The sequence below is a fragment of the Homo sapiens genome, chromosome 5, assembly GCF_000001405.40.
Source record: "Homo sapiens chromosome 5, GRCh38.p14 Primary Assembly".
NCBI lineage: Eukaryota > Metazoa > Chordata > Mammalia > Primates > Hominidae > Homo > Homo sapiens.
The window spans coordinates 17619249-17691337 of record NC_000005.10 but is presented as its reverse complement, the minus strand read 5'-3'; the positions used below and the strand labels follow the sequence as shown (position 1 = coordinate 17691337).

The window sequence follows — 72089 nt, the reverse complement described above, 5'->3', positions numbered from 1 at the left end:
GAATGCCCTCTTCTCTTACTCCCCTTTCTCTACCTTTCAATCTTTCTCTCATCTTTCAAGCATTAACCGAAATAGCAAGCAGAGATGGTTGCTCCATCCTCTGGTATCTGTCGTATAATATTTGTTTATACTTCTATTTTCATGCTTGCTGCAATATATATGTAATTGACCTTTTATAGGCTACTAAAATATGATCTTCTCTAGTTCTTTTTGAACTAAAACACTCCTACTATCCTACTATTAACCAAATACATGTTATTTATCTTTGTATCTTCAATGCCTAGTCTTGGCAAGTACTCAATAAATATTTCTTGAAGATGACACATTTGTAGGCAAGAGATTATTATTAATGGACTAAAATTTGTTTGGGCAGATGTAAACTGTATGAATTACATCAAAACAAATAGTGATAATCTATTCCGTGTTTTAAACTCTCTGCAATAAGGGCTGACATAATTTGCATTTTCTGACCTGAAAGAATTTTGTGCTTTTTGTTCACCACTATTCTAAGACAGATAATGACTTCCTAAGCTAGTCTGGGTCTTTGAAACATTAACATAAATGTCTTATTTTGCTTCCTTTGATTCCTGCTTTCTGTTTCCCATCTCGTATTCATGACCTGTTACTTCATCATTTGCATGATAATCTGAAAATAGGGAGAGCTGGTGTGGTAGAGTGGACAGAACAGGGGCTCTAGAGACCAGTTTACTTGCCTCCCGTGTCGTTGTCAAACTATGTGAAAAAGCAATGGCTTTCACTACCATCTAGTTCCACTTACATAGCAGAATTAGGGAACTTTTTTCCTGTCATATTACATTATCCCTCTGGCAGTGACAGGTAGAGCTATCAGGTGTCCTGGCAATTGAAAAGGGGAGTATCCATATAGGTAGTTTTGGATGGAATTCAGAAAAATAAAAGGGCACAAGTCAATAATTATCTTGAAAGGATCATATCAGGCAGCCATGAAGAAAAGTTTTGTAGGTCCTTACACAGCTAATGTGCAGGCTTCTTCTGGGTGGCTATAGGGCATCAAAGTCATTGACTGGGTACTTGTACACTCACTTCCTACTTTTGGTCACAAAAAATGCAGGGAAGTCCCTTAATACTGACTTGACTCTCCAAGTGACCCTCAAGGTTGATCCACACCTCCAAGGACACACCAACCTCCTCCAAGGTCAAATCCCACCCAAATCTCTTTCCTCGCCCCAGCCAACATGCCCTCACCTCATCTCCTAGCAAGTTGGACTCTTGAGAATTTTTCCATCCCCTTTCCAATGCATTGTTACAATATAAATTCTATATCCTGCCTCCTTCAAGAATCTTCCCTTTTTATGCTCAAGAGGATTTCTTCTCAGCAAAATCAGGCTCTTGTAGACATTGATAGATTCTTTCTCTTGAATTTTTGATACAATAATCACAATTTATCTCAAGGTAAAGTGGATGTACAAGGAAGTGCTGAAGAGAAAAGCACATTAATAAATAGACAGCATTTCAAAGATTATCTTCCTTTGTATGTAAGTTCTCAGTCTTATTTACCTATATTAAAAATTGAAATATCTGCCTTTTCTGCCTCATGGGATTGTTGTAACAGTCACAAGAGATAATTTATAAAAATATCTTAAAAAATCAAAAACTAACAGATGTTGGCATGGATGAGTTGAAAAGGAAACACTTCTTTTACACTGCTGGTGGGAATGTAAATGAGTACAACCATTATGGAAAACAGCATAGAGATTCCTTAAAGAATAAAAGTAGAATTACCATGTAATCCAGCAATCCCACTACTGGTTATCTACCCAGAGGAAAAGAAGTGATTATATGAAAAAGATACTTTCACAAGCATATTTATAGCAGCACAATTCGCAATTGAAAAAGTATGGAACCAGCCTACATGCCCATAGAACAACAAGTGGATAAAGAAAACATGGTGTATATACACCATAGAATACTACTCAGCCATAAAAATGAATGAAATAATGGCATTTGCAGCAACCTGGATGGAGGTGGAGAGCATTATTCTAAGTGAAGTACCTCAGAAATAGAAAACCAAATGTCGTATGTTCTCACTTACAAGTAGGAGAAAAGCTATGAGGACGCAAAGGCATAAGAATGATATAATGGTCTCTGGGGACTCAGGGGGAAGGATGGACAGGGGTGAGGGATAAAAGACTACACATTGGGTACAGTGTACACTGCTCAGGTACAGGTGCACCAAAATCCCAGAAATTACCACTAAAGAACTTATCCATGTAACAAAAAAACCAACCCTTCCCCAAAAACTATTGAAATTTTTAAAAAAATTTAACTTAAAATAATTTGTGTGTACATATATTAGTGGAGCCTCATATTAGGTGGGGATTCGGTTCCCAAAGAACAAGGTAAAAATTCTATATGGTTAAAAAAGATTACTCTTGAACATTTCTCAAATTGTCAATAAAGAATAGCCTATGAGGTTTTGTGCCTAAACCTGTACTTTCATTCTGAGGCAAACTAAATGTTAAGAACCACTGAGCTAGATGGAAAGAACAAAAGAGAAATCTATATGTGTATTTTCAGGCATTCAAAGCATTTTATATTTAAGAAAGCTACCAAGCCCTAGAGAATAGCTAGAAAATAGGCAGAGAATTTTAAATGTTGTCTTTTGCCTGCCAGGTTCAGTCCATTTCCGTTCATGTTAAGCCACTGTAATATTAATAGATTTGTTTTGGTTGTAAAGATGAAAGAAACTATTATCTAAACTTTTGCATTCTTCTATAACCATAAATATCAGGAGACACCACTGCAACACCCTAACTGGGCTACACCTCTCACTACACAAAAACAATGGTGCCAATCATTTAACGACTTCTTACTCTTAGAATCTTATTTTCTTTTGGACTCAGATACCAATAACTCATTTCTCACTTAAGTGCCAGACCATGGTGACAGCTTATAAGGCTCTCCTCACAACGTGGACATGGCTAGTAGGCATTATTCTCTAATTACAACCATCTGACACTTAAGACCTATAGAGAGCTCTGGTGCCATTTATCTGGAAAGTTTTGGATGAGTGTAGAAAAGTTGAAAGTAAAACCTTTCTAGAAATTACAGCTAAAGAATTGGCCAGACCTTTCAAAACTGAAATGACCTCTTTCCCTATTAGTGGCAAAATAGGGAAATGCATGGCCTACATTTAGGAATCACTGCCGCTTTATTGTGCTATGTAAACAAAGATCCACCTTGTAAAAACTAGGGTTTTTACCTTACCTTAAATAGCACTAAAAGCTGCTCATCTAATGGCCATTAGGAATATGGTTTTCTACAATCCCATAGCTCTAAATTCCACCCTAGCCAGCATAGGAAGAGTGTGAGCTCTGAATAGCAAAAAATATGCACACTCCCAAAAAGGAATGGCCAAAGGTTGAGGAATAGGAACAAGGAAGGTAGATGTTTCCATAAAGGTGTAGAGAGATCTTCATTTTGATGGAACTATCTGTATCTTGATTGCAGTAGTAGTTACACAAATCTGCACATGTGATAAAATTGCTTGGAACTTTATATACACACAGTGAGTGCCTATAAAACTAGTGGAATATGAATAAATTCTTTGGATTGGACTAATGTCAATTTTCTGGTTTGGATATTATACTATATAGTTGGCAAGAGATTACCACTGAGGGTGACTGGATAAAGAATACATGGGAACTAATTCTAAATCCTAAAGACCTTTACTTTTGCTAATTAGTAGTCATAAGTTGCTATATTTAATTTTTCCAGCATCAAAAGCTATATGAACAGCTTTGTCATTTTGTCAATAGAAAAGCTTTAGAATTAACTTTTTCTCATTTTTTTCATGAAGGTATATAAAATGATGACTCTGATAGATCTATAACCCTAAAACTATATGTATAAGTGATTTTTTTAGTCCATCAATACCCTGCATCATTTTTCTCTACATGTGGCTCCCCAACCATTTGTATCAGGGAACTTGTTAGAAATGCAAATTCTGTGTCCCTCCCAGACCTACTCCTGGTGGACTGGGGAAGGGCAGGGAATCTATGTTTAACAAAAATCCTCCACATGATCTGATGCACAGTAAGATTTGAGAACCAATGCTCTGCACCGTCATTGCTGTAAGATATCTGGCAACGTTCACACTAAAAAGAGAAAGCACTACAAACACACATGCGATTTTAATCTGTGCTGAAGGACCCTCTCTGTTGTGCCTCCAACATATGTGAATTCCTGATAATCCCTGAAGACTCAAGCCCATCCTGCCAGGTCATAGAACTCTGATTGCTAATTTTAGCACAATTCTTAGAAATTCCATCAAGAATATGGAATGTAGACAAAGTCTGATTCCCTGATATACATTATAATTATGTTCAACTAGTGTTTGAAAATCATCGACTTTGCGATTGGGATTAACTTTACATCCTTACCTTATAATTCCCTCAATAAATATTCATTGATTATACTTTTCCATACTTCCCTGTTTAACACTAGAACGTCTTAAGAAAACCCGCTAATTTCCATGACTAACAGAGCACTCTGATACAGGTAATTCAAATCGAATCCATAATCGCAGTCCTTTCTGTTTAACCTACAGCCAAGCACATGATCTTTCATTTGTTTATTCTAAGGACAGTAGATTTTCTTCTTAATTATCCTTTCTCAGGCTAATAGTAGTATGAGTTCACAGTGCTAGAATGGGACTAGTTAACCTTGAACATTCTCAATCATACTAACAAGAAAAGAGAGCCCTAAAACTAGTTACAATTAATTCCTAAAATGTGTAAACCATTGGTGAAAACTGAGGCTAAACTGAGCTTTTGACAGTTTCACTCTAGCCAGTCAGCGTCCTACCATGGGACGTCACCCAGCGGCTGGATTTGATCCACCTCCACATTCATGCCAGATGCAGAACTCTTCACTTGAGACACTTCCTAAAATAATGTATCTTGCTTCATCAGAGAAAGCACATTGAAACTCTTTGATCAGATAATCATACCACATTGTCCCAAATGCTTTAAAATTAATTAATTAATTACAATCAAATATACCCAGGCTGTTTGAATGTAAGCCCTTAAAATGTAGGAATCTCAGAGAAAAAATGAAAGAATAGCTGTGGTCCCACACAGTGACTATTCCCTGTAGTTACCAATATTCAAACAAGTAAGAATAATACTGTAATTCACGTGTAATTTCTGGATGCCTCAAGTGAACAAAAGAAGTACACATATGGCTAGGCACAGTGGTTCACACCTGTAATCCAGCATTTTGGGAGGCCAAGGCGGGTGGATCACGAGATCAGGAGATGGAGACCAGCCTGGTCAACATGGTGAAACCCCGTCTCTACTAAAAATACAAAACATCAGCTGAGCATGGTGGCGTGCACCTGTAGTCCCAGCTACTCGGAAGGCTGAGGCAGAGGAATCGCTAGAACTTGGGAGGCAGAGGCTGCAGTGAGCCGAGATCGCACCACTGCGCTCCAGCCTGGCCACAGAGTGAGACTCCATCTCTTAAAAAAAAAAAAAAAAAAAAAAAAAAAGAAGTACCCATATTTACGAAATTCAGGCCTGAAAGCTATGCATTGAGAAACATTCAACTCTTAGCAGACATCCACCTGTAAGGTAAATAAACTATGAAAGAAAAAAAATTAGGATAAGGTGAGTAGGGACTATGAACAGGAATTTCATGTGGTAAAAGTATTCTGCAAAATGGTGATACGCTTCAGGCAAACAATGAGAACAAAACTTACTCTGTTGTTTTTTTTTTTTCCAAAAAATTTTTTTCATTATTTTTATTGTAAAAATCAATATATGCTCATTGAGGTAAAATTCAGAAAGTAAAATTAAGTCAAAAATAAATAAATATAAGTACCCATAAAATTCTCAAAAGGGAAAGTGAGAATGATCTTGCTAAGTCTTTCACAATTATATGAAATATAACAGTGAAATATAATATTATATCCTGAGAGACGTCATGCTGGATAGCAATTTAAACAGAAAAAATGCAGTCCTTATTACAACAAAATTACTTTTCCATAAAGCACCACAGCAAACAAATACAGGAACCCAAATGGAACAATGAAATAATGAGATCACTGTGCCTCATTATTTATAACAGCTGAAATTTGTATTTGCTATGAGAAAAGCAATTATGAGCAATAAAGGAAGTATGATTGTAGCATGCACCTTCATTAATTCACTCAAAAAAATCTGTATTAAGTGTCTGTGAAATGCTGGAGATACAGCAGTGAGCAAGAAACGAAGTCTCTGCTCCTAGGAAATCTCACGAGCTGATGGGTAAGACTGGGGCTGGATTTACCTGAAGCCAGTGAAGAAAAGCTTCAGGTCCACTCCCTTGCACAGTGCTTTCTGCGACATTTTCTACCTCATTTTGTACAATAAGTCAGAAAGTTCTTGAAAACAGCGACTTTAAGCTGAATGACATACCACAAATCCAACTTTACACTGACAAATTGATGTAAACGAGAGGGAAGTTTCTACTGCATATTTCTGGTCACAAAAGCATCAGCAAACTCCTAAATAAAAACCAAAACACTCCTGCTATTAACCAAATAAATGTTAGCTATGCAAATATTTAATAGACATACATATATGTAATAATTAATAAATATATTTAATAAAAATAAGATAATTATTTACCCAATTATTCCAGCTCAGGGTCGTGATTAGCCAGAGCCAATCTCAGCAGCTCAGGGTACAAGGTTGGGGAGCCAGGCTTGGACAGGACAACAACTCATCACGGGGTTCACTCACACTCACACCCACACTCGCTCACACTGGGACAATGTGGATGTACCAGTTCACCTAATGTGCACGTCTTTGGGATTGGAAGGCAACCTGAGAACCCAGAGAAAACCCTGCAGATCGGGGGAGAAGGTGCCAGCTCCACACAGACAGTGATCCCTCTGGGAGTCAGTGTTTTTGCTCATCAGTGTTATTATGAAATGATGTTGAACAAAACAGCATTATTCAAGGACTTGCTGTACTCATAATTTCAAATTATTTTCTTTAAAAGGATCACCAGAATCGTGTTAGCTTTAGACCCCACAAAACCTGGATTTGCTCTCGAATTAGATAATAGTGAACAACTAAAAATATAAATAAACAAGATACTTTCAGGTACTGACAAGGGCTCCGCAGGAATGAGAATAAGCTGATTTAATACAGAATGGCAGGGCTATTTTTAAAAAGGAGATCAGGGAAGAACTTATGAACTGAGACCTAAATGAAAATGCCTTAGATGAATTTAGAAAAGCAACAGCCAAAAATGTTTAAACATTACTTTGCATTGAATTTATTTACACACTTAACAGGGACTAGATAAAAATTTTATTATTGTAGAATGATGTTAAATTTAGAAAGATTAATTATAACTGCAGAAGTTAAACCCTGCTTATATTTTGTTTTCCACAGGTTAGCACAGCAGAACTCATGAAAATGGATCTCTTTTATGACTTGCAGACTTAGCAATAAATACATTGGTATTTGTTTCAGTTATCTTTATTCTAAAGTCTCATGACTCTTCTACAGACATTTTAATATTTAAAAATGAATACAAATACAAATATATATACATACATATATACGTGTATATATATACACACACATACACATATATACATACTTCTTGAGACTACTTTAGCAAGCCTAGTGACCTACATCACTCTGAATTAAAATATAATGTGTGTGTATGTATGTGTATCTAATTCTAGTTTTATAATTGTTTTGATTATCATTATTACCTATACACCTGGGGAAATAAGCAGAAAAAAAGTTTATATTGAAAATAAGAGGCCGGGCACGGTGGCTCACGCCTGTAATCCCAGCACTTTGGGAGGCCGAGGCGGGCGGATCACGAGGTCAGGAGATTGAGACCATCCTGGCTAACACGGTGAAACCCCGTCTCTACTAAAACTACAAAAAATTAGCTGGGCGTGGTGACAGGCGCCTGTAGTCCCAGCTACTCGGGAGGCTGAGGCAGGAGAATGGCGTGAACCCGGGAGGCGGAGCTTGCAGTGAGCCGAGATCGCACCACTGCACTCCAGCCTGGGCGACAGAGCGAAACTCTGTTTCAAAAAAAAAAAGAAAGAAAAAGAAAATAAGGGGTAGGACTAATGTTCATGTAGTCTTTAAATGACTTTAATATCCTCTCCTGTAAATGGGATAATTAGGAAGTAGGAAATGGTTGGCTTCTAAACATTTTTCAGCTCTAATAGCAATATAAAAATATTAACTATGGTAGTTTATATTCATACTCGCCAACTAGGAGATTATATATATATATATACACACACACTCTCTCTCTCACACACACACGTGTGTGTGTGTGCGTGTGTGTGTGTTTTAGAGACAGTCTCAATCTATTGCCCAGGTTGGAGTGCTTACTGCAGCCTTGACCTCCTGGGCTCAACCAATCCTCTAACCCCAGCCCCTCAAATATAGCTAGAACTACAGGCATGTGACACCCTGCCAGGCTAATTTGTTTATTTTTTGTAGAGACAGGGTCTCACCATGTTGGCTAGACTGGTCTGGAACTCCTGGGCTCAAGCCATCTGCCTCCCAAAGTGCTGGAATTACAGGCGTGCACCACTGTGCCCAGCCTACAGAAATAGAAATACTTTGCTTAAGTTAGGGGTCTTTCACCTCTACCTTTTTTTCTCCATAAAAATGTTTTTGTCAGCCAGGCGCTGTGGCTCATGCCTGTAATCCCAGCACTTTGGGAGGCTGAGGCAGGCAGATCACAAGAACAAGAGATCGAGACCATCCTGGCCAACACTGTGAAACCCGGTCTCTACTAAAAATACAAAAATTAGCTGGGTGTGGTGGTGAGTGCCTCTAGTCCCAGCTACTCAGGAGGCTGAGGCAGGAGAATCACTTGAACCTGGGAGGCGGACGTTGCAGTGAGCCAAGATTGCGCCACTGCACTCCAGCCTGGGGGACAGAGAGAGACTCAGTCTCAAAAAAAAAAAAGGTTTTGTTCTGTGTAAAATGCTGACACTACTACATCTGTACTTCTGAATCCCCAAGTAAACATTTATAAGCATTTTCTCACCTAGTATTAACTTCCAAATCAAGGCATTTCAAGCTGAGATCTACGTGCAACATATTCATGTTGCTAGAATCAATTAATCAAAATTACTTCCATCAGACTCGCATCTAATTCCAGAATTGTGATTTTCTTTGTAATAATGAGAAGCATATGGAGGTCTCAATGATGTCTACTACAGTTGAAGAGGAGAATAAATAAAAAGAAAAACAGAATGAGAAAGATCAAGAGTCACAGGGAAAAAGGAGAGGCGGAAAGAATAACAGAGAGACCAATCTGCACAGGGAAGGAGAAGCTCGGGACTGAGAAGGCAGCCACTCTGAGTCTTTCTTTGGCTTTTCTTCTATCAGTGAGCTGAACTCCTACTCACTTTTTAGTACAATGATCAACTCCATTGCTGGTGCCTTGAATTCACTCCTGAGGTCAATGGCAGTCTTGTGTCTTATTTCCTTCCAACTATGCACCATCTAATTGTCTGTGGCCCTCAGTTGTAAGGCAAACAAATCCCTAATCCATTATTCAATATCTGGACTCCTCCAGGTGTTTGAAGGTGTCTAGGTTAGCGGTCCCCAAACTTTTCGGCACCAGGGATTGGTTTCATGGAAGACAATTTTTCCATGGACCATGGTGGGGGATGGTTTTGGAATGATTAAAGCACATCACATTTATTGTGCACTTTGTTTCTATTATTATTATGTTGTAATATATAATGAAATAATTATACAACTCATCATAATGTAGAATCAGTGGAAGCCCTGAGCTGGTAACTAGAGGGTCTCATCTGGGTGTGATGGAAGACAGTGACACCCCAAGTCTGTTGCTTATGTCCAGTCTACTCTGAAATCTTGTTTTGGTTGCTGTCACTACAGAAAACTGTCCTTCACAAAGTAAGAAGCTGGAAATGAAGCAGGCTTTTCAGTGCTTCTGTGGCCATCTCAGGATGTTTCACCTCGGCTTTAACCCAGAACATATGGAGATTTGAAGTTGTCTCAAACATGCTTTCACGGCCACTGTCATTTGCAATCTCAAGCCGTTAATCCTCTTCTAGCATGGACAAAGTGGATTCCTCTGGTTTATTTACAAATGGGAAGCAGATCCTTTCCTTCCCAGTTCAGGGGTCTTTTATCATTGGGAAGCAATGCTCAAACTCTTTTGAAACCTGAAGTAGGTAATCATGTACCACCTGGGAAAAAGAAGGCTCTGGCTCAATCTCTTTCAAAATTCCTGCTAATGATTGAATCTTGTAAAAAAAATGTTCACTCATCACCCTCATAATTCCAATTTGGCTTTGAACATAGTCACTTTTTCTGCCGACTTGAACACACTTGTCATTCTACCCTGAAGTGACAGATTGAGTTTGTTGAGCAGGTTGAATACGTCACATGAGTAAGCAAATTTTGTGGCCCATTCTGTGTCACTGAAATGTGCTGCCAGTGGTGACTTTTTCTAAAAGAAATCTCTGGAGTAGCTCTCATAACTCAAAAACTCTGGCCAGTGATCTACCTTTAGAAAGCCATCTCAGTTCTAGGTGTAAGAGAAGACAGGTGTGCTCCTCATCCATCTCCTCACAGAGCTTAGTGAACAGACATAAGTTAAGGGCATGTACTTTAATGTGGTTGATAATTTTAATTACATTCTGCAAAATGATGTTAAGTTCAGCTGACACTTTTTGGCTTGCCAGCATTTCTCTACGGATGACACAGTGCATAGACTCACATTCAGAAGCAACCTCTTTAACCCAAGTAGTGAAACCAGAAAGCTGTCCAGTCATGGCCACTCTATCCATGCATATACCAAAACAAAATGACCAGTTAAGTTTTCCTGATATGTAATCATTAAAAGACTTGACTAGTGCTGCAGCTCTGGTGTTGGTTGGGAAGAAAAGTGCACACATTACCTCATGCACATCCTCCTGAAAATATATTGCACAAAAATAAGCATTGTTGGCCGGGGCAGTGGCTCATGCCTATAATCCCTGCACTTTGGAAGGCTGAGGCAGGTGGATCACAAGGTCAGGAGTTCGACACCAGCCTGGCCAAGATGATGAAACCCCGTCTCTATTAAAAATACAAAAATTAGCCAGGCGCGGTGGTGGGCGCCTGTAATCCCAACTACTCGGGAGACTGAGGCAGGATAATTGTTTGAACCCAGGAAGCACACTCCAGCCTGTGCGACAGAGACTCCATCTCAAAAACAAACAAACAAGTATTGTTACATTGTTGCAACATCAGTAGATTCATCAACCTGGATTGCATACCACAGTGACTCATTAATCCTCTCTAACAATGGTGTCTCAGTATCTTCTATTTTATCAATTCATTTAGTTATGGTTCTGGCTGAAAGAGGAACATGTACCACCTTTTGAACTGCAGTGTCTCCTAAAAGTTTACAACAAATGTCCTTAGCAGCAGGCAGGATCAACTCTTCACCAACAGTAAAGGGCTTCTTAGCTTTAGCAATGTGGTTAGCCACAAGAATGATGCTGTCAGTGCAGACGCATCTGATGCAGTGGTGGCCTTCAATAATTGCTTCTCTTTGTGTTCACATTTTTTTTTCATTTGAAAAACTCCAAAGGCTTGTCTTTTAATGCAGAGTGGTTGGTCTCCATGAGACAAAGCAGTTTTGAAGGTTTCGTGGCTTCGTTGGATAGGTGATCACCACATATTATACAAAGTGGGTTTGGAGACTGTGAATCACCTTTTGCATTGAACCCATAATTTTAGTAGGATTCTCGGTATTTTCTTTTAAATGCAGCTTTCTTTTTGTTGGCAATCTTAGTGTCTTCTTCTGTCTCATCATTGGGTCTTTCCTCCTTTTCAAAGAAGCTCTCCAGTGATGTTTGTTTTTTACTCATTTTGGCTAGGCTTAGCTCATGAGTTTGCCAAAACTTGACTGAGACAAGTGTGCAGTGCAAGAAAGAGGCATGGGCAGAAGTGGTAAATAAAATAATGACAGGGCCACATGCAGGCTAAAATAACTGTCACATTCGGACTTAAAGCCTGCCAACAGATGCAGCTTAATTGTCACTTGCCACTCACTGATAGGATTTTGATATGAGTCTGTAAACAATTGATTTATCATGCTGTCTGTGCAGTCAAACCTCTCTGCTAATGTTCATCTTATATGCAGCCGCTCCCCAGCACTAGCATCACTGCCTCGGCTCCACCTCAGGTAATCAAGCAGTAGAGTCTCATAAGGAGCACTCAACCTAGATCCTCTCATGCATAGTTCAGAATAGGGTTTGTGCTCTTATGAGAATCTAATGCTACTGCTGATCTGACAGGAGGCAGAGCTCAGGCATTAATGTGAGTGATGGGGAGCAGCTATGAATACAGATGAAGCTTTGCTCACTTGCCCACTGCTCACCTCCTGCTGCACAGCCTGGTTGTTAACAGGCCACGGACTAGTACTGGTTCATGGCCTGGAAACTGGGGACCCTGATGTAGGTCATAAAATTCTGATTCCTGATAGCCAGCTCTATGCTCTAGTAAACTATACCCCTTCCCTTCAAGGCATCTAATTTTAGTTAAAAGAAGATTGTATTTGTTTTCATGTGTATCAGTGGTGACATAATATTTCTCTAAATGCAATAATTATATGTTGGACACATACCACATGTATGTTTGACGGAATACAGAATTTCCATAAGATAAATAATAATGCAATAGTCATTACTATCTCATCATTTCTACATGGTCTTCTGTGTTTAGAAATATAAGAATTCTAATTACCATAATACTTTATAATACTAGTTTACATATAATTATAGTATGTATACGTATATATTAGTTTGATATGTCAAGTCTGTTAAAAGTTAAAGATTTGGTAACTGGATATTTTCAATCTAGGGGCTCAGAAAAACACAGTACTTCAGTGCCAAAGAGGAAAAATTAAAAGACGCAAAGAAGGAAAAGCGTTGACTATAGTTAAAAGAATGCAGTGGTTATGATGTGAGCAAAGAGATACAAAATCAAAAGAATCAATTCAGCATGTTCAAACTGAATAAATTTTTTGACCTTAGGAAAAATGCATTATCAACAAAGATAATGCCTTAGATTAAAAGCTACTTTTAAAAACTGGCTTCTTTGGTGCCATAGGAGCCAGACCTTTGTTGGTCCTCTAGTCCCCTGCTGCACAAGGTGTGACCTACACCAGCCCTACAGCAGCACCAGCCTCAGATGGAAGCCCATTAGAAATGAGGAATCCCACTCCAGCCTGGGCGACAAAGTGAGACTTCAAAAAAAAAAAAAAAAAAAGGAAATGAGGAATCCTACGGTCCACTCCACACCTGCTAGAACAAAACAAGTATGTAGAAAACTAGGATCTGTCATATTGTTGATTTCTGGTAGCCACAAATATAAATTATTTTCATAACATAATTTAGAAATATAATTAAAATCACATAATTTCTATAGAACCAAGATATAATAAGTAGACCATGGGTGCCAATGAAGGTCATTTATTAGATAACTTGTATATTTAAAACCTAGAGAATAGAAGGACAATGAACAGGAAAAATAAAACATCTGTTTCAAAAATAATTTCTGGATCTTGATAAGAAACTACTGCTATTAATAGCAAAGGTGCTGACATTTTCAGATACAAAGGTGAATTTTCAGCTTCTGAAGACACCCATGAACATATGACAATATAATTATTATACACTTAAATGTCAAAAGATTAACCTTTTAGTTTCTACAGCAATTATTACATAATTATCAAAAACTCTTTATGATGTGTTAGACAGTAACTACATCAATTCTAAACCTGGTTCTTCTACACTCCTTCCTGGATGATTCCATAGGTTTTAGTGGATTTCACTACTAAAACCACTTTTTTCTTATTTCTATCCAAATAATCTCTGAAAGATATTAATCTACACCAGGATCAAAATGTTAACAGGAAACCAACGGAAATAAAAACCAATATAGTAAAATGGCACAGCCACTATGGTAAACAGTACGGCGGTACCTAAAAATATGAAAAATAGAATTACCATATGATTTAGCAATTCCACTTCTGAGTATATACTCAAAAGAATTGAAAGCAGTTTGGAAGAGTTATTTGCATACCCATGGTCTTAGCAGCATTATTTATAACAGCCAAAAGATAAAAGCAACACAAGTGTCCAACAACCAACAACCAAGGGGAGAATGGATAAAGAAGATGAGGTATTATAATATATGCATGCAATAAAATATGATTGGGCTTTATAAGGAAGAAAATTCTGTCATCTGCTACAACATGGATGAAACTTGAGGACATCATTCTAAATGAAATAAACCAGTCACAGGAAGAAAGATACTGTATAATTCCCCTTACACAAGGCACCCAGACTAGTCACATTGATAGAGACAGAAAGTAGAAGGGTGGTTTCCAGGCGCTATGTGGAAGGGGGGAAAAATGAGTTGGTACTTAATGGATATAGAATTTCAGTACTTCAAGATGAAGAAAGTTTTGAATATTGGTTGCACAACATGTGTATGTAGTTAACACTACTGAACTGTACACTTACAAACTGCTAAGGTGGTAAAAACTTTATGTTATGTGTATTTCACCACAATATTTTTTTATTTTTTTATTTCATTTTATTTTATTTATTTTTTTTTGAGACAGGGTCTCGCTCTGTCACCAGGCCTCCTGAGTAGCTGGGACTACAGGTGCCCACCATCACGCCCGGCTAAGTTTTGTAATTTTAGTAGAGACAGGGTTTCACCATGTTGGTCAGGCTGGTCTCGAACTCCTGACCTCAGGTAATCTGCCCGCCTCAGCCTCCCAAAGTGCTGGGATTACAGTCATGAGCCACCGCGCCCGGCCAATTTTTTTTTTTTATTTTAAAGGGGAAAATAAACCGATGCAGAAGGACATACATAGCTAGGTGTTTATTGTAGCATCATTTACAATAAACACTAGAAATAAGTGAATGTCATGACAAGGAAAATGGCTGAATAATTTGCCATCTAATAATATGAAGACATTGACTTAAGGTAAATTAGTTGATTTGGAATAATTTCCACAAAGTAAAACTATTATAAATGAATAAAGTAAGATGAAGAATATTGTGTATATATGATCACCTTATGAAAAGCAAGCTACCAACAAATGAAATAATATAATACAAATTATACTAGTCACTGACATTATTGAACACTCATTACACATCAGGTACCTTTCTAAACACGTAACATGAAATAATGCACTTAATCTTCACAACATCCCGTTAGCCCAGTTTTCAAATAAATCAGCTGAGTTACTGAGAGGTTAGAAAGATTCTCCAAGGTCACAAGGTAAGTGTCAGAGACAAGGTGCAAATCCAAGAAGTTGACCTCCAGAAGCTCGTCCTTAAATGTGTGTGTGTATATACGCACGTGTGTGTGTGTCTTTTTATATATGATTCCAGATGAAATATATGGAATAATATGTAATAGGCTGATGTGCATTCTCTGGAGTAGAGACAGGAGTGCCAATGTGGCTGAAAGGAAAAAGAAAGGCAGGGTGGGAATCAGGGAAAAAAAGAAGAGAGCCAGAAGCATAAATGGAATGGCCATATTTGTGCATTTATGTAATATCACATATGTGTAAGAGGAAACATCAAAACTCAAGAAAAGAACAATGAAAAATGTATTCCCAGGAATAACTGTACTTTGGCTTTTTGAAACTTTGGTAATGCTATTTCGGAAAGTGAAATTTGAAATTCTCAGGCAATATTATAGATTTCTATAATTGCACTCATTTTGTATATTTCAACAATTAAATAAAAATCAAATATTTGTGACATTTTATATATGCCTTCTATCTTGTTTTCAAAAGTCTGAGATAGTCTTATCAATGGTTAAAAAATAACAACAAATATTAATTCATAATCTGTACAATGACAATAGATGTTTTGAGAGGAGAAATGTGTGCTTCATAGTCAAACCAGTGCAGAAGACACAGCATTAACGTTAAACAGAATATTTTTAGTCAGTTCACCTTACATAATTTACTATGTTGATGTTTACTGTAAATCTCTAAAAGGGACTAAAGTATGCATCATCTTCCAACTTTTTTTGACTAGAGAGAACTTTTTCCCGTGCCTTTTAAACACTGCAAGAAAAAAAAAAAGATTTCACACAGCAGAATCTAGGAGCCTCTTACCTACAATATAACTTTTCTTAACCTTCAAAACTGCCATAAATTCCCTCTGAAACAAGGCAATGGGAGATATAAATACAGAGATACAGAGAGGTTTTGCTTATTTGTTTTCAGTTCACCAAGTTATGTTCTCACATTTGATATTTTATCACACATAAGATATTAATACCAGAAAAGCAAATATGAGCTCAGCCATGTATTCATTTATCTTTTTGAAAACAAGAAGTTTACTCACATCAGTCAGTTCTTGACCCATAGTATCATAGCATTTGATTTTTGTCTGTGAGTTTCATATTATTCAAAAACTAATCTGTCTGAAGCTATTTTTATGTTAATGTCTATTTTATGTCCTTTCACTATGTTGAAAGTGTTGGCCAGTCATAATACATTCAAGTAATAAAAAAGCCCCAAAAATCAATCAACTAAGACCCCAACAGAATACTACCCTGGTGCAAGAATACCTTACACTTTCCTCTACCGAGGGAATCAGAAAATCTACAGGGTCTAAAATATGTGTAAGGGAATAGAAACAAAAAGAAAGAGGAAAGATTTTGTAACCTGGCCAAAGAGATAGTTTCCACTAATGAGCTGCCATTGTTAGAGGCTGTACAAACATTTGATTTAAAAGGACTTTATTGCTGTACTTCCTAAAGCTCACTTTTAAGATTGTAAGCATACTCCTGCTCTTTGAACTTTACTAGGTTTTCATGCTGTGATTTGACTACATGCTCTCCAAAATTCATGTTGACACTTAATTCCCATTGTGTTGGTATTAAGAGATGAGGTCTTTAGGTTGGTGATTAGGCCTTGAGAGGTCCCACCTCATGAACAAATTAGCATTCTTACAAAACGGTCACAGGCCACTCTTGCCCTTCCTCCTTCCTCCACATGAGGACAGAGTCATAAGGTGGCATTTTGAAACCTTAGAGTAGCCCTCACCAGACACCACTGTTGGCACCTTGATCTTGAACTCCCAGCCTCCAGAACAGTAAGAAATACATTTCTGTTCATTATAAATTACCCAGCCTAAGATATTTTGTTATAGCAGTGCAAAGGGGCTAAGACATAGGAGAAAACTGATGTGAAAGAACTCTGAAGAATTCTTAAACCTATTTAGTAAGTTTATTATTAAAACTGAAGATAATGGGAATTAACAGGGTTCAATGATAGATATTCCTAATTGTTCATCAAAATCTGTCTTCCTGTCTTCTGGGCATGTGGCTGTCCAGCCTCATTTGATGTTAACTTCAGCCATGTGTCCACTCTTACGCCAAGTTCCACTCTCAGGTCTAGCTCAACATTCCATGGGCAGTCCCCTCCCAGACTCTCTTCTCCTCAGTGTCAACTAGAGTATTTTGCAGACAAATTTTCCTCACAAAAATGATGACAAGACAGCAATGGAATAATTGAATTGCAACAAATCTGGATCCCTGAATAAATAACAGTGTGGAGCAGAGTTACTCATCAATCTGGAAAGCTCAACTCAGTCTGTTAAGCAGGAGATAAATAAATGTGAATTATTGAATTACACTATACAGAAAGAATGTCACTACCTGAGTTTAAGTCCCATATTTGCCACTGCCTGACTGGGTGAGCTCAGGCAAGTTGTCATTTCCTAATTTCTAAAATGAGAGTGTCTGGCCACATCAGTGCTTTGACAACAGTGTCTCACAGAGCCCTAATTCTCACATTTTTTAAATTATTTCAGAGGGTAGTTTTGGTGGTAGATGAAAGGACATGAGTTAGTGAAGTAGGAAGACATAAGAATCCTTACAATGTTGGTTTACAGACCCCAATTTTTTTCCCTCATCAACTAGTGCAACTCTCTGTTTTACACACTGGGCATTCAAGTATATGAATAAAGAATTCTGCAATTAGAAATATTTATCAAAACCACTAAGCTATAAAATGAATAACATATGCTTACATTCTGCCATTCTGTATTTTTAGTTGTTCAGTTTCTTAGTAACGATGCAGATTTTTCTCTAAAACATCTTTGCACTTTCACTTAATTGCACTTGTGATCAGTGACACATATTTCATAAGTGACCTGACAAAGTTAGTCACAGAGTCCATAGTCATAAAATTTAATTTTCTTTGTGCAAATTAACTAGGCTATCCAGGGATCTAAGATACAATCTTGACCTCATTAATTTTGTACTTGAATCAACTTACAGGGGAAAAAAAGAGGTAAGAAACATTTTGCTGTATTAAATGAGTTTTTCATATCCATTTGGTGCCTTCAGTTTGTTGTGGCAGAATTCTGGACAACAAGTAACAAAAATAATTGTTCTGTGATGTATTAATGTCTTTTAAACTCAACACTCCACCCTATGGCCCTCGTAATAGTGTCCATTGCATATGTCATTGACAGCCTTTCCTTTGACTCACTGACAATCAGAATCTAATCTCTCTGGATTCTCCAGGGTTATTTTGAAGAGTTATCATTTCTTGGTGATAACATTTCAATCCTCTAGACTACACAATTCAATACTCATCAACTTATGTCTAACACTCAAATCATTATCACTCATTACACCATTATATATATTTACTCTTATTTCTAACAATTTATCTATACTCACCCTCTCTGTAGACATATTCAATTATCTTTCTATATATTTATTTATAAAAACTAAACATTATTTGATATTAAATATTGATCAAAATTTACAGCTCCTGCTACCAAAGCACTTGGAGCTAATGCCATGGGATTTATTTTTAATAATACATTCTTTTCAATCAAATCATTAGTATTAAAAGACATAATATACATACAAATTGTAATGGTGTTACTTATTTTGTTACTATAGATCTCATAAAATTTCTTGTCTGCGAATGGCATGCATTATATGGATGAGTGTTGCTTTCTGCTACAAGTGTCAGAAAAGTGTAAGATGGATTGAAACAGGAATTTTGTTCTCATGAACCCACCTGGAGGTATCACCTGTTAACTCACATAAATGGCTCAATAAAGTCAGGGATGGCTTCTCTGTCATTTCCAACCTGGGCAATGGAAAGATGGCTCAATCCAGCCATCACATCCAGGTCCAAGACTGAGGAGGAGCCAAGAAGAGCATCAGTGATATTCACACAGGATCATTTTATCAGAAAAGCTTCCGCTTTCCCATGAGCCTCTCTGCAGTTTCCAATATGTGTTTCTTAGCAGAGAATAATGCCCCAGGAACATCCCTGCCACAGAGAAATATCAGCTAGAGGAGTGGCTACTTAGATTTTTCACATTCTCTTTCCTGGTGCTATGTACCATCAGAGCACCTGATAAAACAACTTCATGCCTCATCAACTGCCTAAGATACAACTTTATTAAAACATGTTTTTATTATAAATACTTCCATTACTATCATAAAATGTGAACTGTCAGAATCTCTGTTGCAGGCAGAATTCTGGATGACCACGGTATTAGTCTGTTGTCACACTGCTATAAAGAAATATCTGAGACTGGATAATTTATAAAGCAAAGAGGTTTAATTGACTCACTGTTCTGAATGGCTGGGGAGGCCTCAGGAAACTTACAATCGTGGCAGGAGGGGCAGCAAACACGTCCTTCTTCACAAGACAGCAGGAGAGAGAAGTGCGAAGAGTGAGAGGGAAGAGTCCCTTATAAAACCATTAGATCTTATGAGAACCCACTCACTATCCCAAGAACAGCATGGGGGAAACTGGGAAACTGCCCCCATGATTCAGTTACCTCCACCTGGTCTCTCCCTTGACATGGGGAGTATGGGGACTATAGGGATTACAATTCAAGATGAGATTTTAGGTGGTGACAACAAAACCGTATCAACCACCACCTATGATCCATCCCATAATGCATACTCCAGATATCTGCCCCTCTTTTGAGTGTTGGAGGAACCCATGAACTTAGTTTTTCATACCTTGATTAGGTTACAAATCTGTGAACCCGTAAATACAATGGAAGGTAACACCACCCTTTGGTGTGGCACTACCCATAGACTTGATAAGCTTTTACTGTGGGGGGTGGTGGGGGAGGGAGGAGAACCTCATTGGTGCCCCTTGCCCTGCCTCCCACCTCAGGATGATGCAGAGATCCTTTGAGCTGACACCTGGGCATGTCATCCCCTTACCCCCAGGACTGCACTCAGCCCTGACCAGTTACTTTGTAGGGTGGGATGGGGACAGCTCATTCTCATTAAATTAAAAATCTCGTGAAGCAATGAGTGCAATGGAAGCTAGCCAGGTGGCTCTAATGCAATCATCGCAGCGAATTATAAGACTCTAAACTTGGTTGAGACCACAGAGCAAGACTAGCTGCAAGAAGATTCCCACTGCCGGTGTGTAGACCTCGGAAGCCCAGGACCCCACAGGGCGAACGAGCAGCCTGACCCGCAGACCTGTGAGCAGGTAAGTCTAGGGCTGGATTGAAAGGGGCTAAGAGTGGGGTTGCGTCTTCTGCACAGATCTCAACTCACAGGCTCTCTGAGTCCTGTCCACAAACCCACCGCCCTCGCTCCCTGACGCCAGAGCTGCCTGCAGCTGGCCAGGCTCAGCCCAAGGACAGGGGAGAGGCCGCGGCCCTGCACCACAGTGGACATCAAGCAGAACACCTGCAAAGCCACCACCTCGGAGGCCCCCAGGAAGCCCCTGGCCACCAAAGCTGCCAGCAAGAGGGCGCCGCCTACAGGAGGGATCAAGAAGCCCCACGGCTACAGGTCTGGCACCCTGGCACTCTGCAAAATCAGAAAGTACCAGAAGTCCACTCAGCTGCTCCTGCGCAAGCTGCACTTCCAGCGCCTGGTGCGCGAGATCACCCAGGCCATCAGCCCGGACCTGCGCTTCCAGAGCGCAACCACTAGCGCCCTGCAGGAGCCCAGCAAGGCCTACCTGGTGCGCCTCTTTGAAGACACCAACCTGTGTGCCATCCATGCCAGGCACGTGACATGACAATTATGCCCAGAGACATGCAGCTGGCCCGCTGCCTCCGTGGAGCGGGTACTTAAGAGCCCACGCTCCTGGGATACCTTGCACTCTAGACGGCTTCGTTTCTCTTTTGTTGTGTTTTTTTTTTCTCTTCTTTCAGTTACTGGTAGTTCTGATGTTAGAAGTTTTATTACGTTCTGGTTTCTTTTCCCCCATGGGGTCCAAAAGTAGCTAAGAATATGATTGGGAGTGGAAACATAAGCAGAAATCACAGGTAGTGACTGTGTTTCTATTTGCTTTTATTTGTAAACTTTTATTCTGCATTGAGGGTCTAATGCATTAGTGTTGAGTGGAAATGTGTCAGTGAGCAAGTTTCAGCACTTCAGCTCTACATCAATTGTCAATACATTTGCTCTTTTGTGTGGAGAATGCCTCATTTAGACTATTTACAAGCAAATACATTTCTTCTTGATGGAAACTCGATGATATTTGTTGCACTTGATCAAACAGTAGATGAGACCCACACTTTGAAGTTTTCTATATGCAGCTACATGGTTTCAATGTTCCCTGTCTCCTGGGCTGTTCCTGCTAGTTTGCTATGAAAATACATCCAACTCTACTTTCTAAAAAGTGAATAGACTCTCTATCCACAAGTCACTTCACATTACAGGAGGCAGAACAGCCAGCGTGGGTCTGTTTATGGGTAGGAAAGAGAGAGACACTTATTAGAAGTTTCTAATGCAGTCCGTCACTGGTAGGTCAGTGTTCTAGAACATGGTCATGGCCATGCCCATGGCTGGAATGACCGGGGTCTTATTCAGGGAGGTGGTAGAAGCAGCCCTGGGTGTGTGTGAGATGGGGAATCAGACGCCCCGCTGCAGCCCAAGCATTGGAAGGAGGCTGTTCACAGATGAAAACCCAAGGGCCACTTCCTCAACACCTAGTACAAAATAATTGTCTTCTTCTGGGCCCCAGTCTAGATAGAAAGGCCTGTTCTTAAAGGACAAAGAACTGAATCCACTGTTTCTATGACAGGACTGCCTGTGCCCTGCACCTTCTGTGTTTTAGTCTAGGCTGAATTGACCGACGATTTTAAAGTCTTTCTCCAGCTGTGTCATTGATCTCATCTAGATGAAGGCAGCAGCTTCTTTCATAATTGCTTTGACTAAATATTTGTGCTTCTAAGGGCATATAGACACATTTTTCTGTTTCTTTCTACCTGGAAGAAAAAAGTTGTGTGGGTCCAAAGCATCCTGGGGACAGGAAGCTACTTTAAGAGAGAAAAACTCTTCCAAGAGACTTATGTGTTTTCATACTGAAGCCTGGAGTTGCAATGTCTTAGCTTTTATGCTTGTTGCTTGATTTCAACAGGTGAAGCCTCCAGAAACTATTTCCTTATGGTAGTCTATCCAGAAGGCTGTGTCCTGACCAGGAGACTGGAATTGATTTGAATGAATGAAATTTGAATGAATGAAAATTGAATTTTCATTTGTCATCCACTGAACTATTTTCTGACTTTTGCAAGAAATGAAATTAAAATTACACACCAAATTGTTGTCTAAAATGACTTTACTCACATTGCTACCAATATTGTTTTATGTCAGGGAGGGCTATTTGATAATATTAAAATGGTAAAGTATTCTAGAAGCCGCATGGAAAACTTCAGAGAGAAAACAGACCCTAGAAACACTGTCTAGTCTCTGCACTCATTTCCATGCCTTCAGCTCTGAAGAATCGGTTTTACTGTAAACTATTTTTATAGCTAAGGTAATATACTGATCTCTCTGTTGTCCTTCGGAGAAAGAAAAATACATCTGACATGTAATTTTATAGTACATAAGAATTCTCACATATTTTAATTTTATATTATGGTGTTAAAATGCAAAAATTAAAGAAAAAATTCCTATGATTATAAGATTTAAGCATTAAATATTTTCATTAAAATAAAACACTCTTTCTAATTACACTGACATATAATTCATCAAATACTCTGAATATAAGAGAAATGGGAACAAATGTATAATAAAAAATCAAATGAACTTCTGGTGTTCGTGGTGGCGTGGATGGAGCTTAGTCGTCATCACTCTGCCCTAACAACAAGCATAAAATTTAAAAAGTGCAAAATTGGCCAGGCATGGTGGTTCATGCCGGTAATCCCAGCACTTTGGGAGGCCAAGGCAGGCAGATCACCTGAGGTCGGAAGTTCAAGACCAGCCTGGCCAACATGGAGAAACCCCATCTCTACTAAAAAAAAAAAAAAAATACAAAAATTAGCCTGGCATGGTGGCGCCTGCCTATAATCCCAGCTACTCGAGAGGCTGAGGTAGGAGAATCGCTTGAACCTAGGAGGTGGAGGTTGCGGTGAGCCAAGATCGCACCATTGCACTCCAGCCTGGGCAACAAGAGTGAAACTCTGTCTCAAAAAAAAAGTGAAAAATCAACATCTCTTTTGACATTTCTCTGAGTAGTGAGGTCACAGGGCAAACTGCGGAGAAAATAAAAAGATCTGTGCTTTCCTCACTTCAAAGTATTCTATAAAATGATAGTAACCCAAGCAGAATAACACTGGCTTAAAAACAGACACTTAGACCACTGGAACAGAATAGAGGCCACAGAAGTCAATCCAGACATGTACGGCCTACTGAGTTTACACAAAGGTGACAACAACAATGAAGAAATGACTGTCTTTTCAATCAATGGTGACAGGAAAACTAGATATCCACATGCAAAATAATCAGATTATACCCTTTTCTCTTAGCATATACAAAAATACACTAAAATCTCTTTCAAACTTCAGAGCAGGACCCTCAACTATGACCCTACTACAAGAAACGTAGGGAAAAACATCCCCAACGCTGGTTAGGCTAGTGATCTTTTAGATATAACCCAAAAACACAGACAACGAAAGCAAAAGTAGACAAAAGGAATTACATCTAACAAGTTTCTGCACAACAAAGGAAACAATCATCAGAGTGAAGAGAAAACCAGCAGAATGGAACAAAATATTTGCACACCATATATCTGATAGGAATAAATTTCCAAAATACCTAAGAAACTCAAACAACTCAATAGGAAGAAAACAAAAATCCAAAATAAAAATAACCAAAAGACCTAAAGAGACATTTATAAAAAAAAAGACAGAAAGGTATGGCCAGTGGTTGTATGGAAAAATGCTCCACATCACTAACCATCACAGAAATGCAAACTACAACCAAAATAAAATATTACGTCACACCCATTAGAATAACTGTTATGAAAATGTCAAGAGATAACAATTGTAGATGAAGATGTGAAGAAAAGGGAAACCGCTTGCCCTGTTGGTGAGAATGCAAATTAGTACAACCACTACAGAAACTAGTATGGCAGTTCCTCCAAAAACTAAAAATAGAGCTACGATATGTTCCACCAATGCCACACTGCTAAATATATATCCAGAGGAAATAAAATTAGTATACTGAAGAGCTGTCTGTATGCTCATGTCTATTGAAGCAGTATTTACAATAGCTAAGATATAAAATCAACATAAGTGTCCAAAAAAAGATGATTGGATAAAGAAGATGTGATATGTATACACAACAAAATACATCTCCAGGTTCATCTATGTGTTCTTATATTTTAAGGCTACTTAAGGAATAGCCTAAAAAAATAAGGACACATAGATGAACCTGGAGATCATTATGCTATGTTATGCTATGTGAAATACGCAAGGCATAGAAAGACAAATACTACTTGACCTCAATCTTACGTAGAATCTAAAAAAGTTGATCTTATAGAAGTAGACAGTAGCATGGTAGTTACCATGGGTTGGGGTGGCAGGGGTGGGGTATTTGAGGAGACAGTCAAAATATACAAAATTTCAGTCACGTGGGAGGAATAAGTTCAAGAGATCTATTTTACAGCGTGGTGACTCCACCTAACAATATATCGTGCTCTTGAAAAATGCTAAGAGTGAATGTGAAGTGTTCTTAACAAAACTACAATAACTATGTAAAAATTAGCTAGATTTTGACATTGTAAAATGTATATAATACATCATGTTGTACATAACAAGTATATACAATATGAAATGTCAGTAGACAAGATTTACCAATAAATAAATATAGAGATCCATGGTGGGAAGGGGTTGGTGCTGAAAGAAGGAATAGAGAAGCTAGAGACAAAAGATTTTTAGAGAAGTGAAACTATTTCATAGGACACTATGGTTGCGGATGCCTGTCATGATGCATCTGTCCAAACCCATAGAATGTACAACAAAAACATAGTGAACCCTAATGTAAGCTACAGACTTTGAGTGATAATAATATGTCAATGTGGGTTCAATGATTGTAACTCACATACAATCTGGGATAGGGAGTTGATACCGGAGGGAGGCTATGCCTATGTGGGGGAAAGGATATAGGGGAACTCTCTACTTTTTGCCCAATTTTGCATAAAACTAAAACTTTTCTATAAAATGAGCACAAAATTCTTAGCTAGAGCCATCAGGCAAGAGGAAGAAATAAAAGGTATTAACATTGGAAAAGAGCAAGTCAGACTATCTCTGTTGCCTGGTGATCTGATGGTATACACAGCAAACCTTAAACACTCCTACAAAAGACAGCCAGACCTTATAGGTAAATTCAGTAAAATCTCAGCTTACAAAAGTCATGCACACAAATTAATAGCATGCTATACACCAACAACAGCCAAGATGAGAATTAAATCAAAAACTCAATCCCTCTTACAGTAGCTACATATGTATATGGGAATATACTTTAAAAAGAAAGTAAAAGATTCCAACAAGGAGAACTACAAGGCACTGCTGAAAGAAGTAATAGATGGTACAAACGAGCAGGAATACTTTCCATGCCCGTGGATTAGAAAAAACAGTATTGTTAAAAAAAAAAAAAAAAAAAAAACCATGCAGCCCAAAGCAAACTACAGATTCTATGCAATTTCTTCCCAAATAACAATGTCATTTTATGCAGAGTTAGAAAAAAAAAATTCTACAGTTCATATGGAACCAAAAACAGCTAGGATAGCCAAGCCATCCTAAGGAAAAGGAATAAATATGGAGGCATCACATTACCGGACTTCAAAGTATCCCAAAAGGCTATGCCAAACAATGTGGTATTGGCACAAAAGTAGATCCGCAGACCAATGAAACAAAATAGAGAAAACAAAAATAAAGCCAACTGATTTTGACAAAGCATACAGAAACATCGACTGGGGAAATAACACCCTATTGAATAAATGGTGATGGGAACATTGAATAGCCGCACACAGAAGAAAGAAACTGGATCCCTATCTTTCATCATACACAAAAATTTACTTAAGGTGACTTCAAGACTTAAATCTAGGTCCTGAAACAATAAAAACTCTAGAAGAAAACCGGAAAAACTCTTCTAGACATTGGCCTAGGCAAAGAACTTATAACAAAGACCCCAAAAGCAAATTCAAAAAAAGCAAAAATAAATCAGTGGGAGCTAATGAAAAGAAAAAGCTTCTCCAAAGCAAAATAAATCATCAGAGTAAACAAACAACCTACAGAATGGGAGAAACTATTTGCAAATTATGCCTCTGGCAAAGGACTGATAGATCCAGAATCTACAAGAAATTGAAACAAATCAAAGAAAACACAAATAATCCCATTAAAAAGTGAGCAAACAACATGCATAGACGTTTCTCAAAAGAAGACACACAAACAACTAATAAACAGGGAAAAATGCTCCACATCTCTAATTATCAGGGAAATGCAAATTAAAGCCACAATGAAAAACAGCTGAGTTTCTCACCCACCTTACCCCAGCGAGAATGGCCATTATTCAATAGTCAAAGAACAGCAGGTGTTGGCGTAAATGTGGTGAAAAGGAAACGTTTAGGCATTGCTGGTGGAATGTAAATTAGTACAACCTCTGCAGAAAACGGTGTAGAGATTTCACAAGGAACTCAAAGTAGATCTACTATTCCATCCAGCAATCCCACTACTGGGTACACACCTAAAAAAAAGAAGTCATTATATCAAAGAAACCTGCACACATATTTTTATCACAGCACAATTCACAATTGCAAAGATATAAAATCAACCTAAGTGCCCATCAGCTGACGAGTGGGCCCCAAGATGGCCAATCGGAAGCAGCTTTGGTCTGTGGCACTCACAGAGAGGAAGAGGGGCGAGTGAATGCAGCACCTTCAACTGAAATATCCAGGTACTCACATTGAGACTATGTAGGAAAACAACCTGACCCATGGAGAATGAAGAAAAGCAGGATGGGCCGGGCGCGGTGGCCCACGCCTCTAATCCCAGCACTTTGGGAGGCCGAGGCGGGCGGATCACGAGGTCAGGAGATCAAGACCATCCTTGCTAACACGATGAAGCCCCATCTCTACTAAAAAATAGAAAAAATTAGCCGGGCGTGGTGGCGGGCGCCTGTAGTCCCAGCTACTCGGAAGGCTGAGGCAGGAGAATGGCGTGAACCTGGGAGGCGGAGCTTGCAGTGAGCCGAGATTGCGCCACTGCACTCCAGCCCAGGCGACAGAGGGAGACTCCGTCCCAAAAAAAAAAAAAAAGAAAGAAAGAAACCAGCCAATGCCCATCAATCGGGTCGATAAAGAAAATGTTTATATATATGTATATACACCACTGAATACAACTCAGCCAAAAATAGGAAAGAAAAAGAAAAAGAAAAGTAGGGTGGAGAAACGGTCCACCCTGGAGCAACACAGAGCCAAGGGAACCCGCACCCCCGGTGGAGGGAAGCAGTGAGTGATTGCATGCCCCCGGGAAACCACACTTCTCCCGTGGATCTTTGCAATCTGTGGATCAGGAGGTCCCCTTATAGGCCCGTGTCTCCAGCGCCTTGGATCTGATGCACACAGCTGTGTGGAGTCTCCACAGAGCAGCTGCTCAAACATGTACAGAGACCCAGGAGCTTTACATATTCTGGCCTCGGGATCCCTGGCAAGGACATCTGCAGCTCAGGCAAGGCAGAAGGTCTGTGCATAACCCTAGGAAGGGGGCTAAATCCTGGGGGCTGAGCAGCAACAATCTGCAGGCCCCACTTACATGGCAACTCACAAGATAGGACCCACTGGCTTGGAATTCTAGCCAGCCACAAGAAACAAGGTGGAGCCTGCCTGAGACAGGACAGAGACCCCAGGAAAGGGCCAAGCTACTATCTATGCTGTTTGGTCAACTCGGCTGTTTCGGTCTGTGGGCTTTGGAGAGTCCAAATGGTCGGGATGAGGTAGGGTGCCCCCAGCACAGCACAGCTGCTTTCCCAGAATGTAGCCAGACTGCTTCTTTAAGCAGGACCCCAATCCACTGCTCCTTGTGGGGTGGGTCCTCCCAGCCAGGGCCTCCAGCCATACCTGCCTCTGTTCTACAGCTGACAGAGTTCTAATTTCTCCCTGAGTCTAAGTACCCATGGGGTAGGGCATGCTGCCACCATGACTGTTCAGGCATCTCAGCTGGTCCAGCCTGTGGGCCTTGGAGAGCCTTAATGGATCAGGGGCTGAAGGGATTTCCAATACAGCACAGCTGCTCCACCAAAAAGCAGTTAGATTGCTTAAGTATGTCCCTGATCCTATTCCCCTCAACTGCATGAGATTTTCCCAAGCAGTGTAACCAGCCACCTCCTACATATACATTCAAGCCAGTAACAAGTTTAGTACCCTCCTGGGACAAAGTTTCCAGAGGAAGAAGCAAGATGCCATCTGTGCTGTTTTGCAGTTTTCAAGGGTGATAATTCCAAGTATGGGAAAAACCCAGGTGACTACAATCTGGAGCAGACACCCAGCAAACTGCAGCAGCCCTACAGAAGAGTGGCCAGAGTGTTTAAAAAAAAAAAAAATCAAACAGCAAACAACAACCACAACAAAACCAAAACCCCCATCTAAAGGTCAGCAACCTCAAAGCTTAAAGCTAGATAAACCCACAAAGATAAGAAAGAATTTGACAATGCTTTTTATTTTCTCTTACATTTCTTTCAGATGAAATTAAGCTTCAGAGAATAACATCTCCTATCACATTCGTATCACATTTTTGCATATCTAACTTGATTTTTTTCTCCTGAACTTTACTAAGTGATGTTGATATTCATCAGTTTCAATTTTGAAAAAAAAAAGAAATTCATGTTGCCTCTTTTAATTCTTAAAAAAAAAAAAAAGAAAAGAAAGAATTAGCACAAAAAAACCCTGAAAACTCAAAAACCCAGAGTGCCCCTTTTCCTCCAAATGACCACAACACCTCTCCACCAAGGGCTCAGAAATGGGCTGAGACTGAGATGGCTAAAATTTGCCATCATGTCCTTTGTAGGGACATGGATGAAATTGGAAAACATCATTCCCAGTAAACTATCGTAAGAACAGAAAACCAAACATCGCATATTCTCACTCATAGGTGGGAATTGAACAATGAGATCACATGGACACAGGAAGGGGAATATCACACTCTGGGGACTGTTGTGGGGTGGGGGGAGGGGGGAGGGATAGCATTGGGAGATATACCTAATGCTAGATGACGAGTTAGTGGGTGCAGTGCACCAGCATGGCACATGTATACATATGTAACTAAACTGCACAATGTGCACATGTACCGTAAAACTTAAAGTATAATAAAAAAAACTTTTAAAAAATTTAAAAATAAAAAAATAAAAAAATTACAGGATGTGGATAAAAATAAACTTCGCTGACCTAAAAGATCACGTTGTAACCCAATGGAAAGAAGCTAAGAATAATGATAAAACAATGTGGACTTAGACTCCCACACAATAATAATGAGAGACTTTAACACCCCACTGACAATATTAGACAGATCATCAAGACAGAAAATTAACAGATATTCAGGACCTGAACTCAGCTCTGGATCAAATGGACCTAATAGATATCTACAAAACTCTCCACCCAAAAACAATAGAATATACATTCTTCTCCTCACCACACAGCAGTTACTCTAAAATTAATCACATAATTGGAAGTAAAACACTTTTCACCAAATGCAAAAGAACTGAAATTATAACAGTCTCTTGGACCACAGCACAATCAAATTAGAACTCAAAATTAAGAAATTCACTCAAAACCGTACAACTACGTGGAAACTGAACAACCCGCACTGGAATGACTTTTGGGTAAATAATGCAATTAAGGCAGAAATCAAGAAGTTCTTTGAAACTAATGAGAATGAAGATAAAAATGTACCAGAATCTCTGGGATGCAGCTAAAGCAGTGTTAAGAGGGAAATTTGTTGCACTAAACACCCACATCAAAAAGTTAGAAAGGACTTGTTAAAAACCTAACATCACAACTAAACATCTAGAGGACAGGAGCAAACAAATGCCAAAGCTAACAGAAGATAGTAAATAACCAAGATCACAGCTGAACTGAAGGAGATAGAGACACAAAAAAAACCTTTCAAAAAATCAATGAATTCAGTAGCAGGTGTTTTGAAAAAATTAATAAAATAGATAAACTTCTAGCTAGGCTAATAAAGAAGAAAAAGAGAAGATTAAAATAAACACAATCAGGCTGGGTGCAGTGGCTCACGCCTGTAATCCCAGCACTTTGGGAGGCCGAGGCTGGTGGATCACAAGGTCAAGAGATCAAGACCATCCTGATCCAAAATGGTGAAACTCTGTCTCTACTAAAAATACAAAAATTAGCTGGGCATGGTGGCGTGCACCTGTAGTCCCAGCTACTCGGGAGGCTGAGGCAGGAGAATCGCTGGAACCCGGGAGGTGGAGGTTGCAGTGAGCCGAGATAGCGCCACTGCACTCCAGCATGGTGATACAGACTCCGTCTCAAAAAAAAAAAAAAAAAAACACACACACATAATCAGAAATACGGGGGATATCACCACTAACCCCACAGAAATACACACAACCATCAGAGACTATAAACAACACCTCCATGCACATAAACTAGAAAATTAGAAGAAATAGATAAATTCCTGGACACGTATACCCTACCAAGACTGATCCAGAAAGAAATCAAATCCTCAAATAGACCAATAAGTTCTAAAATTGAAGCAGTAATTAATAGCCTACCAACCAAAAAAAGGCCCAGGACCAGAGGATTCACAGTTGAATTCTACCAGAAGTAAAAAAAAAAAAAAGGGAGCTGGCACCATTCCTACAGAAACTATTCCAAAATATTAGGCCAGCATCATTCTGATACCAAAACCTGGCAGAGATACAACAAAAAAGAAAACTTCAGGCTAATATCCTTGATGAACATTGATGCAAAATTCTTCAACAAAATGCTGGCAAACCAAATCCAGCAGCATATCAAAAAGCTTATCCACCACAATCAAGTAGGCTTCATCCCTGTGATGCAAGGCTTGTTCAACATATACAAATCAATAAATATGATTCATCACATAAACAGAACTAAAGACAAAAGCCACATGATTATCTCAATAGATGTAGAAAAGGCCTTTCATAAAATTCAACATCACTTCATGTTAAAAACTCTCAATAAACTAGGTATCAAAGGAACATACCTCAAAATAATAAGAGCCGTATATGATAAATCCACAGCCAATATCATACTGAATGGTCAAGGGCTGGAAGCACTTCCTGTGCAAACTGGCACAAGAAAAGTTTGCCCTTTCTCACCACTCCTATTCAACATAGTACTGGAAGTCTTAGCCAGAGTAATCAGACAAGAGAAAGAAATAAAGGGCATCCAAATTGTTAAAGAGGAATTTAAACTGTCACTGTCTCCAATGGTATGATTGTATACCTAGAAAATCTAAAGACTCATGTAGAAAGCTCCTAGATCTGTTAAATGAATTCAGCAAAGTTTAAGGATACAAAATCAGTGTATACAAATCAGTAGCACTGCTATAAACCAACAGTGACCAAGCTGAGAATCAAATCAAGAACTCAGCCCCTTTTATAATAGCTGCGAAAAATAAAGTAAAATACTTAGGAATATACCTATCCAAGGATGTGAAAGACCTCTACAAGGAAAAGTGCAAAATACTGCTGAAAGAAATCATAGATGAAACAAACATAAAAACATCCCGTGTTTATGGAGGGGTAGAATCAATATTGTAAAAATGACCATACTGCCAAAAGCAATCTATAAATTCAATGCAATTTCCATCAATATTCCATTATCATTCTTCGCAGAACTAGAAAAAAACTGTTCTAAAATTTATATGGAGGTATAAAAGAGCCTGCATAGACAAAGTAAGGCTGAGCACAAAGAAGGAATATAGAGGCATCACATTACCCAACTTCAAATTATACTACAAGGCTATAGTTACCAAAACAGCATGCTACTGGTATAAAAATAGGCATATAGACCAATGAAACAAAATAGATAATCCAGAAATAAAGCCAAATACTTACAGCCAACTGATCTTCGACAAAGCAAACAAAAGCATAAAGGAGCGAAAGGACACCCTATTCAACAAATAGTGCCAGGATAATTGGCAAGCCTCATATAGAAGGATGAAAGCAGATCCTCAACTCTCACCTTATACAAAAATCAACTCAAGATGGATGAAAGACTTTAAATCTAAGACCTGAAGCCATAAAAATTCTAGAAGATAACATCAGAAAAACTCTTCTAGACATTAGCTTAGGCAAAGAGTTCATGACCAAGAAGAACCCAAAAGCAAATGCAAGAAAAACAAAGATAAATAGATAGGACTTAATTAAACTAAAAAGTTTCTGCACAGCAAAAAAACTTAATAAGAATCAGCAGAGTAAACAACCTATAGAGTGGGAGAAAATATTCACATACTGTGTATCTTACAAAGGACTAATATTCAGAATCTACAAGGAACTAAAACAAAGCCTCAAGGAAAAGAACAAACAATCCCATCAAAAAGTGGGCTAAAACATAAACAGGCAATTTTCAAAAGAAGATATACAAATGGCCACCAAACATATGAAAAAAATGTTCAGTAATGATCATGGAAATGTAAATCAAAACCACAATGCAATGCCACCTTACTCCTGCAAGAACGCCATAATTAAAAAATCAAAAAATAATAGATGTTATGGTGGAGGAGGTGAGGGACACTTTTACACTGCTGACAGGAATGTAAACTAGCACAACCACTATGGAAAACAGGGTGGAGATTCCTTAAAGAACTAAAAGGAGATCTATCATTTGATCCACCAATCCCACTACTGGGTATCTGCCCAGAGAAAAATAAGTCATTATATGAAAAAAACTCTTGCACACACGTGTTTATAGCAGCACAATTCACAATTGCAAAAATATGAAACCAGGCTGGGCACAGTGGCTCACACCTGTAATCCCAGCACTTTGGGAGGCCGAGGTGGGTGGATTATGAAGTCAGGAGATCGAGACCACCCTGGCTAACATGGTGAAACCCTGCCTCTACTAAAAATACAAAAAATTAGCCAGGCGTGGTGGCAGGCACCTGTAGTCCCAGCTATTAGGGAGGCTGAGGCAGGAGAATGGCGTGAACCCGGGAGGTGGAGCTTGCAGTGAGCCAAGATCGTGCCACTGCACTCCAGCCTGGGTGACAGAGTGAGACTCCATCTCAAAAAAAAAACAAAAAACAAAAAACAACCAATGCCCATCATCTGGTTGATAAAGAAAATGTTATATATATATAAATGTTATATAGATGTGTGTGTGTGTGTGTGTGTGTGTGTGTGTATAGATATACCACTGAATACAACTCAGCCAAAAATAGGAAAGAAATAATGGTATTCCCAGCAACCTGGATGGAATTGGAGACCATTACTTTAAGTGAAGTAACTCAAGAATGGAAAATCAAACATCATATGTTCTCACTTATAAACAGGAGCTAAGCTATGACAACACAAAAACATAAGAATGTTACAGTGGACCTTGTGGAACTTAGATGGAAGGGTGGAAAGGGGTGAGGAATAAAAGACTACACATTGGGTACAGTGTACACTGCTCAGGTGATGGGCACACCAAAATTTCAGAAATCACCATTAAATCACTTATCTGTGTAACCAAGCACCACCTGCTCCCCAAAAACTATTGAAATAATAATAAAACAAAAGAAAACAAACAAAAAGAAAACAGGAACATATACACCATGGACTGCTACTCAGCCATAAACAGGAATGAAACTATGTCATTTCAGCAACTTGGATGGAACTGGAGGCCATTATTCTCCGTAAAGTAACTCAGCAATCTACAAGCAAATAGTGCACCATCTCACCTAGAAGTGAAAGCTAAGCTATGGGTCCACAAAAGCATGCAGTGTAATATACTAAACATTAGAGACTCAGAAGTGGGGAAGGTGAGAGGAGGGTGATGGAGGAAGAAACTGCCTGTTGAGTAAAATGTAAACTGAGTGATAAGTGCACTAAAATCCCAGACTTCAGCACTATACAATTCATCTACGGAACGAAAGACAACTTGTACTCCTAGAGCTATTGAAACACATTTTAAAAAATTTAACAACAAAATAATAATAATAAGCTCGAATCTTAAAACACTAATACGAACTTATTTTGTAAGTACTGATATCATGGAAACTATTGTTCTGTGTGCCATACCTACATTGAATTGGGCACTAATTTCTACTATAGGTATCACAAAAGTCTTTTAGCAGTATATTTGAATAGAATTCACAACTACACAATTTATCCATGGAACCTGAAGCCACAGGTACCCCTACAAATATTGAAATAACAAAATATATTCAATGTTTTCTTAGCTCTGCTGTGACCTCGGGTCAGCAGGTCAGTGAGGTCAAAGCTGGCTTCTCAGGACCTCGTGGCATTCCCATCATGGGCAACGGCAGGATAGCTCAGCTCAGGTGTCCCTTCCACCTTCATAGGGGAAAAGGAGCTTGAGGGGGCTGAGGGGGAGCACCAGCGACAGTCACGTGATTCTTTTCTCAGGAAAGCTTTGGCTTATCCGGAGCCAAACCTGCTGGAGGCTACGAGAAGATTTTCACGAGTGTCACTTTTGGGGAGAAAATGTCAGAGGAGAATCCCTGACAGAGAAGTGACCATTTCAAATTTTTCAAATTTCCATACCCCCCCGCCCACCCCGCTCCCGGAACACTTCATTCTCAAAGGAACTGATAAAATCTCATGATCTCATGCATTGGTGTTTTGAAGCAGATGTGCAAGTTGGCTAACTTTCGACTTTATTAAAAAAAATTTTTCACTGTCAATATTTCCATGATGATGGAGAAAATGTAAACTTTCAGACTCTCTTTCACACCTAGAACTTTAGGTGACCCACCCACCTACCATCCCTCCCACAAGGCGCACTCCAGAAGGTTCGTTCTCCATTGGGTGTGTGCAGAACCCAGGGACTTGATTGGGTTTTCACAGCCCTGATTAGGTTGAGGATCTAGTGGAGCAGGAAGTACAATGGAAGGGAGCTGGGTGGGTCTAATCCAATCATCTGAGCTCCTTATAAGAGGCAGGGTTTTACTGAGACCACAGAGATCTCCAGTCAGAAAGAGACTGCCTGCGAGGGAGATTCCTGGCTGCTGCTTTGTAGACCAAGGAAACCCAGGACCCTCCGGAAAGACTAAGCAGCGCGGCCTCCGACCCACAGACCTGAGGGCTGGTAAGTGTGGGGCTGGGTTGGCAGGGGCTAAGTGTGTGGGAGAGTCATGCGCATGGATCTCAACTCACAGGCTCTCTGAATCCTGTCCACAGCACCACTGCCCTCGCTCTCTGACGCCAGCACCGCCTGCAGCCGGCCAGGCTCAGCCCAAGGACAGGGGAGAGGCTAAGGCCCCGCGACATGGCGCGCACCAAGCAGACCGCCCGCAAAGCCACCGCCTGGCAGGCCCCCAGGAAGCCCCTGGCCACCAAAGCAGCCGGAAAAAGGGCGCCGCCTACAGGAGGGATCAAGAAGCCTCACCGCTACAAGCCTGGCACCCTGGCGCTGCGGGAAATCAGAAAGTACCAGAAGTCCACGCAGCTGCTCCTGCGCAAGCTGCCCTTCCAGCGCCTGGTGCGCGAGATCGCCCAGGCCATCAGCCCGGACCTGCGCTTCCAGAGTGCGGCCATTGGCGCCCTGCAGGAGGCCAGCGAGGCCTACCTGGTGCAGCTCTTTGAAGACACCAACCTGTGTGCCATCCATGCCAGGCGCGTCACAATTATGCCCCGAGACATGCAGCTGGCCCGCCGCCTCCGCAGAGAGGGTCCTTAAGAGCCCAAAGGTAGCTAAGCATAGGATTGGGAGTGGAAACAGGCAGAAATCAGGTCTTGGTGGTGTTTCTGTGTGCTTTTGTTTGTTAATGTCTAATCTACCTTGAGGGTCATAAGGCACTAGTGTCAGGTGGGAATGTTTCAGTGAGCGAGTTTCAGCACTTCAGCTCTACATCAATTTTCAAGAAACCTGTTCATTTTCACTGGACTATGCCTGTGTTTAGACTACTTCAAACCAAATAAATCTCTTCCTGATGGCAACTCAGTGATGTTTGTTTAACTTGATCAGTAGATGAGATCCACACTTTGACTTTTCCTGTATGCAGCTCTGTGTTTGCAATGTTCCCTGTGTCATGGGCTGTTTCTACTAGTTTGCTATGAACACACATTCAACTCCACTTTCTAAAATACGAATAGACTGTATCCACAAGTCACTTCACATTATGGGAGGCAGTGTGGGTGTGTTCCTGGGTAGGAAAGGGAAAGAGGCAGCCTTTAGAAGTTTGATACTGTCCATCTCTGGCAGTTCAGCGTCCTAGAATATGGTCGCATCCATGGCCATGACTGGAGTGACCCAGGTCTTGGTAGGGGAGGTAGTAGGAGAGGCCTTGGAAGTGTATGAGACGTGGGGAGACACGCCCCCGCTGCAGCCCAACCATTTGAGGCAGGCTGTCTGCAAGTTCAAGTTTAAGGGCCACTTTTTATTATTATTATTATTACATTTTTTTATTATTTTATTTTATTTTATTTTTTTGAGACGGAGTCTCACTGTCTCCCAGGCTGGAGTGCAGTGGCGCGATCTCAGCTCACTGCAAGCTCCGCCTCCCGGGTTCACGCCATTCTCCTGCCTCAGGCTCCTGAGTAGCTGGGACTACAGGCGCCCGCCAACATGCACAGCTAATTTTTGTATTTTTAGTAGAGACAGGGTTTCACCATGTTAGCCAAGATGATCTCGATTTCCTGACCTCGTGATCTGCCCACCTTGGCTTCCCAAAGTGCTGGGATTACAGGCATGAGCCACCATGCTCAACCAATTTTTTTCTTTTTTTGAGATGGACTCTCGCTCTGTCGCCAGGCTGGAGTGCAGTGGCGCGATCTTGGCTCACTGCAATCTCTGACTCCCTGGTTCAAGCGATTCTCCTGCCTCAGCCTCCCGAGTAGCTGGGACTACAGCCACGCGCCACCATGCACAGCTAATTTTTGTACTTTTAGTAGAGACGGGGTTTCACCATGTTGGCCAAGATGGTCTCGATCTCCTGACCTCGTGATCTGCCTACCTCGGCCTCCCAAAGTACTGGGATTACAGAGGGCCACATTTTTAACAAGTACCAAAAAATCATGTGATTTTAGACTCAAGGCCAGAAAAGAAATCCTGGGGGGAAACATACTTGTTCCATGTTCCCTATGACAGAAGACTTTGTGTGCCAGAGCTTCAGTGTCTCAATCTACCCTGAATTTACCCACAATTTTTATATCTTCCTCAAACTCTTAAATTGGCCACACCTAGATGAAGGAAGCAACCTATTTCATTATCACTTTGACTAAATATTTGGATCGTTTCTGACATCTGAGTTTTTTCTACATCTTCCTATTTGGAAGAATAAACTTGTATGGGCCTTTTGCACCCTCTGGACAGCAAACTGCTTTGAAAGATAAACCACTTCCAAGAGACTATGGTGATTTCACATTGAAGACAGAAGTTGCTCTGCCTTAGGACTTTGCTTTTTCTGGGTTTTATTTTCTTATCATGATCAGTTACTAGTTCATATTTTCTGTTGAATTTTTTTAAAGGCATTATTGATGAGATTATGGCTTTCTCACAAAAAATATTACTTTGGTGAAAGTGGATTGAAATTAACAGAACTTAAATTTTTCAATGCTTTTCAAGTACAAGAGTTGAACATGGCATGGTTAGGTGAGGGAGTAGGAGGTAGATTTTGACAAACACGATTTTTTCAATTTAGATGATTTCAAATGTTTTGTTTTTATCCAAACTACAGAAAATTTTAATAAGTTGTCAATTCAAAGGTCATTACAAAAAAAAATTTGAAGCTAAATCACAATGTAATTTTTGAATTACGATCTCAAAAAATTTGAATAACTGGATGGCATTGCTGTGACAAAACAAGGTTTTTCAGCTCTTTCATCTTTAAAAACAAAAACCTGATGCGGAATCATCTCGTTTTACCAAACACTAGTATGCTCCCTTGAATATGTGCCTAAGAAAAATGAATTAAAAACAAAAAAACTTCATCTACCTCATTAATAGGTTCATATAAAAGAAAATATTTTCTTATAAAATAGACTGCTAGATATTCCTATACTCGGCACTAACTCGAAATTATATGACGTGTCTCTCCAATATTCATGATAGTTATTAAACTATTACAAAGATCTGACTCCATTCATTTTGTGAGAGCATGGCCCCCTTCTCCGCCATATATGAAAGTTACCACTCTACTTTGTATCCTTCTTCATAGAAAACATAACACCATCAAATTATTATTTAAACTTGTCTAATTGGGGTACAAGTTTGTTTAGTTGTACTTTTGAAGATCAGACCCTAGATACTACACACTTGGAAACAGTGCAGCTAGATTGTTTAAACTTTATTTGGGCACAGACTAAGTACTTTTGGGGGGCAAAGGCAGGCAGGGCGGATGTTAAGGTTATTTCAGAGTGATCCTAAATTATTGAAAATAACTGTGAAGTTGTAGGCCATATGCGGTGGGTCACACCTGTAATCCCAGCACTTTGAGAGGCGAGGCGGGTGGATCTCTTGAAGTCAGGGGTTCAAGACCAGCTTAGCCAACATGGTGAAACTCCATCTCTACTAAAAATACAAAAATTAGCCAGTGTGGTGGCACATGCCTGTAATCCCAGCTACTCTGGAGGCTGAGGCAGGAGAATTGTTTGAACCTGGAAGGCAGAGGTTGCAGTGAACCAAGATCATGCCACTGTATGCCAGCCTGGGCAACTGAGCAAGTCTCCATCAAAAAAACAAAAAAAGAAAAAAAGAAAGCAGGGAAGGACGGGGAGGGGAGAGGAAGGGAGGGGGAGGGGGAGGGGAGGGGAAGGGAGGAGGATGGGAGGGGGAGGGGAGGGGGAGGGGAGGGAAGGGGAGGGGAAGGGAAGGGAAGGGTAAAAGGAAGGAAAGAAAGAAGGAAAGACAGAAGAAAGGAAAGAAAGAAAGAAAGAAAGAAAGAGAAAGAAGCTGCGAAGTGTAGTCCCTTCATTTGTTAGTCATCTCCTCACTACCTGACCAGTTCCAACCAGAGGCCACATTTTTCTAGGCAGTCTCCAAATGCACATTATGAGGTAGACTTTAATAATGGCAGTGAAGCTCCAGGAAAACTTACATTGTTATTAACATGTAATACAACCAGCCATGAAAGCTGTCAAAGATTTTTCCTGGAAAGATATCACTTTCTACAAATTTTCTTCTTGAGAACTGTGGCTATATGATATTACATATTGAGAAGATTTAGAATGTGTAGGGGCACTGAACCTTCTCAGAGAATCCATTTTTCCTCTTTGAAAAAACAACACTGTGTTTCTGCTCCTGAACTGACCTGACCTCTGAGACCTTGATGGGATCTTGTTTCTGTCTTCAGCAGTTCAGCTTTACTCAGACCACGAAAAGCATTGAGTTCTACGTGGGGGCCAGAAAAACATTCTAACCTTGTGTGTCCAATCACTACTCTCACTGCTATCTGTAGATTTTTGTCCCACCTCAGGTTGCTTGGGCAAGGTTCTCTTTACTTCTAGTGTTCAGAGAGCACTAGGCCTGCCACATCTGCCAGAACACAGCTTCCAAGACTCCCCAGTGCCATGGAAAAAGGAATGAGATGAGAGCAGTATAAAGCCTGGGTGATATTGAGACCCTTGGATCTTACTTATTTTGGTTGCTCAAGCACTTTAATTTCTGAGAGAGCCCTCCCAACTCCATGAGTTCTTCCAAGAATCTGTACCCTCCATATCCCTCCCTTAGACCCAGTAGTCTAACTTGTTATATGCCTTTACAAGGAAGTTGGTAAAATAAAATGAAAGCTATGTAATGTCAAAATATGGTGGTGTGAAACAGAATTTCCCCATCCTTGTTAAAGTTTAAAAGTTTCTGTAATACTCACCCAATCAAAGATAGGTTCTATGTACCATAAGTACCATTTTAAGAGCTAAAGCTAAGTTTAAAAATAAATAAAGTAACAGTTTTGAGGGGGTCTATTTGGCTTCAGGAAAAAATAATTGATGTTACTCTCTGTTCAATATTAGAACTGAACTGGAAGGGGTTTTAGATCCTTTTTGCTCATATTCTATGATTTAGGGGGCACAGGGCAAAGGTAAACAGGCTGAACTAGCACCGTCAATATCTGCGAGTTGTGCTGGGAATGTTCACAATGATTTGATAATAAATCTCAGGTCTTTATTTTATGATGGAAAAGTCTTCTTTGCCATAATAAAGGTAAAGTAGAGTATGTACAAGGAGACTATGGGATAACTTTATAACTCCTGATGAACCTACTTTGTTCCATATCTCAATAATTTATTTTTTATGTTGCTGTACTCAGGTTCAATTCTATGAGCAGATTGCCTCTAGAAAGCATAAAATCAAGAATACTCTGTAACAGTGTTTTAAACTAAATTTGGGTGCCTATAGAAGCACTGGTAATATTACCACGTGAAGCAAACCTGCAGGATCAATAGGCTCTCTCTATATGTGTCTTTTAAACTGTGGATGATATTACAAATGGGTGTTCACAGACAGGTGGTTTTTGGAATCTGTTTCTCTCTCTCTAGTCTTATAAGATTCTCCTATACTATGTTAATTTCCAATAATGTAGACAATCAACTTGCTGACATAAAGCAAAGTAGGGAGGAATACCTATGAGAACAGTCAAATAAGAGAAAATAATGCTTTGTGATTTTGTTTTTATTTCCTCAGGTTGGAAACAGTTCAATGATGACCCAAAAAAATCCATAAAAGTATTTAAAATACATACAAGGACAACAATTGCAGTGCTCCTGCTCAGACACAGCCTTCAGGGCACAAGAACACAAGAGAAAAGTCTCTGCAGGCTTCATTTATTGATACCAGACATAATCATAAAAGCTAAGACACAGCAACTCCAGGCTTCAGTATAAAACCATACAAGTCCCCTGGAAGAGATTTCCCTCTCTGAAAGCATCTCCCTGCCCACAAAAAACTCAAGGCCCATGTACCCATCTTCTTCCAACTAGGCAAACACAGAAAAATGCCTCTATATGCCCTAGGAAGCCCAAATATTTAGTCGAAGTGATTATGAAACAAGCCACTGTCTTCATCTAGGGAAGGCCAGTGTCAGAGTTTGAGAAAGACATTAAAGTCATGGGTAAATCCAGGGTGGACTGAGATGCAGAAGCTCCAGCAAACACAGTCCTGTCATTGGAAGATGAATGCAATACTTATTCCTGCACAAACAGACCTTTCCCTCTGGCCTTGGGCCTAAAAGAACATATTTTTTTTTTGTAGTTGCTGTTGGGGAAGAAGCCCTTGGGCTTTAACCTGTGAACAGCCTCCCTTAAATGCTTGGGATGCAGCGGGGGCGTTTCTCCCCCATCTCACACATGTCCAGGGCCTCTTGCACCACCTCTCCAACCAAGACCTTGGCTATTCCAGCCATGGCAATGGCCGCGTTCTCAGACACCGATCTGCCAGTGATAGACTGCATCAGAGCTGCAATGCGTGCTTTTGGGAAAGCTGACCGGCGACACACTTCGTAGCGGGCCAGCTGCTCCTCAGACATGGCAGAAAGCAGGGTTGTCATCCTCTGAGCCTCCTCTGCATCCACACTGGGCTTCCTCTTCTTCTTTCCTTTGGTATCTGTTTTCCATTTTTTGGCTGCAGGAGGAACTGAGGCTGAGGCTTCTTTGTCACCTGCTCTGAGAACCAAGATGTCCTGACTCCTGAGCTCACCTTCCTGATCCCTGGGTTCTTCCAAGTTCCCATCTAGGCCCTCAGGGATTCCATCCTTGTTGCTGCCCTTCAGAACTCGGGGCATGGTGAACATCTCAGCAGACACACCTGTTTGTCTGCCTGCCACCATGGGCGAGATGCAGATATGGTCCACGGCAGCGCTGTAGAGGCAGAAGTTCCAGCTAAGGTGGTTTGATTATGGATCTGCAATGAGAACCTTTCAAAGATTTTAGCTACTGTGTTTCTTCTGAGCCATAGTTCAGCCACAACTAGGCACGGCTCCCTGCCTCCCCCTCCCCCATACAAAAATACAGACTGGTTTTTCTGACTTCCACAATGTGAAGAAACTTGTGTATGGAGAGTATATTAGTTTTAGATCAATGCATAATAAATTCTCACTCCTAGAGATGTCACTCAGGTGTGGGCTGTGGGGATCTCTGGATCTGCACAGCCACTGCTGGGGACTCTCGAGTGGGGAAAAATTTCTCTCTGCCTGGAGATCTCTGTGATCTTAGGGAGGTTCAGTTCCTTATAAAGAGCTCAGATGATTGGATCAGGCCCAGCACTTAATGTCCATTGGTTCAGGGTATCCCTAATCTAATCAGGGATTTGTGAGCTAATCAATTCATGATTCCGCCCACACTCAAGGGATGGTCAGATGCAGGGTGTGTCTCCAAGGGGCAGGAAATGTGTGGGGCATTTAAGAATTCTGTGTGCCTCACAGAATCTCAGAGTTTACATTTCACAACAATAAAGAAAACATTTACAGTAAAAATTACATATTTTATGAAGTTGCACATTAGACAACTTAAATGTCGGAGCAAAGAAACCCCAGGGTTGTAAGGCACTAGTGTCAAGTGGATGTGTCTCAGTGAGTGAGTTTCAGAAGTTTACATCAATTGTTAAGAAATCGGTTCATTTTCACATAGTCCATTTCACTGGACTATGCCTACATTTAGACTACTTCAAACCAATTAAATTTCTTCTTGATGGCAACTCAATGTTTGTTACACTTGAACAAAACAGTAGGTGAGATCCACACTTTGACTTTTGCTATATGCAGCTATGTGTTTCCAAAGTTCCCTGTTTCCTAGGCTGTTCCTGCTAATTGGCTATGAACATACATTCAACTCTACTTTCTGAAATGTGAATAGAGTCTCTATCCAAAAGTCACATCACATTAAAGGAGGAAGAAAACCCAGTGTGGGTCTGTTCGTGGATGGAAAAGGGAGAGAGGCACACTTTAGAAGTCTGATGAAGTCCATCGCTGGCAGGTGGATGCCCTAGAATGAGGTAATGGCTGGGATGACCCAGATTTTGATCAGCAAGGTGGTAGGGAAGGCTGTGGACATATGTGCGATGTGGGGAGACATACCGCCACTGCAATCCAAGCATTGGAGGGAGGCCTTTAGCAGGCAACAGCCCAGGGGCCACTTCCCAAACACTGAGTACAAAAAAAATTCATCTCCCTCTGGACCTCAGCTTAGATAGAAAGGCCTGATCTTAAAGAAGAAATTACTCATCCCAGTCTTTCTATGACAGGATCCTCTGTGGGCTGGAGCTTCAGTACCTCAGCCCATCCTGGATTTACCCATGATTTGACATCTTTCTTAAGTCTTGGAAGATGGAGGTTGCAGTGAGCTGAGATGGCGACACTGCCCTCCCACCAGGCTAAGAGAACAAGACTCTGTCTAAAAAAAATAACAATTATCATCATCATATTTGGATCTCTGAGGTCCATGAATGGGCAGGCATTGTTCTGGGTCTTCCTAGTTGAGGGAAGAAAGGTGCATGGCCCTTGAACATCCTGTGGATAGGGAGCTGTTTCAGAGAGAAAAAAGAAACCCTTTTAAGAGACTATGGTGGAATTTTTAACTCCAGAACAACTGCAAGAATAAACCAGGAATCCCGAGAGGACCCACAGACCCTCTAAAGGAAGTGGACTGCTCCTGCAGGACCTGAAGACGCCCCAGATACTGTGCTCGTATCCGCAGCTGAGAGACCTATAGATGGTTCACATCACAGGACTTTGTGCAGAAAACTTCCAGTACCAGCCTGGAACCTTAGACTTCCTGGGTGGCTAGATCCAGAAGAAAGATAGCAATCAATGCAGCTTGGCTCACAGGAAGCCACATCCATAGGAAAAGGAGGAGAGTACTACATCAAGGGAACACCCTGTGGGGACAAAATAATCTGAACAATAGCCTTCAACCCTATACGTTACCTCTGGCAGAGCCTACCCAGATGAGAAGGGACCAGAAAACTAACTCTGGCAATATGACAAAACAAGGCTCTTTAACACCCCCAAAAAATCACACTAGCTCACCAGCAATGGATCCAAACCAAGAAGAAATCCCTGATTTACCTGAAAAAGATTCAGAAGTTTAGTTATTAAGCTAATCAGCGAGGGACCAGAGAAAGACAAAGCCCAATGCAAGGAAATCCAAAAAGTGATACCAGCAGTGAGGGGAGAAATATTCAAGGGAATAGATAGCATACAGAAAAACAATCAAAACTTCAGGAAACATTGGACAAACTTATAGAAATGCAAAATGCTCTGGAAAGTCTCAGCGATAGAATTGAACAAGTAAAAGAAAGAAATTCAGAGCTTGAAGACAAGGTCTTTGAATTAACCCAATCCAGCCGTGGGTCAAAAATGAAATCAAGATGAAAATTAAAACATTCTTTGAACTGAATGACAAAAATAAAACAACCTATCAAAACCTCTGGGATACAGCCAAGGTGGTGCTAAGAGGAAAGTTCATAGCCCTAAACACCTACATCAAAGACTGAAAGAGCACAAACTTACATTCTAATGTCACACCTCAAGGAACTAGAGAAAGAAGAAGAAGCTAAACTCAAACCCAGAAGAAGAAAGGAAATAACCAAGATCAGAGCAGAACTAAATGAAATTGAAACAAAAAAAAAATATGAAAGATAATTGAAATAAAAAGCTGGTTCTTTGAAAAGATAAATAAAATTCATAAACTTATTAACAAGATTAATCAAGAAAAGAAGAGAGAAAATACAAATAACCTCATTAAGAAACAAAACAGGAGGTATTACAACTGACACCACTGAAATACAAAAGATCATTCAAGGCTACTATGAACACCTTTACTCACATAAACTAGAAATCCTAGAAGAAATGTATACATTCCTGGAAAAAATACAACCCTCCTAGCTTGAATCAGGAAGAATTAGATGCCCTGAACAGACTAATAACAAGCAGCAAGATTTAAATGGTAATTTAAAAATTACCAAAAAAATGTCCAGGACCAGATGGATTCACAGCAGAATTCTACCAGACATTCAAAAAAGAATTGGTACCAATCCTTTTGACAGTATTCCACAAGATAAAGAGGGAACCCTCCCTAATACCTTCTATGAAGCTTGTATCACCCTAATACCATACCAGGAAAGGACATAACCAAAAAAGAAAACTACAGACTGATATCCCTGGTGAACATAGATGCTAAAATCCTTAACAAAATATTAGCTAACCAAATCCATAAACATATCAAAAAGATAATCCACCATGATCAAATGAGTTTCATACCAGGGATGCAGAGATGGTTTAACATGCACAAGTCAATAAATGTGATACACCACATAAACAGAATTAAAAACAAAAATCACATGATCATCTCAATAGATGCAGAAAAAGCATTTGACAAAATTCACCATCGCTTTATGATTAAAACTGTCAGCAAAATCAGCATACAAGGGACACACTTCAATGTAATAAAAGACATCTATGACAAGCCAACAGCCAACATAATACTGAATGAGGAAAAGTTAAAAGCATTCCCTCTGAGAACTGGAACAAGAAAAGGATGCCCACTCTTACCACTCGTCTTCAACATAGTACTGGAAGTCCTAGCCAGAGCAATCAGTCAAGAGAAAGAAATAAAGGGCATCCAAATTGGTAAACAGGAAGTCACACTGTCACTGTTTGCAGGTGATATGATCATTTACCTCAAAAACCCTAAAGACTCCTTCAGAAAGCTCCTAGAACTAATAAAATAATTCAGCAAAGTTTCCAGATACAAGATTAATGTACACAAATCAGCAGCTCTTCTATACACCAACAGCAACCAAGCAGAGAATCAAATCAATAACAACCCCTTTTACAATAGCTGCAAAAAATTAAATACTCAGGAATATACCTAAACAAGGAAGTGAAAGACCTCTACAAGGAAAACTACAGAACACTGCTGAAAGAAATCATAAATGACACAAACAAATGGAAACACAATCTATGCTCATGGATGGATAGAATATTGTGAAAATGACCATACTGCCAAAAGCAATCTACAAATTCAATGCAATCCCCATCAAAATACCACCATCATTATTTATAGAATTAGAAAAACTAATTCTAAAAGTCGTATGGAACCAAAAAAGAGCCCACATAGCCAAAGCAAGACTAAGCAAAAAGAACAAATTTGGAGGCATCACACTACCTGATTTGTAGCTATACAATAAGGCAATAGTCACCAAAACAGCATGGTACTGGTATAAAAATAGGCTCATAGACAATGGAACAGAATAGAAAACCCAGAAATAAGCCCAAATACTTACAGCCAACTGATCTTCAACAAAGCGAACAAAAATATAAAGTGGGGAAAGGACACCCTTTTCAACAAATGGTGCTGAGAAAATTGGCTAGTCACATGTAGGAGAATGAAACCGAATCCTCATCCTCATCTTTTTTTTTGTTTTTTTTTTTGTTTGTTTTTTGTTGTTATTTGTTTTGTTGTTGTTGTTGTTATTTTTGAGATGGAGTCTCGCTCTGTCACCCAGGCTGGAGTGCAGTGGCATATCTCAGCTCAGTGCAAGCTCCACCTCTTAGGTTCACGCCATTCTCCTGCCTCAGCCTCCCAAGTAGCTGGGACTACAGGCGCCTGCCACCACACCTGGCTAATTTTTTGTATTTTTAGTAGAGAGGGGTTTCACCATGCTAGCCAAGATGGTCTCGATCTCCTGACCTCGTGATCCGCCTGCCTCGGCCTCCCAAAGTGCTGGGATTACAGGCATAAGCGACCGCGCCCAGCTGGATCCTTATCTTATACATGAGGATCCTCACCTTATACAAAAATCAACTCAAGATGGATAAGGACTTAAATCTAAGACCTGAATCTATAAAAATTCTAGAAGATAACATTGGAAAAACCCTTCTAGGCATTAGCTTAGGCAAGAATTTCATGACCAAGAACCCAAAAGCAAATACAATGAAAACAAAGATAACCTAGTTGGGACTTAATTAAACTAATTTTTTTGCCAGCAAAAGGAACAGTCAGCAGAGTAAACAGACAACCCACAGAGTGGGAGAAAATCTTCACAATCTATACAATTTGACAAACAACTAACATCCAGAATCTACAATATACTCGGAAAAATCAGTAACAAAAAACAAACAATGCCATCAAAAAGTGGGCTAAGGATATGAATAAACAATTCTCAAAAGAAGATATTCAAATGGACAACAAACATATGAAAAAATGATCAACATCATTAATAATGAGAGAAATGCAAATCAAAACCACAATGTGATACCACCTTACTCCTGCAAGAATGGTCATAATCAGAAAATCAAAAAACAGTAGATGTTGGCGTGGATGTAGTCATCAGGAAACACTTCTACACCACTGGTGGGAATGTAAACTAGTACAGCCACTATGGAAAATAGTGTGGAGATTCCTTAAAGAAAAAAAAATTATAGGTGTCAAACCGATAATGTCTCCTGTGATTGATCAAACAGTAGATGAGATCCACACTTTGGCTTTCTCCATATACAGTTCCATGTTTGCAATGTTCTCTGTCGCCTGGGCTGTTCCTCCTAGTTTGCTATGAACATACATTGATCTCTACTTTCTACAATATGAATAGACGATGTATCCACAAGTCACTTCACATTAGGGTTGGCAGAATAACCAGTGTGGGTGTGTCTGTGGTGGGAAAGGGAGAGAGGCATCCTGTAAAAGTCTGATGCATTCCATCAGGTGCAGGTCAGTGTCCTAGAACCAGGTTACTGCCGTGGACATGGCTGTAATGACCCAGGTCTTTGTCGGGGAGGTGGTAGGAGAAGCCCTGGACGTGTGTGAGATGTGGGAAGAAGCCCCAGTTACACCCCGGACATTGGAAAAAGGCCTTTCACAGGGGACAACCCAGGTACTGTTTCCCCAACATCCAGTACAAAAAAAAATCATCATCTTCCTCTGGGAAGATATTGGTATCACCCAGATGAAGGCAGCAGCTGGTTTCAGAATCCCTTCAAATCATGTTTATATTTCAGACCAGGCACAATGGCTCATTCCTCTAATTCCAGCACTTTGGGTGGCCGACAGGGGCAGATCGATTGAGCTCAGGAGTTCCTGTCCAGGCCAGGAATCTTGGCAAAACTTCCTCTCCAAAAAGAAATTAGGTGGTGTGGTTGCTGGTGCCTGTGGTTTCACCTACTCAGAGGCTGAGGTAGAAAGATCGATTGAGCTCTGGAGGTGGAAGTTGCAGGGAGCCAAATCGACATCACTGACCTTCCACCTGGTCAACAGAGTAAGACTCTGTCTCAAAAAACTAACAATCATTGTCATTATATTTGGTTCTCTGAGGTCCATGCATGAGCGGGGTCTTTCTGGGTCTTCCTAGTTGGAGGAAGAAAGGTACATGGGCCTTGGGCATGCTGTGGACGGGGAGCTGTTTTCAGAGAGAAAAAAGACATCCTTTTAAGAGACTGTGCTGGATTCACACTAAATCCTGAAGTTACTATGACTTTGGATGTTTTTGCTCAAATGTGATTTTGAAGAGATAAAACAAACAGTAAGTCTTCCAATACTCTATCTAGAAAGTCCCGGGCTTTCTAAAGGCACTGGAATAGGTACTTTGTAAACATTTAATGCTTTTCCATAATTTTCCTGGGAAATCAACCAACTGTTTTTCAGCTTGCAAAATAAAAATGAAGTTAAAAATTAGTTTTTCCTATAAAATGGGATATTCACATTTGGACCAAGATTGTTTTAATTCACGGAGTGATCTTTCATGATGTTAGGGTGGTAACACACTCTAGGAGCTGCATGAAAAACTACACAGAGAAACACAAACCCCAGAGACCCTGTCTAATCTCTTCATTCATTTCCACGCCTTCACCTCCAAAGACCTGTTCCCAATGTAAACTATATTAATGGCTGAAATAACAGATTGGTGTGTGTTTTGTGCTTGTCTAAAACAGAACTGCATACAATAACAATATATTGTTATACTAGATGATGTTTTATTTTTAGTTTATTTTTCAGATTATTGTATTAAAAAATATAACGTCCTCTTACTGTAGGATTTGAGCATTAAATATTTTGTGTAATTGAAGCCTATTTGTAATTGTACTGACATGTAATTGCCAAATACCCATTATATAATATAAACAGTAATAAATATATAGCAAAAATAAAATGGAGCTCCAGTTTTCAGGGTGACACCTAAGGAAATTCAATGTCATCACTCTAACTTCACAATCAGAAAAAAACTGAAAATGCAAAGCATCAATATCTCCTTTGAAATCTCTCTGAGTGATGATGTCAGAGGCAAATACAAAGGGAAAATAAAAAGATTTCATGGTTTTTTATCTTCAAAGTATGCTACCAAGCTGTAGGAATCAAAATGGCAAGACATTGGGATAAAAACAGACACCTAAGCCACTGGATCAGAGCAAAGAGTCTAGAAATCAGTCCATACATATACAGGCAACTGATTGTTTAAAAAGGTGCCAACAACCCACCACCACAATACCACAGTTTCTTCCATCAATGGTGATAGGAAAACTCGGTATCCACATGAAGAAAAATGAAATTTGACCCCTATTTCATACTGTACACAAGAGTAAATCAAAATAAATTAAAAACTTGAAACTATAAACCAACTAGAAGAAAACAGGGGACATCCTCATTGACACTGGTTAAGCCAATAACTTTTGGAATATGACCCAAAAGCACAGACAATGAAAAGGTGAATAGACAAATGGATGGCAACCAACTTAAAAAAAAATCTGCAAAGCCGACAAAACAATCAACACCGTGAAGAGGTAAAATCATAATGAGAGAAAATATTTTCAAACCCAACATCATATAAGGGATTAATTACTGTCCAAAATACTCTAGGAACTCAAATGACTCAATAGCAAAAAACAACACAATTTAAAAACCTGGCAAAAGACCTAAATAACAAACATTTCTGAAAAGAAGACATACAGTAGCCAACAGGTATGTGTGTGTGTGTATATATATGTGTTCAACATCACTAATCATCAGAAATATGCAAATTAAAGCTGAAAGAAGATATCACCTCACACTCATTAGGATGTCTATGATCAAAAAGTCAAAAGACAACACTTGTTGATGAGGATGTGGAGGAAAGGGAACCCTTGCACTATTCATGGGAACGTAAATTAGGGCAGCCATTATAGAAAGCAGGATGGACATTCCTCCAAAAACGGAAAGAATAGAGCTACCATATAATCCAGCAATCCCACACTGCCAGGTATATACCAAAAGGAAATGAAATCAGTATTGAAGAGATATCTGCACTCCCAAGTTAATTCACAATAGCTAAGATATGGAATTCACCTAAATGTCCAAAAATGGATGACAGGATGGGATAAATCTGATATACATGCACAATGGAATACTATGCAGTCTTAAAGAAAGACGTGTTGTCATTTGTGACACACCGATGTACCTGAAGAACATCACGCTAAGTGAAATAAGCCAGGTGTAGGAAGACAAATACCAGGTCATCTCAATGATATGTGGAATCTCACAAAGTTAATCTAATAGATGTCAAAAAGAAGAATTCTGGTTGTCAGGGGCTGGGTGGCCATGGATGAAGGATTGAGAAGATGTTTGTCGAAATACACATTTCGTTTATATGGGGAGAATAAGCTCAAGGACTATATTACCACATGGTGACTATAGTTAACAATATATCGTATTCTTGAAAAATGCTATTAGCATGGATGTGAAGTGTTCTCACCACAATAATACATACGTCAGCTAATGGCTGTCAATTACCTAAATTAGATGTTAGACAATGTGCACATACTTTATAATAGCATTATGTACATAAGAAATATATACAATGAGATGTGCCTGTTTTAAATACAAATAAATAAATCAACAGTTGAGTGGTTGCAAGAGACCAAGGGTGAAGGGGGAGTGCATAGACGGGACACAGTGCATTTGTATGGAGGTGAAACTAGTCCATAGAATACAATAACGGTGGATACATGTAATTTTGCCTTTGCGTGAGTCCATAGAATGTACAACACCCAAGTGAATCCCTAAGGAGAGCTATGGTCTTGGAGTCAGAGAGATGTGTCCATGTAGGTTGAATGACTGTAGCCAATGTGCCCCTCTGGGGCAGAAAGTTGATAGTGAAGGGGGTATGCAGATGTAGGGAAAGAGGATACGGGGAACCCCTGTTCCTTCTGCCCAATTTTGCTGTGAACCTAAAGGTTTTCTACAAAAGTAGCTCTCCTTTTAAAACAGGAATGTGAACTTATTTTGTGAATATTGATTATCACTGGATTTCCTGTTCTGTGCATGGTCTGTGCATTGCATACAAGGGCATTAAATTTCTACTACAAGTATCAGAGAAGCCTGTTAATAGTGTATTGAAATAAGGGCCTTTTGTATGTGTGGTTTTTGTTTATTTGCTTGTTTGTTTTTGTCTGCTTTACTTTTTCTCATGCAGCCAGAGGTATGAAGGTAGCAGCTGTGACCTGGGTTCAGAAGTTCAGTGAACTCAGGGCCTTCACAGGGCTTCATGCCATTTTCAAAATGGGCAATGGAAACAAGGCTCAGCCCTGGCATCAAGGTAAAAAAGGAGCCAGGGTGCCTCAGTGACAGGCAGGGTGACAGAAGACTTTGTGTGCTGGAACTTCTGTATCTCAGTCTACCCTGGAATCACCCTCGATTTTAACATCTTCCTCAAATTCTGACATTCATCTCACCTAGATCGTTGAAGCAGCCTTTTTCATAATAACTTTCCCTAAATATTTTTTCCTCCTTGAGTGAATTGTCATTTTTCTACATCTTCATAGTTGGAAGAAGAAAAGTATATGGTCCTTGAGCATCTTCTGGACAGTGAACTGCTCTAAGAGAGAATCTCCTTCTAAGGGACTATGATGGTTTCACACTGAAGCCGGAAGCTGCTCTGCCTTAGGATTTTTCCTGAGTTTTACTTTTTTGTCATGATGAGTTGCTAGTTCATATTTTCTGCTGGATTTTTTAAAAAGGCATTACTGATGAGATTATGGCTTTCTCACAAAAATACTATTTTAGTGAAAGTATTTTGAAATTAACATGACCTGAATTTTCCAATACTTGTCAAGTACAATATTTGAACATCGCATAGTAGGTGAAAGTGTAAAAAGCAGAATTTGGCAAACACTATTTTTTCAATTTTGAGGGTTTCAGGTTTTTTGGTTTCAGCCAAACTAAAGAATGTCCTAATGAGCTGTCAATTCACAGGTCCATTACAAACAGTTTTGAAGCTAAATAACAGTGTAATTTTTGGAGTATAATTCTAAAGAAATTTGAATAATCTGGTGGTATTGCTAACACAAAACAAGGTTTTTCAGCTTTTCATCTTTAAAAACAAACAAAAACATGATGTGGAATTATCGCATTTTACCAAACAGCAGTATACTCCCTTGAATATGTGACTAAGAAAAACTAAGTAATTGGAAAAAAAAAATAAAGGAAACATCTCATCTGTCTCATTAATAGTTTCGTTGAGAAAAATTTATTTTTAAAAATATGCTAGCTATGTCTTGATATTTCTAGACATGACAATAAGTTGAACTTTCATGAATTGCCTCTCTAATATTTATGCTGCTTAAGAAACTATTCCCAAGATTTGACCACATTCATTTTATAAAAGCCCTGCCATCTTCTCCCCTATATATGTATACTAACATTCTGCTTTCTACCCTCTTCCATAGGAAACACAAATCCATCAATTGATCATTTTAGCCTTTCTAGTTTGGGTACAAAATTTTGTGAGTTGTACTTTTAAGCTTTGTACTTTATACTTCTAAAGACTAGACCCTAGACAATATGTGCTTGGGAAAAGTGGAGCTACCTTGCTTAACTTTATTTAGACATATGCTAATTACTTGTGGAGGGCAAAGGCAGACAGTGAAGATGTTAAGCTTATCCCAAAATAGTAAATTATGGAAAATAGTCAAGTACAGTCACTTTATTAGGTATCTTGTCACCACTTTACCAGCACCAAACAGAGACCACATTTTTCTAGGCAGTCTCCAAATGTACATTATGAGATAGACTTTAAGAACAGTAATGAAGCTCCAGGAAAAACTTCATTAACATGTAATACAATCAGTCATGAAAGCTGTCAAAGATTTCTCCTGGAAAGATACCACTTTCTACAGATTTCTTTCTTGAGAGCTGTGGCTGTATGATATTATATATTGAGAAGATTTAGTATGTGATTATTAAAAAGTCAGGAAGCAACAGATGCTGGCAAGGCTGTGGAGATATAGAAACACTTTTACAATGTTTATGAGACTGTAAATTAGTTCATCCATTGTGGAAGACAGTGTGGTGATTCCTCTAGTATCAGAAATACCGCTGGACCCAGCAATCTCATTACTGGCTATATACCCAAAGGATTGTAAATCATTCTACTATAAAAACACATACACATATATGTTTATTGCAGCACAGTTTACAATAGCAAAGAGTTGGAACCAACCCAAATGCCCATCAATGATAGACTGGATAAAGAACCTGTGGTATATATACACCATAGAATACATGGCAGCCATAAAAAAAGAATGAGCTCGTGTTCTTTGCCGTGACATGGATGACACTGCAAACCATCATTCTCAGCAAACTAACACAGGAACAGAAAACCAAACACCACATGTTCTCACTCATAAATGGGAGTTGATCAATGAGAATATATGGACACAGAGAGGGGAACATCACACAGCGTGGCCTGTCAGGGGGTGGGAGGCAAGAGAAAGGAGAGCATTAGGACAAATACCCAATGCATGCTGGGCCTAAAGCCTCGATGATGGGTTGATAGGTGCAGCAAACCACTAGGGCATATGTATACTTTTGTAACAAACCTGCACGTTCTGCACATGTATCCCAAAATTTAAAGGAAAAAAAAAAAAAGAATGTGTAAGGACACTGAACCTTCTCAGCTAATCCAATTTTCCTCTCTGAGAAAACAACGCTGTGTTCCAGCTCCTGAACTGACCTCTGAGACCTTGATGGGAACTTGTTTCTGTCTTCAGCAGTTCAGCTTTACTCAGACCCCACTCAAAGTATTGAGTTCTATCAGGGGCCAGAAAAATGTTCTAAGCTTGAGTGTGGAATCACCATCAGCACTGCTCTCTGCAGATGTTTGTCTCAACCTCAGGTTGCTTGGGCCAGGTTCTCTTTTCCTCTAGTGTTCTGAAAGGGCTCGACCTGCCACATCTGCCAGAATACAACTTCCAAGACTGCTCAATGCCATGAAAAAGGAATGAGCTGAGAGCAATATAAAGACTAGGAGATATTAAGTCTCTTGGATCTCACTTCTTTTGGTTGCTCAAGCACTTCAATTCCTGACAGAGCCCTCACATCTCCATCATTTCTTCCAAGAACCTGTACCCTCCTTGTGTCTCTAAGACACACTGGTCTAACTTGTTAAATGCCTTTACAAGAAACTTGGTAAAATAAAAGGAAAGCTAAACGATGTCAGAATATGGAGGTATGAAACATAATTTCCCCATACTTGGTAAAGTTTAGAAATTTGTGTGCTACCCAAAGGCAGATTCTATGTACAATAAGTCCTATATTAAGAGCAAAAGCTGAGTGTATGAGGAAATAAAAATATATTTCATGGGGGTATCTTTGGCTTCAGGAAGAAAGAGAACATGTTATTCTCCATTCAATATTAGAGCTGAACTATGGGGTCTTTTCGATCCTTTTTGCTTATACTCTGTGATTCAGGGGGCACATGGCAAAGGAAAACAGACTGAAATAGCACCATGGATATCTGTGAGCTGTGCTGGGAAGGTTCACGGTGATTCCATAATAAATCCCAGGTCTTTATTCTGTAATGAAAAATTACTCTTTTCCATCATAAAGGTAAAGCAGAGTATGTACAAGTAGAGTGTGGAATAACTTTGTCACTCGTGATGAACCTACTTGGTCCAATACTTTAACGACTTCTCCAATGTCTCTGTATTCAGGTTTGATTTCCTGAGTGGCTCATTAGTAGAATGAATAAAATCAAGACTCCTCTAAAGCAATGTTTGGAACTAAATTTTAGTGTCTCTGGAAGCCCTGGTAATATCACCATGTGTAGCAAACATGAAGTATCAGTAGGCTCTCTCTGTGCCTTTTAAACTACATATATGTTCATTACAAATGGCGGCTTGAGGAAAGGTGGCTTTGGAATTGGTTTCTCTCTAGTCTTACGTGATGCATCTATACTGTATCACATTTAATAAAGTAAAGGGTCACTTGCTGACATAAAGCACAGTAGGCAGGAATAGGAGAAGAGTCAACTTAGAGAAAAAAATGCTTTGTGATTTTATTTTTATTTCTGCAGTTTGGAAAACAGTTTAACTGTTTTTGTGATGACTCACAAAAATACAAAAGAGCATTGAAAATACAGAGAAGGACAACAATTGGGGAACATTTCTGGAGGCTTCACTTACTGAAACCCAGACATAAGCATACAAGCTAAGACACAGCAACACCAGGCTTCAGCATGAAACCATACAAATCTCCTGGAAAGGACTTCCCTCTCTGAATGCAGCTACCTGTCCACAGGATGCTCTAGGCCCAGGCACCTTTATTCTTCCAACTGGAAAGACATACAAAAATGCCACAATATGACCTCAGAGGCCCAAACATTTAGCCAAGGCTCCTATGAAGCAATCTGCTGTCTTCATCCAGGTAAGGCCAACTTCACATTTTAAGACACTATGATCATGGGTAAATACAGGGTAGACTGAGAGGCAGAAGCTCCAGCAAACACAGTCCTGTCATTGGAAGATGAATGCAGTACTTACTCCTGCAAAAACAGACCCTTCCCTCTGGCCTTGGGCCTAGAACATGACTTTTTTATAGTTGTTGGGGAAGAGGCCCTTGGGCTTTAACCTGCAAACAGCCTCCCTTAAATCCATGGGCTGCAATGGGGGCATTTCTCCCCACATCTCACACATGTCCAGGGCCTCTTCCACCACCTCTCCAACAAAGACCTTGGCTATTCCAGCCATGGCAATGGCCATGTTCTCAGGCACCGATCTCCCAGTGATAGACCACATCAGACGTGCAACAAGTGCTTTTGGGAAAGCTAACTGGCGACACACTTCATAGCGGGACAGCTGCTCCTCAGACATGGCAGACAGCAGGGTTGTCATCCTCTGAGCCTCCTCTGCATCCACACTGGGCTTCCTCTCCTTCTGGCCTTTGGTATCTGTTTTCTGTCTTTTGGCTGCAGGAGGAGCTGAGGCTGAGGCCTCATTGTCAACTACTGTGAGGTCCATGACATCCTCACTCCTGAGCTCACATTCCTGAGCCCTGGGTTCTTCCAAGTTCCCATCTAGGGCCTCAGGGATTCCATCCTCGTTGCAGCCCTTCAGACCTCGGGGTATGGCGAACATCTCAGCAGACACACCTGTTTGCCTGCCGGTCTCCATGGGTGAGATTCAGGTTGGCTCCATGACAGCAGCTGTAGAAGCAGAAGTTCCACCTGGGGTGGTTTGATTATGCATCTGAAATCAGAACCTTTCACAGATTTTAGCCGCTATGTTTCTGCTGAGCCATAGGTTAGCCACAACTGGACACAGCTCCCTGCCTCCCCTTTCCACACACAAACACATACACTGGTTTTCTCACTTCCACAATGTGAAGAAACTTGTGGATGGACAGTATATTAGTTTTAGATCAATGCAGAATCAATTCTCACCAATTTTGGATATTTAAAACAAACACCAGCTCACAGGTCAGAAGTTCTACTAGACCAAGTGACTGCCTCCTGCTCAGAGTCACACAAGGGACCTCCAGGATAGCTCTGGCTGTGTGGTCGTTGCCTTCACCTGAGAAGGGTCTGGCTTTGACCTGATTCGAGATTATGGCTTTCTCACAAGAAATACTACTTTGGTGAAACTCTATTGAAATTATCAGTACTTTAAGTTTCCAATACTTATCAAGTACAATAGTTGAACATGGCATGGTAGCTGAAAGTGTAAGAGGCAGAATTTGGCAGACTCCATTTTTTTCAATTTCAATGGTTTCAGGTTTTTTGGTTTCCGCCAAACTAAAGAATGTCCTCACGAGCTGTGAATTCACAGGTCACTACAGACAATTTTTGAAACTGAATCACACTGTAATTTTTGGCATATGATCTGTGAGCTGTGCTGGGAAGGTTCACGGTGATTCCATAATAAATCTCGGGTTTTTACTCTATAGCGAAAAATTACTCTTTTCCATCATGAAGGTAAAGCAGAGTATGTACAACTAGAGTGTGGAATATCTTTGTCACTCGTGATGAACCGACTTGGTCCAATGCTTTAACGACTTCTCCAATGTCGCCGTACTCAGGTTTCATTTTCTGAGTGGATCATCGGCAGAATGAATAATATCAAGAATCCTCTAAGGCAATGTTTGGAACTAAATTTCAGTGTCTCCGGAAGCACTGCAAAAATCACCACGTATAGCCAAAGTGAAGTATCAATAGGCCCTCTCTGTGTCCTTTAAACCGCCCATATGATCGTTACAAATGGCGGCTTGAGGAAAGGTGGTTTTGGAATTGGTTTCTCTCTAGTCTTACATGATGCATCTATACTATATTGCATTATAATACAGGAAAGGGTCACTTGCTGGCATAAAGCACAGCAGGCAGGAATAGAAGAGTCAACTTGGGGAAAAAAAAGTGTTTTGTGATTTCATTTTGATTTCTGCAGTTTGGAAACCAGTTGAACAGTTTAACTGTTTTCAAGATGACTCACAAAAATACATATGAGCATTGAAAATGTACAGAAGAACAATCGGGGAAACATTTCTGCAAGCTCCAATTACTGGAACCCAGACATAAGCATACAAGCTAAGACACAGCTACACCAGGCTTCAGCAGGAAACCATGCAGATCTCCTGGGAAGGGCTTCCCTCTCTGAATGCAGCTGCCTGTCCACAGGATGCTCTTGGCCCAGGCACCTTGATTCCTCCAACTGGAAAGACATAGAAAAACGCCTCCACATCCCATTAAAATGCCCAAAGATTTAGCCAAGGCTCCTATGAAACAATCTGCTGTCTTCATCCAGGTAAGGGCAACTTCACATTTTAAGACACTAAGATCGTGGGTAAATCCAGGTGGGACTGAGATGCAGAAGCTCCAGCAAACACACTCCTGTCATTGGAAGATGAACGCGGTACTTATTCCTGCACAAACAGACCCTGCCCTCTGGCCTTGGGCCTAGAACATGACTCTTTTGTAGTTGCTGTTGGGGAAGAGGCCCTTGGGCTTTAACCTGTGAACAGCCTCCCTTAAATGCTTGGGCTGCAGCGGGGGCGTCTCTCCCCACATCTCACACATGTCCAGGGCCTCTTCCACCACCTCTCCAACAAAGACCTTGGCTATTCCAGCCATGGCAATGGCCGCGTTCTCAGACACCGAACTGCCAGTGATAGACCGCATCAGACCCGCAATGCGTGCTCTTGGGAAAGCTGACCGGCGACACACTTCGTAGCGGGACAGCTGCTCCTCAGACATGGCAGACAGCAGGGTTGTCATCCTCTGAGCCTCCTCTGCATCCACGGTGGGCTTCCTCTCCTTCTTGCGTTTCGTATGTGTTTTCCGTCTTTTGGCTGCAGGAGGAGCTGAGGCTGAGGCCTCACTGTCACCTTCTGTGAGGTCCATGACATCCTCACTCCTGAGCTCACCTTCCTGATCCCTGGGTTCTTCCAAGTTCCCATCTAGGTCCTCAGGGATTCCATCCTTCTTGCTGCCCTTCAGACCTCGGGGCATGGCGAGCATCTCAGCAGACACGCCTGTTTGCCTGCCGGTCTCCATGGGTGAGATTCAAGTCTGCTCCGTGACAGCAGCTGTACAGGCAGAAGTTCCGGCTGGGGTGGTTTGATTATGGATCTGCGATGAGAACCTTTCAAAGATTTTAGCTGCTGTGTTTCTGCTGAGCCAGTTTCGCCGTAACCGGACACAGTTCCCGGCCTCCCCTTCCCACACACAAACACACACACTGAATTTTCTCACTTCCACAGTGTGAAGAAACTTGTGGAAGGAGAGTATATTAGTTTTAGATCAATGCAGAACGAATTCTCACCAATTTTGGGTATTTAAAACAAACACCAGCTCACAGGTCAGAAGTTCTGCTAGGCCAAGTGACTGCCTCCTGCTCAGAGTCCCAGGAGGGACCTCCAGGATGGGTCTGGCTGTGTGGTCGTTGCCTCCACCTGAGAAGGGTCTGGCTTCGATATGATTCGAGTTGGTGGCAGAATTCAACAATGCCTTAGGGTTGTGAGCCCCAGGCCCACTTGTTTGTTCTGCCTGCTGCCGTGAGGATGCTCTCAGCTCCTACCCGTGCTGCCCAGGTCTGGGCCGTGAGGCTCCCTGGGTGTGCACAGCCAGTGCTGGGGAATCTCCCACAGGGGAGCGTAATCACAGGGGGGTTCAGTCCTCCCTTATAAAGGGCTCAGATGATTGAATTAGACCCAGCCCTTAGCAGCCATTGGTTCAGGATATCCCTAATCTAATCAGGAAGTTGGGCGGGCACATCAATTCATGCTTCCGCCCACACCCAAGGGAGGGGCAGACACAGGGCGAGTCTCTGAGGGGAGGGAAATGCAAGGGACATTTCAGAATTCAGTCTTCTTCACAGAATCGAATGATTCCTCACAACAATAAAGAAACAATAAAGAAACTATTTACAGTAAAAATGAGACATTTTACGAAATTGCGCATTAGAAAATTTAAATGTCTGAGAAAAAAATCCCTAACTCATAGGGAAACAAGTGATTTATCAGGCACTCTGAAAATAAACTGGGCTGGGTGATGGGAATAAGAAAATATGATTTCAATGTTATTTTTTTTAATATATTTATTTATTTATTTATTTTTGAGACAGAGTCTCGCTCTGTCCCCCAGGCTGGATTACAGTGGCCTGATCTCAGCCCACTGCAGCCTCTGCATCCTAGGCTCAACGGATTCTCCTGCCTCAGCCTCCAGAGTAGCTGGGACTAAATGTGCGCACTACCACGCCAGGCAAATTTTTGTATTTTTTCAAGGAGAGACGAGGATTCACCATTCCGGCCAGGCTGATCTTGAATTGCTGACTTCAAGTGATCTGCCCCACTTTGATTTCTCAAAGTGAAGGGATTACAGGCATGAGCCACTGCGCCCAGATTTCAATTTTATATATTACATGTGTATGTATACATAGGTCACAGAGAAGCACCAAAGAGACATAAAATTACGTCATGCACAAAGATTTACATCACATTTAGGGAAAATTATGTTGATAAATGGCATAAAAACTACTTCAGAAGATAAAGCAGACACTCAAATATCTGACTTTTAAAGAGCTTTTGTTTATTCAAAAATAGTTGGTAGAAGATATGAAATTACTGGCCAGGCACGGTGGCTCATGCCTGTAATCTCAGCATTTTGGGAGGCGGAGTTGTGTGGATCTCCTGAGGTCAGGAGTTCATGACCAGCCTGGACAACATGGTGAAACCCGTCTTTACCAGGAAAACATATTTACATCGGAATCTTTGTAAGTCACATAGGGCCTTTCATTTCCAATATTTACTGGTACTGAAGTCATGATCGGTAGGTTATAAGCAGAAACAAATGGCAACTCAAAGAGGGAGAACCATCCAAAACTTGAAAATTAACCCCTGAAATAAAACAAACACAGATACATAAACTTCTCATAAAAATTAATTACCATATACAGTTATCTCTCACTATACTCTAAAAAGACACTGAATTTATCTAAGCTTTATATACTCCTCATTTTTCTCTTAAACTCTAGTAGGTCTCTATCTAGAGAGATAAACACCCTAGAGAGAGATCTAAATTAATGACTTCTTAAATGAAAAGATTAGAAGGCCACATGCCCCCAAAATATGCAAGATAATTGAGGCACAAAGAACAAAATTTAATGTTGATTTATGTTTATTTTTATCTAAGGAAAAGAATTAAATTAACTAATGTTTATATACAAAATGACTATAGCCCATAAATTAAGCTTATAAATAACCAGATATATATGTGGGCTATTCAAAAATGTTTTACTGGCCGGGCATGGTGGCTCATGCTTGTAATACCAGCACTTTGGGAGGTTGAGGCAGGCAGATCACTTGAGCCCAGGAGTTTGAGATCAGCCTGGACAACAGAGCAGAACCTCTTCTCTATAGAAAATACGTAAATTAGCCAGGCACGGTGTGCATGCCAGTGGTGCCAGCTACTTGGGAGGCTGAGGTGGGAGGATCCCTTGAGCCCAGGAGGCATAGGTTGCCGTGAGCAGAGATCTTGCTACTGCACTCCAGCCTAGGTGATAGAGCAAGAAGCTATCTCATTTTTTTTGAAAAAAAGCTCTTACTGATAAGATGCAAGTGGAAAAAAAATAAGAAGAGCCTCCTAGATTAACTCTTCCAAAACATAAACCTCACAGATGATAGTAACTTCAGCCATCCACTCTCTTCTGATTGCATTAGATAGACTGCCACAGAAACCTATGGGCCAGATCCAGGTCACATTTTATAGTCTCCAGAGAAAAATTACAGACACTTTGTACCCTACAACACACTTAGCTGCTTTCTAAGCATCAATGTTAGGAACATATTGGAATTGCTTTTAAAAGGATAAAAGCATTTAAAGTTTTACCCATGAAAATAATTATCATTCTTTATCCCGTTACTATAATTCTTGCTCTGAAATCTCTTTTAATTTTCTTCAGCATTTCTTCCATTTCTGTCTATGCCCAATTAAAAATTTTTTTAAATTACGTCAGAACCACCATTATTATTTTGCAGAATGTATACAAAGGCATTCATAACAAGCAGAGCCTTTCCGGATGCACCCATAAAGGTGCTGGCAGAGGAAAGTTTTAAAACTGTTACACCCCAAAACCATTATGTGTCTCTAATTGTTAACTTAAAAATAAGAAACATACTAATTAGATGGCTGTTTTCTTGATCACTGACATCCCCTTTGTAGACAACAGACTCAAAAAACTATTTTTCAGCAAATATTTATTGAACACTTTTCTACATGCTATGTATCCTGGAGGAAATGCTGTATTTGTGAAGTTGAATTCTTCCACTCTAGACATTTAAAAATCTGATATTTTCAAGTATTACTCTGAATTTTTGTTTACATTAGCCAGGCTGGGAATTTCTTAATGGTTTTGGTCTGTCAGAAAACCAAGCAATGTGTTAGAGGCTCTAAGTTTATCCAGTATAGTTCCAGGACGGTTCCTTGTAGTGTTACTTCTTTAATTATTACACAAATACTGAATGTGGATACATAATTGACAGTGCCTTACATATTCAGATACCATGAGTTTTTCATTTTATTATCATCAAATTTCTTATTGAGTAGAAAATGCTTTTGGACAACAAAAGAAATAATCCTTAGTAAACAAACAACCTATGGCATGGGACAAACCATCTGCAAACTATGCATCTGACAAAGGACTAACAGATCCAGAATCTACAAGCAGTTCTAACAAATAAACAAGAAAAAAACAAATATAATCCCACTATAAAGTGGGCAAGTGATGTGCATAGAAATTTCTCAGAAGAAGATACAACAATTCCAAAAAAAAAAAAAAAAAAAAAAAAACAGAGGAAAAGATGCCCCGCATCACTAATCATCAGAGAAATGCAAAGTAAAACCACAGTGCGGTATCACCTTACCCCACCAGAATGACCATTATTCAATAGTCAAAAATGATAGATGCTGGGGTGGATGTGGTGAGAGGGAATGCTTAGGCACTGCTGTCACAATGCAAATTAATGTAATCTCTGTAGGAAACAGCATGAAGATATCTCAAAGTACATCTCCCATTCGATCCAGTAATCCAAATAGTGGGTAGACACACAAAAGAAAAAGAACTCACACCACTTAACAGACCTGCACACATATGTTTACCCTAGCACAATTCGCGATTGCAAAGATATAAAATAAACCTGAGTGCCCATCAGCTGATGAGTGAGTAAAGTTAAATGGGGTTCATATATGCCATGGACTACTACTCAGCCATAAGCAATGAAATCATGTCTTTTACAGCAACGTGGATGAAACTACAGGCCATTATTCTCAGTGGAGTCATTCAGGAATCTAGAGCAAAATGGTGCACATTCTCACTTAGAAGTGGGAGCTAAGCTGTGGGTAGGAAAGGCATACAGGGTGGTAACACAGACATTAGAGACTCAGAAGTGGCAGGGTGATGGGGGGATGAAAAACTGCCTACTGGGTGCAATGTAGGTATAGTAGTCACGTGATGAGCGCACTAAAATTCTTGACTTCAACACCATACAATTCACGTATGGAACAAAAACCACTTATGAGTGGTTTTTACAAGCTAATGAAACATAATTTTTTTTAAAAAACTACACAACTAGAAAATAATAATACTAAGCTCTAATTAAAAAAATGCTAACAGGAATGTATTTTGTAATATTGATATCATAAAATTTGTCATTCTGTGCATGAAATCTGCATTGAATTGAACAATAATTTATGTTACAAGTATCACAAAAGTTCATTAAGAGTAAACTGAAATAGACTTGACCACCGTACAATTCATCTATGGTGCCCAAAACAATTTGGTACTGCTAAAGCTATTCAAATAATGAAATGTTTTCAATATTTACTTAGCTAAGCTGTGACCTCGGTTCAGCAATTCAGAGAGGTCGGGGCTGACTTCTCAGGACCTCATGGTGTTTTCATCCTGGGCAACAACAGGATAGCTCTGTTCAGGCATCAAATCCACATTCAAAGTGGAAAAGAAGCCAAAGGGGGCATCAGTGACAGTCACATGTCACTGTTTTCTCACAACAGCTTTGCCTTCCCCAGGAGGCTACCAGCAGATTTGCAGGAGCATCACCTTTGAAGAGAGAAATGCCCCAGGAGAATCCTTCATAGAGGAGTGGCCATTTCAGGTTTCCATATTCCCCTTCCCAGTTCACTTCATCCTCATGGGATCTGATGAAGACCTCATGATCTCAAGCCTTGGTGTTTTTCCACAGACATGTAAGTTGTCTAACATGCAACTTGTTTTTGTTTTTCTTTTGAGATGGAGTCTCACTTTGTCACCCAGGCTGGAGTGCAGTGGCGTGATCTCGGCTCACTGCAACTTCCGCCCCCCAGGTCCAAGCAATTCTCCTGCCTCAATCTCCCGAGTAGCTGTGATTACAGGTGCATGCCACCACACCTGGTCAATTTTTGTATTTTTAGTAGAGACGGGGTTTCACCGAGTTAAGCCAGGATGGTCTCAATCTGTTGACCTCATGATCCATCCACCTCAGCCTCCCAAAGTGCTGGGATTGCAGGCATGAGCCACCAAGCTTGGCCTAATATGCAACTTTAAGTAACTATTTCCTTGATGTAAATAAAATGTAAACTTTCAGAATCCATTCGGCACCCAAAACGTTAAGTGACAGATCTCATTTACCATCCCTCCCACAATGCACAATCCAGAGGTCTGTACCTCTCTTGGGTGAGGAAGAATGCAGGGACTTAATGGGCTTTCACAGCCCTGATTAGGTTAAGCATCTGCTGAAGCACAGAATGCAGTGAAAAGTAGCTGGGTGGGTCTAATCCAATCATCCAAGCCTCCTATAAATGACTGAATTTGGCTGAGATCACAGAGATCTCCAGCTAGAGCAAGACTGCCTGGGAGAAAGATTCCCCACTGCTGTGTGTAGACCGAGGAATCCCAAGGCTACTCAAGGAGACTCAATACAGGGACCTCAGACCCACTGATCAGTGAGTTGGTAAGTATGGGGCTGGGTTGGAAGGGGCTAAGTGTATGGCAGCATCTTCTGCATAGATCCCAACACACAGACTCTCTGAATCCTGCCCACAGCCTCACCACCATTGCTGTCTGGTACCAGCACTGCTTCCAGTTCACCAGGTTCAGCCCAGTGACAAGGCAGAGGCCACAGCCCTACACCATGGCTCGCATTAGGCAGACTGACCACAAAGCCACCGCCTGGCAGGCCCCCAGGAAGCCCCTGGCCACCAAAGTCACCGGCAAGAGGGTCCTGGCTACACGAGGGATCAAGAAGCCTCACCGCCACAGGCTTGGCACCCTGGCGCTGCACAAAACCAGGAGGTACCAGAAGTCCACACAGCTGCTTCTGCACAAGCTGACCTTCCAGCGCCTGGAGCACGAGATTGCCCAGGCCATCAACCCAGACCTGCGCTTCCAATGTGCGGCCACTGGCGATTTCAGGGAAACAGCGAGGCCTACCTGGTCCCCCTCTTTAAAGACATCAACCTATGTGTTATCCATGCCAGGCGTGTCACAGTTATGCCCAGAGACATGCAGCTGGCCTGCCAACTCGGCAGAGAGGGTGCTGGGGAGCCCACGCTCCTGGGAAACGCTGCACTCTAGACGGCTTCGTTTCCATTTGGTTGTGTTTTTCAACGTCTTTGTGTTAATCATAGTTCTGATATTAGCAGTTCTCTTCATTTTTGGTTTTATGTCCCTCATGGGGTCCAAAAGCAGCCCTGCACATGATTAGGAGTAACAACACAGGCAGATATAAAGGGTATGAGTGTTTCTGTTTTCTTTTGTTTGTAAACTGTCCATCTACATTGAGGGTCTAATACATTCATGTCAACTGGGAATTTCTCACTGAACGCTTTTCAACAGTTCAAATCAAGAACAATTGTGAAAAAATGTGCTCATTAGTATTATTGAAAACCAAATAAATTTCTTATTGGTGGCAAATAGATAATGTCTCCTGCATTTGATCAAACAGCAGATGCGATCCACACTTTGACTTTTCCTATATGCAGCTCCGTGTTCTCAATGTTCCCTGTCTCCTGAGCTATTCCTGTGTGTTTGTTTGCTATGAACATACATTACACTCTACTTTCTAAAATGTGAATAGAGTCTCTATACACAAGTCATTTCACATTATGGGAGGCAAGAACCAGTGTGGGTCTGTTTGTGGGTGGGAAAGGGAGAGAGGCACCTGTGAGAAGTCCGATGCAGTCCATCCCCAGAAGCTCAGCATCTTGCAACGTGGTCATAGCCCTGGCCATGGCTGGAATGATACAGGTCTTGGTTAGGGAAGTGGTAGGAGAGGCCCTGCTTATGTTTGAGATGTGGGGAGACATGCCCCACTGCAGCCCAAGCATTGGAGGGAGACCTTTCTCAGGGGACAGCCCAGTGACCACTTCCCAAACACCTACTACAAAACAAAGTCATCTTCCTCTGGGCCCCAGTCTAGAAAGAAAGGCCTGATCTTAGAGGAAAAAGTACTGGTTCCAGTCTTTCTATGACAGAGCCCTCTGTACGCTGGAGCTTCAGTATCTCAGCCCATCCTGGACTTAACCATGACTTAACATCTTTCTTACATCTTACATTAGTCTCACCCAGATGAAGGCAGCAGCCTGATTAATAATGTCATCCAATCATATTTGTATCTCAGATGGGGCACAATGGCTTATTTCTATGATCAGAGAGCATTTTGGGAGACCGGGGTTGGTGGATCACTTGAACTCAGGAGTTCCAGACCAGCCTGGGCAACATGACAAAACTTCCCCTCTACAATTAAAATGGAAAAAAAAAAAGCTAAATGTGGTGGTTGGTGCCTGCTGTTTCAGCTACTCCAGAGGCTGAGGTAGGAGGATCTCTTGAGCTCCAGAAGTGGAGATTATAGTGAGCCGAGATGGAACCACTGCCCTCCTACCTGGCTGACAGAGTGAGACCCTGGCTCAAGAAAATAACAATCATTATCATCATGTTTGGGTCTCTGAGGTCCATGTATGAGCAGGCATTGTTCTAGGGCTTCCTAGCTGGAAGAACAAAGGTACATGGGCCTTGAGCATCCTTTGGATGTGGAGCTGTCTTCAGAGAGAAGAAAGAAACCCTTTTAAGAGACTATGGTGGTTTCATACCGAATCCTTAAGTGGATATAACAGGATTTTTGCTCATATGTGATTTTAAGGAGACACAACAAAGTCTTCCCTTACAATATTCTATCCTGAAGGTGCTGGGCTTTCTAAGAGTACTGGAGTAGCTGCCCTTGGAAACATTTAGTACTTTTCCATAACTTTTCCTGGGGAATCAAGCACCTCTTTCCCAGCGTGTAAAAATAAAAATGAAATTAAAAAACTATTCTTCTCTAAAATGACTCTTTTTACTTTCCTACCAAGACTGTTTCATGTCGGGGAATGATGTTTGATGATGTCAGAATGGTAACACACTCTGGGATCTACATGGAAAACTAAGAGAAGCACAGACCCCAGATACCCCGTCTCATCTGGGCACTCCTTTCCACACCTTCACCTCCAAGGAATGGCCCCAATGTAAACTAGGTTTATGGCTGAAATAACATGTTTATTTCTGTTTTGTGCTTCTCTAAAACAGAAATACATATGATGACAATACATTTTCATACTAGATAACATTCAATTGTTACTTGATTTTCCAAATTATTCCATAAGAACACAAAAATTAGAAATAAAATTCCCTCTCAGTGTAGGACTTGACCATTAAATATTTTGTGTAATTGAACATTATTTGTAATTATACTGACATGTAATTGATCCAATACCCTGAATATAAGATAAATGGTAACAAATGTATAACCTACTAGAAGAAAACAGGGGATGTCCTCATTGACAATGGTTAACCCAATGATTTTTGGAATATGTCCCAAAATCAGAGACAGCAAGAGGGAAAATACATAAATGGATTGCATCCAAATGAAAAAACAAAAAATCTGCAGAGCCGACAAAACAATCAACACCATGAAGAGACAGAATCATAAAGAGAGAAAATATTTGCAAACCCTACATTCAATAAGGAATTAACTATTTACTGTCCAAAATATACTAGGAACTCTAAGGACTTGAAACCAAGAAACAATACAATTTAAAAACTGGGCAAAGGAACTAAATAATAGACATTTCTGAAGAGAAGCCATGAAAGTGGCCACCAGGTATATATCCATATATACCTTCTGTTACTAGTATATATATATACTCAACATCACTAATCTCCAGAGAAATGCAAATAAAAACTGAAAGAAGATAACACCTTATGTTCATTAGAATGGCTATGATCAAAACATCAAAGGACAAAACTTGTCGACGAGGATGTGGAGGAAAGGGAGCCCTTGCATTCTTCCTCGCCATGTAAATTAGGACAGCCATTATAGAAAACAGTATGGACCTTCCTCCACAAACTAAACAAATACAGCTACCATACGATCCAGCAAGCCCACACTGGGAGGTCTATATCAAAAGGAAATGAAATCGGTCTATTGAAGAGATATCTGCACTCCCACATTGATTGCAGCACTACTTACAAGACCTAAGATAGGGTATCCACCTAAATATCCAAAAGCAGATAACAGGAGGAGGAAAATCTGACATATATACACAAGGGAATACCATACAGCCTTAAAGAAGAAGGAAATCTTGTCATTTGTGACACATGGGTGCACCTGGAGAACATCATGCTAAGTGAAATAAGTCAGGCATAGGTAGGAACACAAATACCACATAATCTCAATGCTATGTAGAATGTCACAAAGGTAGTCTGATGGATGTAAAAGAGAAGAAAAGTGGTTGTTTGGTGCTGTGGTGACAGGCGGTGGGGAATTTGAGAAGACATTGGTCAAAATACACATTTCAGTTACATAGGGGGAATAAGTTCAAGGATTATTGTATAGCATGATGACTATAGTTAACAATAGATCGTATTTTTGAAAAATCTCATTAACATGGATGTGCAGTGTTCTCACCACAGTAATATATATGTGAGGTAATGAATGTCAACTACCTAGATTTAGATATTAGACAATGTGTACATACTTTAAAACAGCATTTTGTACATAAGAAATATATACAACAAGATGTGTCCACACTTTAAATATGAATACACAAGTCAATAGTTGAGTGGTTGCAAGGGACCGAGAGTGAAGGAGAGAAGTGGGGAGACTGGACAGAGTACGATTGCATGGAAGTGAAACTAGTCCATAGAATACAATAATGGTGGATACATGCAATTATGCCTTTGCTTGAATCCATGGAATATACAACACTCAAGTGAATCCTAAGGAGAGCGATGGAGTTGGAGTCACAGTGATGTGTCCATGTAGGTTGAAAGGTTGTAGACAACGTACCACTCTGGGGCAGAAAGTTCATAGTGAAGGGGGCTATGCATATGTGTGGTGAGAGGATATTGGGGACCTATGTTCCTTCTGCCCAATTTTGGCAAGAACCTAAAGGTTTGTTACAAAATGAGCTCTATTTTTAAAGAGAAATGTGAACTTATTTTGTGAGTATTGATTTTCCTGGAAATTCCTGTTCTGTGTGTGGTATATGCATTGCATGCATGGGCATTAAATTTATACTATAAGTTGTCAGAGAAGCCTGTGCACCGTGTATTGAAATAGGAGCCTTTGGTTGGTGTGTTGTTTATTTGTTTGTTTCTTTTCTTTACTCTGCTTTGCTTTTACTCATGAAGCCAATAGTATGAAGGTAGCTGCTGAGTCCTCGGTTCAGCAGCTCAGTGAACTCAGGGCTGGCTTCGCGGGGCTTCATGGCATTTCCAAAGCAGGCAATGGAAAGAAGGCTCACCCCCTCCATCAAGGTAAAAAAAGACCCAGGGAGGGCTTCAGTGACAGGCACATATGACCATTAGAACAAAAAGCCTCAGCTTCCCGCGAAGGCTACGCGCAGATTTCCATGAATGTCACTTTGGGAGAGAAAAATGCTCCCAGAGCATCCCTGGTAGAGGAGTGACCATTTCGGTTTGCATCTTCTCCTGCTGGTAAGTCTGGGGTGGGTTGGAAGGGGCTCAGTGTGTGGGAGCATCTTGTACATGGATTTCAACTCACGGGCTCTCTGAATCCTGTCCACAGCCCCAGTGCCCTTGCTCTCTGACTCCAGCGCCGCCTGCAGTGGGCCAGGCTCAGCCCAAGGAGAGGGGAGAGGCTACTGCCCGCCCCCATGGGGCCCATCAAACAGACCGCCTGCAAAGCCACCACCTGGCAGGCTCCCAGGAAGCCCCGGACCACAAAAGCCGTCCGCAAAAGGGCGCCCTCTAGAGGATGGATCAAGAAGTCTCACAGCTGCAGACCTGGCCCCATGGCGCTGAGTGAAATCAGAAGTACCACAAGTCCACTCAGCTGCTCCAGCACAAGCTAACCTTCCAGCGCCTGGTGCGCGAGATCCCCCGGACCATCAGCCGGGACCTGGGCTTCCAGAGCGTGGCCGTTGGTGCTTTCAGGGGACCAATGAGGCCTACCTGGTGCGCCTCTTTGAAGACACCAACCTGTATGTCATCCATGCCAGAAGCGTCCCAATTATGCCAAGAGACGTGCAGCTGGCCCACAGCCTCCGTGGAGAGGGTGCTGAAGAGCCCTCCTGGGAAATCTTGCATTGTAAATGGTTTCCTTTGCGTCCTGTTGTGTTTTTCCTCTTCTCTCTGTTAATGATAGATATGATGTTAGAAGTTGTGTTCAGTATCAGTATCATTTCCTGCACGGGGTCTAAAAGTAGCTAAGCATACGATTGAGAACAGAAACCGAAGCAAAAATCACAGGTAGAGACTGTTTTTCTATTTTCTTTTAATTGTAAATTTTCAATCTACATTGAGGAGTTAATGCATTCATGTCAAGTGGAAATGTCTGAGTGAACACGTTTCACTAGTTCAAATCAAGAACAATTCTGAAAAAACTGGTTCCTTAATTTTATTAAAAACCAAAGAAACTTATAGGCGTCAAACCGATAATGTCTCCTGTGATTGATCAAACAGTAGAGGAGATCCACACTTTGGCTTTCTCCATATACAGTTCCATGTTTGCAATGTTCCCTGTCACCTTGGCTGTTCCTCCTAGTTTGCTATGAACATACATTGATCTCTACTTTCTACAATATGAATAGATTCTGTATGAATAGACTCTGTATCCATAAGTCACTTCACATTAGGGTTGGCAGAATTACCAGTGTGGGCGTGTTTGTGGTGGGAAAGGGAGAGAGGCACCCTGTAGAAGTCTGATGCATTCCGTCAGGTGCAGGTCAGTGTCCTAGAACCAGGTTACTGCCATGCACATGGCTGTAATGACCCAGAACTTTGTCGGGGAGGTGGTAGGAGAAGCCCTGGCCATGTGTGAGATGTGGGAAAATGCCCCCTGTGACACCCAAGCACTGGAAAAAGGCCTTTCACATGGGACAACCCAGGTCCTGCTTCCCCAACATCCAGTACCAAAATAAACTAAAAAAATCATCTTCCTCTGGGAAGATATTGGTCTCACCCAGATGAAGGCAGCAGCCAGTTTCATAATCCCTTTCAATCATGTTTATATCTCAGACCAGGCACAATGACTCATTTCTGTAAAACCAACATTTTGGGTGGCCAAGGGCGGCAGATCGATTGAGCTCAGAAGTTCCTGTCCAGGCCAGGAATGTTGGCAAAACCTCCTCTCCAAAAAAAAAAAAAAAAAATTAGCTGGGTGCGGTTGCTGGTGTCTATGGTTTCACCTACTTGGAGGCTGAGGTAGAAGGACTGATTGAGCTGTGGAGGTGGAAGTTAAAGGGAGCCAAATTGACATCACTGCCCTTCCACCTGGCCAACAGAGTAAGACTCTGTCTCAAAAAACTAACAATCATTGTCATTATATTTGGTTCTCTGAGGTCCA

The 72089-nt window shown here is 40.5% G+C and overlaps 3 protein-coding genes and 4 pseudogenes across 3 annotated transcripts, besides 1 other annotated feature; 4 read left to right on the top strand and 3 right to left on the bottom strand.

Moving 5' to 3' along the window:
• On the top strand, positions 20571 to 21356 carry H3P22 (H3 histone pseudogene 22; annotated as a pseudogene).
• Positions 21357 to 35488: 14132 nt separating this feature from the next.
• H3Y1 (H3.Y histone 1) lies at positions 35489 to 36470 on the top strand. Its single transcript, NM_001355258.2, has one exon. The coding sequence runs from the start codon at positions 35800 to 35802 to the stop codon at positions 36208 to 36210; it is 411 nt and encodes a 136-aa protein (NP_001342187.1). The 5' UTR covers positions 35489 to 35799; the 3' UTR covers positions 36211 to 36470.
• Positions 41703 to 42298, bottom strand: LOC391768 (TAF11 RNA polymerase II, TATA box binding protein (TBP)-associated factor, 28kDa pseudogene; annotated as a pseudogene).
• Positions 56285 to 56878, bottom strand: TAF11L14 (TATA-box binding protein associated factor 11 like 14). Its single transcript, NM_001401687.1, has one exon. It carries the CDS (start codon positions 56876 to 56878, stop codon positions 56285 to 56287), a length of 594 nt encoding a protein of 197 aa, NP_001388616.1.
• On the bottom strand, positions 58654 to 59250 carry TAF11L13 (TATA-box binding protein associated factor 11 like 13). The gene has a single exon (NM_001401695.1). It carries the CDS (start codon positions 59248 to 59250, stop codon positions 58654 to 58656), a length of 597 nt encoding a protein of 198 aa, NP_001388624.1.
• Positions 58714 to 59466: an enhancer, noted in NCBI's record as "H3K27ac-H3K4me1 hESC enhancer chr5:17631981-17632733 (GRCh37/hg19 assembly coordinates)". NCBI's record gives its function as "activates a minimal SCP1, AML or CMV promoter by ChIP-STARR-seq in primed H9 embryonic stem cells {active_cell/tissue: H9 hESC(primed)}" and the evidence as "EXISTENCE:reporter gene assay evidence [ECO:0000049][PMID:30033119]".
• H3P21 (H3 histone pseudogene 21) lies at positions 65379 to 65770 on the top strand (annotated as a pseudogene).
• Positions 70399 to 70804, top strand: H3P20 (H3 histone pseudogene 20; annotated as a pseudogene).

What these genes read in the sequence shown, in the direction of transcription:
- TAF11L14 (NM_001401687.1), bottom strand. Translation starts at nt 56,878, where the DNA reads ATGGAGACCGGCAGGCAAACAGGTGTGTCTGCTGAGATGTTCGCCATA.
- TAF11L13 (NM_001401695.1), bottom strand. Translation starts at nt 59,250, where the DNA reads ATGGAGACCGGCAGGCAAACAGGCGTGTCTGCTGAGATGCTCGCCATG.
- H3Y1 (NM_001355258.2), top strand. Translation starts at nt 35,800, where the DNA reads ATGGCGCGCACCAAGCAGACCGCCCGCAAAGCCACCGCCTGGCAGGCC.